This window comes from Notamacropus eugenii, chromosome 1, assembly GCF_028372415.1.
Source record: "Notamacropus eugenii isolate mMacEug1 chromosome 1, mMacEug1.pri_v2, whole genome shotgun sequence".
Lineage (NCBI taxonomy): Eukaryota > Metazoa > Chordata > Mammalia > Diprotodontia > Macropodidae > Notamacropus > Notamacropus eugenii.
In genome coordinates, this window is record NC_092872.1 from 411,082,533 (window position 1) to 411,154,621 (window position 72,089).

At 38.0% G+C, this 72,089-nt stretch overlaps 1 protein-coding gene across 3 annotated transcripts; it reads right to left on the reverse strand.

Moving 5' to 3' along the window:
• Positions 1-18,992: 18,992 nt before the first annotated feature.
• Positions 18,993-59,265, reverse strand: LOC140518706 (serine protease inhibitor Kazal-type 1-like). 3 transcript variants are annotated; one of them, XM_072631052.1, is made up of 5 exons: positions 58,855-59,265; positions 36,276-36,422; positions 33,218-33,249; positions 29,451-29,554; positions 18,993-19,164 (listed from the first exon to the last, which is right to left on the reverse strand). In XM_072631052.1, exons 2-5 carry the CDS (start codon positions 36,345-36,347, stop codon positions 19,058-19,060), a joined length of 315 nt encoding a protein of 104 aa, XP_072487153.1. In that variant the 5' UTR covers positions 36,348-36,422; positions 58,855-59,265; the 3' UTR covers positions 18,993-19,057. The 3 variants fall into 3 exon arrangements, with proteins under 3 accessions (XP_072487153.1, XP_072487154.1, XP_072487155.1); XM_072631053.1 differs by lacking the exon at positions 58,855-59,265 and having other exon boundaries at positions 36,276-36,423; XM_072631054.1 differs by lacking the exons at positions 36,276-36,422; positions 58,855-59,265 and adding an exon at positions 35,120-35,249.
• Between the last annotated feature and the right edge of the window lie 12,824 nt (positions 59,266-72,089).

Consider the following 72,089-nt stretch of genomic DNA (forward strand, 5'->3'; position numbering starts at 1 on the left):
TTGCTGTGTATAAAGTTCTCCTGATTCTGCCCCTTTTGCTCAGCATCAATTCATATAAATCTTTCCAGGCCTATCTGAAGTCTTCCTATTCATCATTTCTTACATTACAATAGTATTCCATTACATTCATATACCACAATTTATTCAGCCATTCCCTAATTGATGGACATCCCCTTGATTTCCAGTTTTGGGCCACCACAAAGAGTGCTGCTATAAATATTTTTATACATGGGATACCCTTTCCCCATCTTTATGATCTCTTGGGGATACAGTCCTAGAAGCCGTATTTCTGGGTCAAAGGGTAGGCACATTTTTGTGCCAAATTGCTCTCCAGAATGGTTGGATGAGTTCACACCTCCAGCAACAATGAATTACTGTTCCAACTCTCTCATATCTTCTTCAACATTCATCATTATTCTGTTTTGTGATGTTAGTCAATCTCATAGGTGTGATGTGGTATCTCAGAGTTGTGTTGATTTGCATCTCTCTAATCAATAGTGATTTAGAGCATTTTTTTGTATGACTATGGATAGCTTTGAGTTCTTCCTCTGAAAACAGCCTGTTCATATCCTTTGATCATTTATCAATTGGGTAATGACTTGTACATTTGACTCAGTTCTCTATATATTTTAGAGATGAGGCCTTTCTCACAGACACTAGCGGTGAAAATTCTTTCCCAGTTTTCTGCTTCCCTCCTAATCTTGTTTGCACTGTATTTGATAGTGCAAAAGTTTTTCAATTTAATGCAATCAAAATTGTCCATTTTGCATTTCATAAAGCTTTCTATCTCTTGTTTAGTCAAAAATTCCTCCCATCTCAATAAATCTGATAAATACACTATTCCTTGCTCCACTAATTTGTTTATAGTATTGGTTTTTATAATCATATCATATAGCATTTGGACTTTATTCTTGTTTACAGTATCAGGCATTGGTCTGTGCCCAGTTTTTGCCACAATTTTATCCAGTTTTCCTACTAATTTTTGTCAAATAGTGAGTTCTTATCCCAGAAGCTGGGATCCATGGGTTTATCAAACAGTAGATTGCTACATTCATTGACTACCGTGTCTTGGGTATCTAACCTATTCCACTGGTATACCCTTCTGTTTCTTATCCAGTAGCAAATGGTTTTGATAATTGCTGCTTTATAACACAATTTGAGATCTGTTAGAGCTAGACCACCTTCCCTAGCAGCTCATACAAAACTCTGAAGCCTGAGAAAATACAGCCACCACCTCTGAAATCAGAGTCCTACCTTGACAAAGTGTTAGAAAGACAAGCATATGTCTGGGATCATGAGAAAATAGTGTAAATCAACCCAGACTATAGAATCTTACTTTTGTGACAAGGAAGTTCAAAACATACAGCCAGAAGAAAACAAAGTCAAAGGTCCTATATCCAAGGTCTCCAACAAAAATATGAATTGGGAGATGGAGAAGGTTGCTTCACTTCAGGTTGCTGAAAGAAAATAATCTGTGAAGGTATGAGAAAGGATCCCTGAATCTGCCATTGAAAATACCCCTCAGGGTTCTGTTTCTGGGAGCCAAGATGGTGGAGTGATCAGTAACTGTTATCTCCTTCCCCTTGTTGACCTTGACCAGCCCAGAGATTATCTCCCCCCAAAAAACCCTGGCACAGTGGGAGTAGTAGAAAGGTAAACCGACTCTCAGCATGAGGCTAGAAAGATCATTAAGGAGGGCTCCTCTTGCTGTGGCAAAAGGCAACAAGTGCAGGATCAGAGCTGTCCAAAACATTCTCATTTCAACAAACTGGGAGAAGAGCCTGAATACCACGGGAGTAAAGCCAGCAACTGACAACAGCAGGACTGCAGGCATGCCTCAGTACCCCAGTGGAATCAGGAAGACACTAGCAAAGAAAGCTGAGCTTGCCTATGCTCTAGTTCAGCAGAGGTACACTTAACAAACTACCTCCAGTGTAACTTTGGAGAAACCCAATAAGGCGTAACCAGCCTCTGCTTTCAAACACCTGCCAACTCAGCACCAGTTAAGCTAAAGCATTTAAATTCTAGCTGAAAGAACCAGAGGCCACAACACACAAAACTTCAATTTTAGGCATAAGAACTGTGGGACAGAGCTCCTTGTGCCACAGACACAACAATTCACCTTAAAAACCAAGAAAAGTATTATTATCATGAGTAAAAAGCAAAGCAGAACAGAAAAGACCATATAATCTTTCTATGGGGACAAGGACCAAAACACATATACCAAAGAGGTCAGCCCTGAGACTGTACTCCCATCTGGAATTTCAGAAGGGAATATGAACTAGTCAGAAGCACAAAGGGCATTCCTGGAAGAATTCTGGAAGGATTTTAAAACATGAATTAGAGAAATAGAAGAAAACCTGGCCAATGATTTTAAAAATATGGGAAAAAAATTCACTGACAAGAACAGCTTCCTAAAAAGGAAAATTGGTCAAATGGAAAAGGAAGTACAAAACCTAACTGGTGAAAATAACTCCTTAAAAGAAACAGTTGGACAGATGGAAAAGGAGATAGAAAAGTTAACTGAAGAAAACAATTTCACAAGAAATAGAATTGGGCAAGTTGAGGCCAATGAATCTATGAGACATCAAGAATCAGTCAAACAGAATCTAAAGAATGAAAAGATAGAAGAAAATGCAAAATATTTAATTGGAAAAACAACTGATCTCGAAAACAGATGCAGGAGAGAAAATCTAAGGATTATTGGCCTACAAGAAAGCCATGATAAATAAAAGAACCCGGACAATATCATCCAAGAAATCATTAAGAAAAATTGCCCAGAAGTCCTAGATCCAGACGGCAAAATAGTCATGAAAAAAATACACCGTTCAACTCCTGAAAGGGACCCCAAACTAAAAACACCAAGGAATATTGTTACCAAATTCCAGAACTATCAAGTGAAGGAGAAAATAGTTCAAGCAGCCAGAAAGAAACAATTCAAATATCGAGGAGCTACAGTCAGGATCAAACAGGATCTTGCAGCTTTCCATTAAAAGATCGAAGGAATTGGAATACAATATTTCATAAATCAAAGGAGCTAGGACTACAACCAAGGATTAATTACCCAGAAAAGTTGAGCATAATATTTCAGGCAAGGAGGTGGACACTGAGTGAAAAAAAGGATTTCCAGAACTTCCTGATGAAAAGGCCAGAACTCAACAGAAAATTTGATCTGCAAATACAGGTCTCAAAAGAGACATGAAAAAGTAAAAGGTGGGGCAGGGGGGAACTTGTTACACAATATGGGCAAACGGTTTACATGCCTATAGTGGAAGATGACTCTTAATAATCTTGAGAATTATATATTTATTATGAAATGTAAAATGGATACACATCTAAAGAGGAAGTGAGTATAAATTAAACAAGGTGATGATAATAAATGTGATTTAAGAGTGAGAAGGGATTGTAACAGGAGAAAAGGAGGAGGCAGGAAAAAAAATAAATTCCATCACAGAAAGAGACACAAAAGGTTATTAGAGTAGAGGGAAAGAGGGGAGGGAGATGAGTATTGCTTGAGAGGGTCTCTCATTTCATTGGATTCAAGAAGGGTATATTTATTAAAATTTGAAGGGAACATAGAGACCATCATGAACAACTCTCTCATTTACTGAAGAGAAAACCAAGGCACAGAAAGCTCAGGGGACTTGCCCAAAGTCACATAGAAAGCAAGGATCTGAGGCAGTATTTTAACTCAGGGCTTCCTGATTCTAATTTTAGCACTACAATCATTGATCCATCTCTGTCAGTCTGTGACATAGCTATTCAGGTCTTTTGTGTCCTGATATGGGACATGGTACATGTTCAAGGCAGGGCCTGACCCAAGGTATTCTGGCAGTAGAGTTTCGATATTGGAATGAAATGAGACACAGAGAGGTCATCTAAATCTTAACAAAAATAGATTTTCTTAACAATGGCACAAAAAGGAGGAGCAGAGCCAAAAATGAGGAATAAAAGCATAGATCTTCTCAGCTTCTCCCCCAAATCCCTTAAAATACCTATAAAATGACTCTAAAGAAATTCGAAAGCAGCATAAGCCATAATATGACAGAGTGAAACAGATTTCCAGTCAAAGACAGCCTGGAAGGTGCAAGAAGGGTCTATCACACCAGGCTTGGAGCAGAACACAGCCCAGCAAGGGCTGCACTGGAACAGACTGGACTGGAGCAGGATTCAGGGCACTGAATAACAGGCAGCTGCTGCAGTTACCAGATTTCTCAACATACAAATTCCAAAGACAGCTCCAAAGGTCAGTGAGAAAGCGCTTTCACCTGGATGAGAGAGGAATGTGGTCTGGCCTCAACCCCATCTCCAGTCCCATGGTGGTGGCTGCCACTGAGGAAGCAGCATCCACTTCTGGAACTCTCCATCTACAGACAAAGGGGGAATCAAACTGCTGATCTGGGTCTCAATTCTGAGTAACTGTCCTGGAATGAGGTGGAGCACGGGCATGACAGAGTTAGTGCTGGCTGTGGAGAAGGAATCCTACTTGCCATTCCAAGAATGCTTGTGATTTCTCATGGAATAGACATCAGGCCAGGAGAGGAATAAACACCTCTCCCTTGACTATATCGCTTTGGAGGAACTGAAAACTTACAGGTCCATAGAGATATCTTGGAGAACAGCTGTATAAAAACTTTGAAACCAGGGGTAGTATTCCTTCCATTTGACAAAAGACTCAAAAGTTAATTAATTGACTGAGATAATGCTGCAAAAGTGGAAAAATAAGACAAAGGAAGGTTACTTTCTTAGTGAAAATGTATTTTCTTCTATTCTTTTAGAAGAAGAAGACCAAAACATACAATCAGAGGAAGACCAAAGCATACAACTAGAAGAAGACAGAAAAGTCAAGGATCCTACATTCAAAGCCTCCCCAAAAAAATATGCAGTGGTCCCAGGCCATGGAAGAGCTCAAAAAGGATTTTGAAAATCAAGTAAGAGAAGTGGAGGAAAAATTGGGAAGAGAAATGACAGTGATACAAGAAAATCATGAAAAAAGAGTGAACAGCTTGCTAAAGGAAAGCCCCCAAAAGCTAAAGTAAACAACACCTTTAAAAACAGACTAACCCCAATGGCAAAAGAGACCCAAAAATCCAATGAGAAGGAAAATGCCTTGAAAAGTAAAAGTGGTCAAACAGAAAAGGAGTGCAAAAGCTCACTAAAGAAATAGTTCTTTAAAAATTAGAATGAAGAAAGTGGAGTCAAAATGGTGGAGTAGAAAGACCCACATACTCTAGCTTTTCCCCCACAGCCCATAAAATACCTATAAAGAAAGGCTCTCAAAAAATTCTAGAGCAGCAGAAGCCACAGAATGATGCAGTGGAGGAGATTTCCAACCCAGGGTGACCTGGTCTGTCACATGTGATGTGGAGCAGAACACAGCCCATCCTCCCGGTAGGAGCAGGGTAAAAGGAGGCCTCAGGAGTGGAATCCCCATCAGCAGCAGAGGAGGTTCATAGATCCCTCAACCCACAGGCCACAAAGGCAGCTTCAAAGGTCAGTTAGAGGGCATTTTCACCTATGACAAGGGAGAAGGGTCCTCCCCAATCCCAGCCCCAGGCAGCAGCACCAGCAGTATTAGAGGGGCAGTGGGATGCCATGGTGGTGGCTGCATTAGGAAGCAAGCATCCATTGTTCCATTGTTAGAACATGCAGCTTAAAACACCTGGGGAAATTGGGCAGCTGATCTGAATCTCAGCCACCAGCCCAGCCAGGGAATCAACTCCTCTTCCTTGCTTGTGCCACCTTGGAGGAACTGAGATCTTACAGGTTTCAAGAATATACTATACTCTTGACAAAGGACCCAAAAGTCAAGTAATTGGTTGGGAAAAGGCCCAAAAAAGGGGAAAAAATAAGAATATAGAAGGTTACTTTCATGTATTGTCCCCCATTCTTTCAGATGAGGAAGAACAATGTTTAACATCAGGAAAGATATAAAAATCAAGGCTTCTGCATGCAAAATCTCCAAAATAAATATGCAATGTTCTCAGGCCATGGAAGAGCTTAAAAAGGACTTTAGAAATCAAGCAAGAGAGGTGGAGGAAAACTGGGAAGAGAAATGAGAGCAATGCAAGAATATCAAGAAAAGTTAGTCAACAACTTGCGAAAGGAGAACCAAAAAAATGCTGAAAAATAGGCTAACTCAACTGGCAAAGTGGTCCAAAAAGCCAACGTGGAGAAGAATGCTTTAAAAAGTAGATTTAGTCAAATGGAAAACTGGTTTCTTCACTGAAAAAAACAGTTCTTTCAAAATTAGAATGGAACAGATGGAAGCTAATAACTTTATGAGAAACCAAGGAATTACAAAGCTAAAACAAAAGAATGAAAAAATGGAACATAATGTGAAATACCTCTTTGAAAAAACAACTGACCTGGAAAATAGGTCCAGGAGAGACAATTTAAAACCTATGGGCCTACCTGAAAGCCAAGAGCAAAAAAAGAGCCTCCATATCATCTTTCATGAAATTATGAAAGAAAACTGCCCTGGTACTCTAGAACCAGAAGGCAAAATGTACATTGAAAGAATCGATGGATCGCCTCTGGAAAGATCCAAAAATAGAAATTCCTAGGAATATTGTAGTCAAATTCCAGAGTTCCAAGGTCAAGGAGAAAATATTGCAAGCCATTAGAAAGAAACAATTCGAGTAAGGTGGACATACACTCAGGATAACACAAGATCTGGCAGTTTCTACACTAAGGGATCAAAGGGCTTGGAATACGATATTCCAGAAGCCAAAGGAGCTAGGATTAGAACCATGAATCACTTTACCAGCAAAACTGAGTATAATGCTTCAGGGGAACAAATGGTCATTCAATGAAATAGAAGACTTTCAAGCATTCTTGATGAAAAGACCAGAGCTGAAAAGAAAATTTGACTTTCAAACACAAGAATCAAGAGAAGCATGAGAAGGTAAAGAGGAAAGAGAAATCACAAGGGACTTACTAAGTTGAATTGCTTACATTCTTACATGGAAAGATAACATTTGTAACTCTTGAAACTTTTCTCAGTATCTGGGTAGTTGCAGGGATTACACACACACACACACACACACACACACACAGACACACACATGCACACATATAAAATAGAGACAGAGAGGCAGAGAGAAAGAGAGACAGAGAGCACAGGGTGAGTTGAGTAGGAAGGGACCATGTTTCAAAAAGGGTCTTAGGCATCAACTTCTGAGAAATTATCAAGAAAACTGCCCTGATATTCTAAAATAAGAAGGCATAATAGAAACGGAAAGAATTCAATGGGGATCTTCTGAAAGACACCCCCAAAGGATAACTCCTAGGAATATTGTAGTCAACTTCTAGAATTCCTAGATCAAGGAGAAAATATTACAAGCAGTCAGAAAGTAACCATTCAAATATTGTGGAAATACAATCAGGATAACACAGGATTTAGCAGTTTCTATACTAAGGGATCAATTAACTTGGAATATGATATTCCAGAGGTGAAAGGATCTAGTATTAAAACCAAGAATCAACTACCCAGCAAAACTGAGTATAATGCTTCAGGGGAAAAAATGGAATTTCAATGAAGTAAAGGCCTTCCAAGCATTCTTTTTGAGAGCACCAGAGCTGAATAGAAAATTTGACTTTCAAATACAAGAATAAAGAGAAACATGAAAATTTAAACAGGAAAGAGAAGGGATAAAACAGCTCACTGAACTCTAACTCTTTACATTCCTACATGGAAGGATGATATTTGTAACTCGAGATTTTTTTCAGTATTAGGGTAGTTAGACAACCTGTATCCATATCTACATCTATATCTATATGTATCTATGTATCTATCTATCATGTGTGTGTACGGTTATGTACATATTTATTATATATGTGTATGTATCCGTGTAGCTATGTATATATGGGTGTATATTGGCATGTATGTGTGTACATATGTCTACATATTCACACGAACACTTACATATAGACAGAGAGCACAGGGTGAGCTGAACATGAAGGGAGAATATCTGAAAAATGAAATTTATTGTTGAGTCAAATATACTAGGAGTAAGAGAAAGATATAGCAGAATATAGCAAATCATCTCATATAAAAGAGGCAAGAAAGTGCTTTTGCAATGGAGGGGAATAGGGGGAGATGGAAGGGAGAAAATGAACCTTCCTCTCATGGGATCTGGCTTAAGGATGGAATAACACACATGCAATTGGGTATAGAAATCTTCTTTACACCGCAACAAGTCAGGAAGAGGGGGCAGGAGAGGAAAAATAATAGAAGAGATAGCAAATTGGGGAAAGGGAAAATCAAAAGCAACCTCTATTGTTGGGGGACAAGTAAAGGGAGAAAATGGAATAAATGGAGGACAGGACAGGACAAAGGAAATGTGGTTAGTCTTTTACATTATAACTATTGTGGAAGTCCACATGTATGACCTTTATTGAATTGTTTGCTTTCTCAATGAAAGTGGTTGGGAGGAGGGAGGAAGGAAAGGAGAGAATGTGAAACTCAAAGCTTTAAAAGTGAATGTTAAAAATTGTTTTTGTATGCAACTGGGAAATAAGATGCACAGGCAATGGGGTATAGAAATCTATTTGGCCCTAGAGGAAAATAGAAAGTAGGAGATAGAAGAAGGGGGAGGTGATATAAGGAAGATAGATGGACAAAAAGGCAGGATGGGGTGCATGCTGTACTGAGGGATGGGGAGAGATGGGGAGAAAATGTGGAATTCAAATTTTTACGAAAGTGAATGTGGAAAACTGAAAAGTAAATGAACTATACATTTTAAAAATAGGACGGAAAGGCTATTCAGCAAAGATACAGTATTGATTCAGTTGGGCACAATTTCCCTGCCTCTGCCTTTGTCATCACTCCAAATCAGAAGAATGTGTTAGTTTTGAGGAGGGAGTTGTGGCCTAGATTTTGTACTTAGGAGACCGGGGAGTATGTCATGGGTCTGAAAATTAGTCCCTGAATCAATTAAGTCTTGAAGATGGTTTCAATACCTTTTAAGAAAAAAATCATGCTAACTTACATAGGGTTGATATTGTTATGAAACTTTGGCACATACGAAGTCTATCCAAGACTGTTTGGCAGGAGGGGATGTATTCAGACTTTACCAAGGATCAGACAACTTTGGGACTGCAAAACTCTGAGAATTTGCATGCCCCAGTCTGAGCTATCCCTGCATTACTGGAAGAGTGTAATATTCAGTACCTCAAAGAAAGTAGTATAAGGACTGGACCAGAATTTCCCTCCAAAAGTGCCATAGGTCCAGCCCTAACATCAATTCTGAAGTGAGAAAATAGTTGGAAAATTACCTAAAAATAAAAGAATCCCATTATAAAATGTTGTTATGATGGCAGGCATAGTCAAGACACAAACGCAAAAGAAAAGAATGATTTTAAATGTGTACAAGCAAAGCCTCAAAGAAAAACACTGTTTGGACAGCAATTCAATTGGAATTTCTGGAATGGGTGAAACAAGAACTTTTAAGGGTTTAAAATGTTTTAATAGATTAAATAGATGCTAGAAGAAAAAAATGAAAAAGAAAGAAATATAGAAGAAAGAAGTGGAAAGGTGATTGCAAGAGGTACAAAATCTTGCCCAAAGAAGAAACTCCTAAAAAATTAGGTTGGATCAAATAGAAGCCAATGACTAGATCAGACAGCAAGACATTGACAAAAAGTCAAAAGTCTGGAAAAATGGAAAGAAAGGGACAGTATCTCACAGCAAAAACAACTGCCTTAGAAAACAGATTAAGAAGAGATAACTTAAAAATTAGTGGAGTCCCTCAAAGGTATAACAACAACCACAAAAAAAGTCTAGTCATCATATTTCAAGACTTCTTAGAAGAAAGCTGCTTATATCTCTCAAGAACAGCGGACAGAGTGAAAATAGAAAAAAATTATTGGTCTCCTGAAAGAAACCCCCCAAATGAAAACTCTCAAGAATATTATAGCCAAAATTCAGAGCTTCTAGTTCAGCAACAATATTCTGGAGCCAACAGAAAGAAAGAACTCAAGTATCAAGGAGTAAGAATCAGAATCACACATGACAACTACCACCATGAAGAAGTAGAGAACTGAGAGTACTATATTAGAGAATGTAAAAGATATTAACTCATAGTCAAAAATAACTTATGCAACAAAACTGAGTATAATCCTCCAGAGGAAAAAGAAATGGGTCTTTAATGAAATAGAAGACTGCCAAACATTGCGTGGTGAAAAGATCAGAACTATGTAGAAGCTTCAAAGTTCCAACATATAAGTTAACAGAAACGTAGAAAAAGGTAAACACATCTGAATATAAATATGATAAAGGAATAAACAAGTACAAACTGGTTACACTCTAATACAGGAAGATGATCTATATGTCTCCTCTGAACCCTATCATCGACATGAGTCATTGAAGGAATCTAATTAGACAGAAGGACTGGGAGTGACTTTGTTAGGACTTGATAATCTGAGAAAAAGGTTATAGAGGAGGAATGGAATACAGTGGGTGGGGAAAGAAAAGGTTTAGGGAAAATGATTTTACTTGATCAGGTCCTGTAAGGAGAAATCTACACAAACAAATTGGGGATGGGGGGAACAGCTAATGCTTGCAAGTCACATTTATCTGGACTTGTCAAAGCAGAGAATATACACAAACACATAAACGTACTTAAAAGAAATACTTTTCACAAGGACCTAGATCTATAAAAATATTTATTGCAGCTCCTTTCTGGTGCCAAAGAATTAGAAATTGAGGGGATGCTCATCACTTGGGCAATGGCGGAACAAAGTGTAATATGCGATTATGATAGAATGCTATTGTAGCATAAGCAATGATGAGCAGGATGCTCTCAGAAAAACCTGAAAAGATTTACATGACCTAATGGAAAGGGAAATGTACTGTGTACAGAGTAACAAGAATATTGTAAGATGATCAACTATGAATGCCAATTATTCTCAGCATCACAACAATCTGAGACAACTCTGAAAGACTTATGATGAAAAAGGCTATCCATGTCCAGAGAAAGAAGTGATGGAGTCTGAATACAAACCAAGTCAAACTTTTAAATTTTATATTTCTTGAGCTTTTTAATTTTGGTCTATGATTTCTTTCAAAACATGAATATTGTAAAACATGGAAATACGCTTTGCTTGGTTATACAAGTATGACTTAAGGACATATGGAAATATGTTTTCCTTGACTACATGTGTGCAACCCATATCGAATTGCTTGCCTTCACAATGGGGAAGGAAGGGAGTAAGAGAGAGAACCTGGAACCTAAACTTTTAAAAACAAAGGTTAAAATTTGTTTTTACATGTAACTGGGAAAAATAAGACAATAAATTTAAATAAAAGAAATCCTTTTCATTCAACAGGGAAATAAAAGGGAAAATTGAGAAAGGGGAAGGGGAATTAGAGGGAGGGTAGATAAAATAAGGGATTTATCTAAGTAAAACAAACTCTAAGGATGAACATAAATACCTTTGTCTCTTTTTGAGATAGCAAAGAATGAGAATCTCAGGGGTGCCCATAGATGGCAGAACAAGTTATAGTATATGAATGTGATGGAATATTATTGGGCTATAAGAACTGAGGGTTCAACAGCCTCTGAGCCTGCCTATGCTGTAGTGCAATCTAAGGGAGGAGCAGACTTCCTATAGACCGACCATTCCTTTACCCACATCTCACTCCAAGAACTTTAGTGTAAACCTTGGGAAACTCAGAAAGACTTCCCCTGGCCTTGGTCTTGGCACACACCAGCCAGCTCAGCACCAGGTAAGCTGAAGCATTATATAACTTCTAACTGAAAGAAGCAGAGATCACAACAACAAAGTCAGAAACCAGACCCCAAACTCAGCATAAGAAATGTGCAATAGATACCCCTATACTCTAGAAATAGAGATCCACTTTAAAAGCCAGGAAAATGTCAATCACCACGAGCAAGAAGAAAATAGCAGAAAGAAAGACCATAGTTTCTTATTATGAATACTGGGAAGATCAAATTACAAATTCAGAACATAACAGCACTGACAATATATCTGCATCTGAACCCTCAAAAGGAAATGTGAACTTGTCTCAAACCCAAAAAGCATTCTCGTAAGAGCTCAAGGATGATTTTGAAAGCCAAATTAGAGAGGTAGAAGAAAAATTGTCCAATGATTTAAGAAAATACAGTTGACAAAATGAAAAAAAGTATTTATTGAAGAGAACAGATCATTAAAAAAATAAAATTGGTCAAATAGATAAGGGGGTGCAAAACTTAACTGGGAAAATTGAACAAATGGAAAAGGAAGTATGAAAGCTAACTGAATAAAACAATTAGTTAAAAACTGCAATTGGTCAAGTAGAAGCTATTGACTCTATGAGGCACCAAGAATCAGTCAAACAAAATCTAAAGAATGAATAAAAGAAGAAAATGAAAATATCTCATTGGAAAAATCACTGACCTGGAAAGTGGAAACAGGAGAGAAATTCTAAGAATTATTGACCTACTGGAAAGTCTTGATGAGTAAAAGAGCCTGGACAATATCTTCCAAGAAATGAAGGAGGATTTTGAAAGCCAAATTAGAGAGGTAGAAGAAAAATTGTCCAATGATTTAAAAAAAAAATACAATTGACAAAATGAAATAAAAGTATTTATTGAAGAGAACAGCTCCTTAAAAAAATAAAATTGGCCAAATCGATAAGGGGGTACAAAACTTAACTGGGTTAAGCCCTGAGTTCCTAGATACAGATGGTAAAACAGTCGTTGAAACCATCCACCTATCACCTCTTGAAATAGGTCCCAAATTGAAAATGCCAGAGGATATAGTTGCCAGATTACAGAACTATCAGATCAAGAAGAAAATACTCCAAACAGGAACAAAACAATACAAATACTGTTGAACCACAGTTAGGATTACACAGGACCTTGAAGCTCTTACATTAAAAGACCACAGGGATTTGAATATGATTTTCCATAAGGCAAAAGCATTTGGACTACAACCAAGGAACAATTATCTAGAAAAACTGAGTATAAGGTTTAAGACAAGGAGATGCATATTCAGTGAAATAAGGGATTTCCAGACCTTTCTGATGAGAAGACCAGAGTTCAATAGAAAATTTGGTCTTCAACTTAAGAGAGGAATAAAAAAGGTAAACAGGAAAAAATATTGTTATTCAATATGGGCAAAATGTTGACATCCCTATATATGATGATGATATTTGTTAATCTTGAGAATTTTACATTTATTATGACATTTAAAAGCAATATACATAGATAGTGGGAGAGAGTATAAACTAACAAATGTGAAGATAAGAAATTTAAATTGAAGATGTGAAGGAATTTTAATGGGAAAAGAGGAAAGAAGCAAGAAAAGAGTAAATTGCATCACATGAAGACACACAAAACCATATTATAGTAGACTGAAAGAATGGAGGGAGATGAATATTGTGTGAGCTTTACTTTCCCTGTATTTGGTTCAAGGAGGGAAAAATATAATCAGCTAAATATAGAAATTGAACTTCCTCTACAGGCGTTAGGCAGGGGAAGGGGAATGAAAAGGGAGGAAGTGGTTACAAGGGAGAAAATAAGTAGTAAGGACAAAGGGGGAGGCCTGATAGAAGGGAGGCAAGACTGAGGGAGGTAGTGGTCAAAAGTAAAAGTCTTGTGGAGGGGAAGGGAGAAGGGAGAAAAAAAAAGCTTAAACAGGAGAGGAAATAGGATGGTGAGAATGATACAGACAGTAATCATAACTCTGAATGTGAATGGGATGAACTCTCCCATAAAATGAAGGCAGATAGCAGACTGGATTAAAAATCATAATCCTGCAATATGCTGTTTATAAGAAACACATGTGAAACAGGGGGATACACACAGGGTAATGGTAAAAGGCTGCAGTAGAATACATTACACTTCAGCTGATACAAAAAAAAAAAGTAGAAATCTTAATCTTAGACAAAGCAAAAGCAAAAAAGTAGATCTAATTAAAAGACAAGGAACAAAACTATGTTCTGCTAAAAGTCACCATGCAAAATGAAAAAAATAATATTGTTACTAACCACGTATGCAGCAAGTGATATAGCATCCACATTCTTAGAGGAGAAGTTAAGAGAGTTAGAGGAAGAAATAGATAGCAAAACTTTCCCCTCTCTGAACTGATAAATTTTAACTTAAAAATAAGCAAAAATTAAGTTAAGAAGGTTAGTGGAATTCTGGAAAAGGCAGACCTCTGGAGAAAACTGAATAGAGATAGAAAGGAATGTACATTTTTCTCAGCAGTATCTGGTGCATACACAAAAGTTGACTGTGCATTAGGGCATAAAAACCTCACAATCCAGTCCAGAAAGGAAGAGATAACTAAGGCATTCTTTTGATATCATGATGAAATAAAAATTATCTATAATGAAGGACCAAGGAAAGACAGACTAAAATTTATTTAGAAACTAAATAATCTAATCCTCTAAAATGAGTGGGTGAAACAACAAATCATAAAAAAAAAATCAAGAACTTCATTTAAGTGAATGAAAATAATGAGACAACATGTCAAATATTTTAGGATGCAACAAAAGCAGTTCTTAGGGGAAGTTATGTATCTCTGAATGCATACATGAATAAAATAGAGAAAGAAGAGTTCAATGAATTGGGCATAAAATTGAAAAAGGTATAAACAGAACAAATTGAAAATGCTCAATTTGGCACCAAATTAGAAATACTGAAAACCAAAGGAGAAATTAATAAAATCTAAATTAAGAATACTATTCAACTGACAAGTAAAACTAAGAGCTGATTTAAAAAAAAAACCTATATAATTCATAAAGTTTTGGTGAATTTCATTTAAAAAAAGAAAGAAAAAAACCAAATTACTAGTTTCAAAAATGGAAAAGGTGAACTCACCTCCAATGAAGAGGAAATTAAAACAACAGTTAAAAATTGCTTTGCTGAGCTGAATGACCATAAATTTGACCATCTTAGTGAAGTGACTGAATATATGCAAAAAGATAAAATATTCAGATTAACAGAAGAAGTAAAATACTTAAATAACCCTGTCTCAGAAAAAGAAATTGAACAGTTATCATTCAACTCCTTAGGAAAAATCTTCAGGGCTCAATGGATTTGCAAGCAAATACTATGAAACTTTTAAAGAACAGTTAATTCTAATACTATGTAGACTGTTTGGGAAAATTTGTGGAATCCTACCAAATTCTTTTTATGATACAAATATGGCCCCAATACCTAAACTGGGAAGAGTCAAAACAGAGAAAGACAATTATAGAACAATTTCCCTAATGAATATAGGTGCAAAAATTTAAAAAAAAGATAATGAAAAGACTGTGGCAACTTATCAAGAGAATAATATACTTTGATCAGGGAGGCTTCATACCAAGAATGCAGGGCTATGTCAATATTAGGAAAACTATCAGCATAAATGATCATATCAACAACAAAACTAACAGAAACTACATGATTAACTCAATAGAGCAGAAAAAGCTTTTTTTTTTTTTTTTTTACAAAATATAGCTTCCTTTCCTATTGAAAACATTGGAGAATATAGGAACAAATGGAGCCTTCCTAAAAATAATAAGTGGTATCTATCTAAAGTCATCAACAGGCATTATATGTAATGGGCAGAAGCTTGATACATTTCCAATATGATTAGGGGTGAAATAAGGATGTCCATTATCGCCACTGCTACTCAATATAGTACTAGAAATGTTAGCTTTAGCAATAAGGGAAGAAAAAGAAATGGAAGGAATTTGAATAGACAAAGAAGAAAGTAAGCTATGACTCTTTGCAGATGATATGATGATATACTTAGAGAATCCTAGACAGTCAAGTAAAAAACTACATGAAACAATAAACAACTTTGTCAAAGTTGCAGGATACAAAATAAATGCACATAAATCATCTGCATTTCTATATCTTACCTACAAAGCACAGCAAGAGATAGAAAGAGAAATACTATTTCAGTTTACTGTAGACACTATAAAATATTTGGGAGTCTATCTGCCAAAGCAAACCCAGGGAGTATATGAACACAATTAGAAAATACTTTTTGCACAAATAAACCAGTTCTGAATAATAGGAAAAACATCAGTTGCTCAGGGAGGCCAAGCTAATATAATAAAAATGGCAATTCTACCAAAATTAATTTACTTCTTCATTCCATACCAATCAAGGTACCAAAAATTTATTTTATAGGGCCAGAAAAAATAATGTAAAAATTCACTTTGAAGAACAAAAGGTCCTGAAGGGACTTAAAAGTCTGATAGGATAAACAAATTAGGGGAGCAAGGAATTGTTTATCAGATTTAGGGAGAATGGAGGAATTTATGACCAAACAAGAAAGAGAAAATTATGAAATGCAAAGTGGATAATTTTGATTACCTTAAATTGAAAAGCTTCTGCACAAAGAAAGCCAATGCAAACAAGATTAGGAGGGAAACAGAAAACTGGGAAAGAAACTGAACAACTAGTGTTTGTGACAAAGGTCTCATTTCTAAAATATATAGAGAACTGAGTCAAATTTACAAGAATACAAGTCATTCCCCATTTGATAAATGTTCAAAGGATATGAACAGGTAGTTTTCAGAAGAAGAAATTAAAGCTGTCTCTAGTCATGAAACGATGCTCTAAATTACCATTGTCTAGAGAGATGCAAATCAAAACAACTTTGAAGTACCATATCACACCTATCAGATTGACTAACATGACAAAACAGGAAAGTGATACTTGTTGGAGAAGATGTGGGAGAGATGGAATACTAATTCATTGTTGGTGGAGCTGTGAGCTGATCCAACCATTCTGGAGTGCAATTTGGAGCTACATCCAAGGGCTATAAAAATGTGCATACCCTTTGATCCAGCAATAGCGCTTCTAGGACTGCATCCAAACGAGATCATAAAAATGGGTAAAGGATCCACATGTACAAAAGTATACATAGCAGCTCTTTTTGTGATGGCCCAAACCTGGAAATCGAGGGGAATCCTATCAACTGGGGACTCCCATCAATTGGAGAATAGCTGAGCAATTTTCAGAAATCTTTGTAGTTGTTGATTCATTTTAGTCGTGTTGGACTAGTTGTAAGAGCATTTGGACTTTTCTTGGCAAAAATGCTAAAGTGGTTTTCCATTTTCGTTTCCAGCTCTTTTTAAAAATGAGCTAACTGAGGCAAACAGGGTTAGGAGATTTGCCCAGGGTCACACAACTATTTCATATCTGAGAGAAGATTTGAACTCTGAGTTCTTTGACTTCTGTCCTCTGTAAAACTAAAATATGTCAGATTATATCCATATTTTCCTTTAGTCACAATCTCTGATGGAGTGGTGAATTACTCCAGTCTTTCCTCCTTCACAAACTAGTGTCACCATGTTTCAGCATCAAATCTAGAATGGGTGTTCCTTTCATCTCTTCTTCCCCTGAGCCTATCTATTCACATTTACTCCTTCTCCCCAGGGGAAAATGAGGAGAACAGGTCACTAGAGTCATGAGAGACTCTTTATGGATAAGACGTTAGCAGTAAGCCCTGAAGAAATTAGATCTATATCTATGTGTTGTTTTGCCACTAATTTCTGATTGTGATTGTTAAGAATTATAGTGATAGTTTTTGCATATTAGTAGGTTTGTAAATCTCCTCTGAATATTTCATTTGGTGGCAAATGTTCCTTGGCAGAGGGCAGTGGGCATTTATGGTCACTTAGCTCACAGTAGTGACTGAGCTGGACAGCTCCTGGTTGAACTTCATGTCTCTTACTCCTAAAGAGCAGAAGGAGGAGACAGGTCTGTAACTGGGAAGTTTCATGACACTGGCACATGTCCTTCACTACAGTCCTGCTTTTTCTTCTTAATTAACTTCAGTGAAGCAAGATCCCATTAGCATGAGCTGTCTTTTTCTCTGCCTTGAACTTAGAAATGAGATTTGAGGAGAGTGAAATGATCACTAAAGGCAAGTCAAGAATGTGCTAGCTGGTCTGTGGGCTTGAGTTGTTGTTGGGGGCTCTCAGAGAATCCAATGAAATCATCATTTGGCACTGTAGTGTGTATGTCCATACAATATTTGCTTTTTGTTTCCTGAACTCTTTATCTATCATTGTTTTCTCCTTTATTCATCCATGACAATATTTTATCTTTTTTCTTTCTTTCACTATTCCCCACGAGAAGGCTCTCCATCATGTTTTCTCACTTCTGTTCCTGGATTTCTTTTAAAGATTACTTCTTTTTAATATGAAATTCAACTTTCATGGGAATCAGGGAGGTAAAAGTCACCCATTTCCTTTAATCATAGTGTCCTTATTGAGAGGGTGGTATAATGGAAAAATTGATGATTTTGGAGATAGACAATCAAAGTTTGAATCACATTTCTGTGTACTAGTTGTGTGATCTTGGACAAATTACTGTACATCTCTGATCTTTCATTTGTCAAAAGCCCAGTTAATGTTAAATGACAGGATTTGAATAAATGGTCTATAAGGTTCCTTCCAATTCTAGGCTACTTGAATTCTGTAATCTCCCCATCCTATAGGCTGTGGCTTCTAAACGCAATGAAATGCAAGGGAAATAGTATTGGATTGGCCATCAGAAAAGCTGGATTCTAATCCTGATTCTGTCATTAACTGCTATATGATTCCAGCAAGTTTCTTCACCTTTCTGACCTCAGAATTTTAACATAAAATGATGATGGCAATATTTATATTATATGAAATGTTTCAATGAGCACTGAATGGTACAAAGTGCTATAAGTATCTTTTTTAAGATAGAACTCTATAGAAATGTAAGCAGTTATGCTGATCCTGACCCCTCCTCCAGATCTTATAAATTTTTATTTTTTCCTTCTTTAGATCAGAGCTCTTATTTTATCACTATATGGAAATTCTGGTGATTAGCTCTTTTTACCAATGCAAGTAAGCACTCTCTGCATCTTATAATTTTGGAGAGTTGACTGGGAGACTGAGTGGTGATGCATCACACAGGTATTAAGGTCAGGAGCAGGACATGAAGCCACACAGGCAATAGAAGGTCAGCAGCAAGATTTGAAATGATCTATCCATAATGCCACACTTTCTTTCTCCAACATTTTTTAATGAGAATTCACATAAATGTCAAGACTCAATCTTATACATTTATTAAAGAATCAGTTTGGCCAGTTGTGAAATACTCCCATTGGGACCCAGGATAGTTTGTTGCTTAGCACCTCCCCTTTTTTTTGATTCGGACAGGAACTGCTCTTTTCCTGTAGAAGAAATGAAAAGTTAGATCACTTTGAGTCACCACTATTACAAAAACTGAGACTTTGAATCTGGAAAGAAAATTCTGCCCAATAAGTCATTATTAGAACAAGGACAAGATAGAACATTAGAGTAGGAAGGAACCTTAAAATAAAGAATATAAAGTTGAAAGGAATTTTAGTACAAAGAGCATCAGAATGTCAACTGTTTTATGAATGGCCAGATTTTTTATCAGAAACTTCTTGACTTGAACCAAATCAGCTTTTTGGAAACTTCTGCTCGTTGTTTCCTATTTCTGATTTTTTGGGCTAAGGAGAACAAAGTGCCTTTGTACTACCTCAACAATCCTTTCCATAATGAAAGGCAGTGATTAATATCCCCTCTCCTATGCTCATCTTTCCACCCCATTTTGTTTTCTGTTCCCTGAGTTAAACATATGCAGAGCTTGCCAACTTTATCTTAATGGCAGGTCTTTATCCTTTGTGCTAGGAAGTTAATAAATAGAGGTGGAGAGTCTAGGGTCTGGAAGATCTGAGTTTGCATCCAACCTCACTTACTAGCTGTGTGACACTTCACAAGTTATTTAGTCTCTTTTTGACTCAGTTTCCTCACTGTCAAAATGAATAAAAAGAGCTCCTTTCCCCCAAGATTGTTGTGAGGATCAAATGAGAATAATTAGAGAGTGCTTAGGGTATTTTCTCATATATTGTAGGTACTATATAAATTTTAATTATTCGTATTTTTAAGTACATCAGATTCTCTCATTCCTTCCTGTCCTCTCTTTTTCCAGGACTCCAAGTTCTGAAAAGAATTAAATGTACTTCTATGCTTAAATACTGCTCCTCTTCAGTTTAATCACCTTAATTATTGCTTCTGTTTTGTGTACTATTTCCTTTAAAACAAAAAGACAAATGTTACATTTAAAAGTTGCTTGGAGGAGGATGTACTCAAGATGGCAGAGTAGGAAGATGGACCTGTAGAAGCTCCCTCCCCCCCGCCCCATAGCCCATGAAATACCCGTATAAAATGACTCTAAACAAATTCTAGACCATCAGAAGCCACAAAACGACAGAGGGAAAGAGATTTCCAGACCAAGACAGCCTGGAAGACTGACAGGAAAGGTCTATCGAACCAGGTGTGGAGCAGAGCACAACCCAGTGAGGTCCACGTGGCATTGCCAAGACAGGATCCAGAAGAGGCTTCAGAGAGCCACCAGCAGCAGTAGGTCCCAGATTGTTCAACCCACAAATGCCAAACACAGCTTCAAAGGTCAATGAGAAAGCTGTTTCACCTAGGAGAAGGGAACACAATCTGATTGCCAGCAGCAGCCACTGCAGAGGCAGTATCCATTTTTGAAGACCTCTGCCTAAAGCTCCTGGGGGAATTGACCAGCTGGTCTGAATCTCAGCCCTGAGCACAGCCCTGGGACAATGAGGAGTGCTGGTGTGGTGAATCTGGGGGTGGTTGTGGAGAGGGAATTTTATTCACAGATTCTGGGTAGAAAAGTTTAATGTTGATCCCAGACCAGTGCACAGGACAGGAGAGGAATAAATTCTTCTCCCTTGATTGTGCCACCATGGAAGAACTGAGAACTTACAGATCCCCAGAGTATACCGTCCTCTTGACAAAGGAGTCAAAAGTCAAGTAACTAGCTGGGAAAGTACCCCCAAAAGGGGAAAAACATAAGACTACAGAAGGTTACTTTCTTGATGAACAGATATTTTCTTCTATTCTTTTGGATGAGAAAGAACAATGCACACAATCAGAGTAAGTCAAGAAGTCTGCATCCAGAACCTTCAAAATAAATACGCAGTGGTCTCAGGCCATGGAAGGGCTCAAAAAGGATTTTGAAAATCAAGTAATAGAGATGGAGGAAAAATTGGGAAGAGAAATGAGAGCAATGCAAGAAAATCATGAAAAATGAGTCAACAGCTGGCTAAAGGAGATGCAAAAAAGTGCTGAAATGCTAAAAAAAACACTTAAAAATAAGGAGGGAACAATAAACTGAATTAATTATATAAATCCAACTAGCTTTTAGGAATTAGGAGATAAAAGGACAAAGGAAGGGAAGGGAAGGCTAAAAGAGAGAGAAGAAGTACTAAGGATAAAGGACAGTTAAAGGGACAGGGGCTGAAAGAAGGAAGGGGAGACTGTGGGAGGTGGTGGTAAAAAATTACAACTCTATTGTGGAGGTGAAGGTAGAAGGGAGAACTAAAAGCATAAATGGTGGGAAAGAGGATGGAGAGAAATACGCAGATAGAAATCATAACTATGAATGTGAATGGGATGAATTCTCCTGTAAAACGGACATGAATAGCAGGATGAATAAAAGTCATAATCCAACAATATGTTGTTTACAAGAAACACATTTGAAATGGGAGGATACACACAGGGTAAAGATAAAAGGTTGGAGCAGAATATATATCGTGCTTCAGCTGATGTAAGAAAAGCAGGGGCAGCAATTTTAATCTCAGAAAAAAACAAAAGCAGAAATAGATCTGAGCAAAAGAGATAAGGAAGGAAACTATATCCCGCTAAAAGGCACCATAGAAAATGAAGAAATATCATTACTCAACATATATCCTCTAAGTGGTATAGAATCTAGATTCTTAAAGGAGAAGTTAAGGGAGTAACAGAAAGAAATAGACAGCAAAACTATACTAATGGGGGACCTCAAACTCCCCCTCTCTGAACTTGATAAATCTAACCTTAAAATAAGGAGGTGAATAAAATTCTGGATAAGGTAGATATGATAGCTCTCTGGAGAAAATTGAATGGGCATAGGATGGAATATACCTTTTTCTCAGTGGCAGACAGCACACATACAAAAACTGACCATGTACTAGTACATAAAAACTTCACATCCAGTGAAGAAAGGCAGAATTATTCAATGGATCTTTCTCAAATCATAGTGCAATAAAAATTATACACAATAAAAGGCCATGGAAAGATAGACTAAAAATTAATTGAAAACTAAATAATCTAATCCTAAAGAAGGAGTGGGTTAAACAACAAAGCATAGAAACAATCAACAACTTCATTCAAGAGAATGACAATAATGAGATGACCTACCAAATCTTATGGGATACTGAAAAAGCAGTGCTTAGGGGAAGCTTTATATCTCTGAAAGCCTACATGAATAAAATACAGGCAGAGGAGGTCAATAAATTGGGCATACAGCTGAAAAAGCTCAAAAAAGAACAAATTGGAAATTTTCAAGGAAATATCAAATTAGAAATAGTGAAAACCAAAGGAGAGATTAATAAAATTGAAATTAAGAAAACTATTGAACTAATAAATAAAACAAAGACTGGGTTTTATGAAAAAACCAATAAAATTGGTAAATCTTTGGTCAATTTGATTTACAAAAAGAAAGAAGGAAATTAAATTACAAATATCAAAAGTGAAAGGGATGAACTCATTTGCAATGTGAAAACAGTTAAAACAATAATTAGAAATTACTTTTCACAACTTTATGCTCATAAATTCGACAATCTAAAAGAGATGGATGACTATTTTAAAAATATAAATTGCCCAGATTAAGAGAAGAGAAAGTTGAATACTTAAATAACCCCAGCTCAGAAAAAGAAATTGAACAAGCCATCAATGAACTCCCTAGGAAAAAACCTCTAGGGCTGGATGGATTTGCAAGTGAATTCTATAAAACATTTAAAGAGCAGCTAATTCCAATACTATATAGAATATTTGGGGAAATTGGGGAATAAGGAGTCCTCCGAAATTCTTTTTATGATACAAATATGGTTTTGATACCTAAACCAGGGAGAGACAAAAAAGAGAAAATTATACACCAAATTCTCTAATGAATATAGATGCAAAAATTTTAAATAAGATTTAAGCAAACAGAATACAATTTATCATGTATGATAAATGATAATTTATTATGAGAATAATATATTATGGTTAGGTAGGATTCATACCAGGAATGCAGGGCTGGTTCAATATTAGGAAAACTATTAGCATTATTGATCACATCAACAACAAACCTAGCAGAAACCACATGATTATTTTAATAGATGCTGGACAACTTTTGACAAAATACAACACCCATTCCTATTAAAAAACACCGGAGACTCTAGGAATAAAGGGAACTTTCCATAAAATAATAAGCAGTATCTATTTAAAACCTTCAACAACCATTATATGCAATAGAGATAAGTTAGATGCATTTCCAATAAGATCATGGATGAAACAAGGATGTCTATTATCGCCACTATTGTTCAATATGATACTAGAAATGTTAGCTGTAGCAATTAGAGAAGATAAAGAAATTGACAGAATTAGAATAGATAAAGAAGAAACTAAAGTTAATCTCTTTGCAGATGATATGATGATACACTTAGAGAATCCCAAAGATTCAAGTAAAAAACTACTTTAAATAATAAATAACTTTAGCAAAGTTGCAGGTTACAAAATAAACCCACACAAATCTTCTGCATTTCCACATGTTACTAATAAAGCCCAACAGCAGCAGAGAAAGAGAAATCTCATTTAAAGCTATTTGGCAGTCTACCTGCCAAAACAAATCCAGGGATTATATGAACACAATTACAAGACACTTTTTACACAAATAAAGTTAGATCTAAGTAAGTGGAAAAACATCAGTTGCTCACAGGTAGGCCGAGCCAATATAATAACAACGACAATTCTACCTAATTAATGTACTTATTTAGTGCCATACCAGTCAAACTATCTGATAATTATTTTCTAGAGCTGGAAAAAACAATAATAATTCATCTGGAAGAACAAAAGTTCCCGAATAGCAAGGGAACTAATGAAAAGAAATTCTAGGGAAGGTGGCCTAGCTCTCCCAAATCTCCAATTGTATTATAAAACAGCAACTATCAAAACCACTTGGTACTGGCTAAGAAACAGAAGGGTAGACCAGTGCAATATGCTAGGCTTTCAAGACACAATAGACAATGAATATAGCAGTCCACTGTTTGATAAACCCAAGGACCCCAACTTCTGGGATAAGAACTCACTGTTTGACAAAAATTGCTGAGAAAACTTGATAACAGTGTGGCAGAAACTAGGCATAGACCAACGCCTGACACCATATGCAAGAATAAGTTCAAATGGGAACATGATCTAGGTATAAAGATTGATACTACAAACAAATTAGTGGAGCAAGGAATAGTACATTTATCAGATTTATGGAGAAGGGAAGAATTTTTGACTAAAGAAGAGATAGAAAGCATTATAAAGTGCAAATGGCTAATTTTGATTACATTAAACTGAAAAGATTTTGCACAACTTAATACAATGCAACCAAGATTAGGAGGGAAGGAGAAAACTGGGTAAAAATTTTTGCAACTAGTGTCTGTGATAATGGCCTCCTTTGGGAAATATGTAGAGAACTGAGTCAAATGTACAAGAATACAAGTCTTTTTCCAGTTGATTAATGGTCAAAGGATATGAACAGGCAGTTTTCAGAGGAAGAAATTAAAGATATCTATAGTCATATGAAAAAATGCTCCAAATCACTTTTGATTAGAGAGATGCAAATCAAAACAACACTGAGATACCACATCACACCTATCAGATTGGCTAACATGACAGAACAGGAAGACCATAAATGTTGGAGAAAACATGGAAGAGTTGAAACACTAATTCATTTCATGTGAGCTGATCCAACCATTCTGGAGAGCAATTTGGAACTATGCCCAAAGAGCTACCAAAATATGCATACGCTATGATCCAGCAATACCCCTTCTAGGACTCTATCCCCAAGAGATCATAAAAATGGAAAAGCGTTCCACATGTACAAAAATATAGCTCCCTCTTTCTGGTAGTGAAAGACTGGAAATCAAGGGGTATATGAATGTAATGGTATACTATTGTGCTATAAGAAATGATGAACAGGAAGACTTCAGAGAGGCCTGGAAAGACTTATATGATCTGATACTGATCGAAAGAAGTAGAACCAAGAGAACTTTGTGCACAGGCACAACCACAGTGTGTGAGAGCTTTTTCTCGTAGGCTTGGAATTTCATTGCAATGCAAGGACTTAAAAAAACTCCAAATGATCTTTTAAGGCAAAATGTCTTCCAAATCCAGAGGGAGAGGGGAAGAAGGAGGGAGGGAGGGGAAAAATATCTAAGTTATATGGTAGTGACTGTAGAACCTTGAAAGTAAATACAATCAATTAAAACAAATAAATAGATAAAAATAGGCAAATTCAATTAGCAAAAGAAGTCCAAAAAGCCAATAAGGAGAAGAATGCTTTAAAAATGAGCATTAGCCAAATGGAGAGATGGTTCAAAAGCTCACTGAAAAAAAAAACCAGTTTTTAAACATTAGAACAGAGCACATGCAAGCTAACGATGTTATGAGAAACCAAGAAATTGCAAAACAAAACCAAAAGAATGAAAACATTGAAGATAATGTGAAATATCTCATTGGAAAAACAACTGACATGGAAAATAGATGCAGAAGAAACAATTTTAAAATTATGGGACTACCTGAAAGCCATGAGCAAAAAAAGAGCCTAGACATCACCTTTCAATAAATTATCAAGGAAATCTGCCCTGATATTCTAGAATCAGATAGCACAATACATACTGAAAGAATCCACTGACCACCTCCTGAAAGAGATCTGAAAAGAGAAAGTCCTAGGAAAATTGCAGCCAAATTCCAGAGCTCCCTGGTCAAGGAAAAAAAAAATATTGCAAGCAGCTAGAAAGATACAGTTCAAGTGCTGTGGAAATGCAATCAGTATAACATAAGACCTAGCAGCTTCTACATTCAGGGATCATAGGGCTTGGAATATGATTTTCCAGAAGTTAAAGGAACTAGGATCAAAACCAAAAATCATCTACCTAGCAAAAGTGAGGATAATACTTCAGGGAAAAAGATGGTCATTCAATGAAATAGAAGACTTTCATGCATTCTTGATGGGAAGACCAGAGCTGAATAGAAAATTGGACTTTCAAACACAAGAATCAAGAGAAGCATGAACACGTAAACAAGAAATAGAAATCATAAGGAAGTTTCTAAAGTTGAACCATTCACATTCTTACATGGAAAGAGAATATTTATAAATAACTCTTGAGACTTTTCTCAGTATTCAGGTATTTGGAGGGATTTTACACACACACACACACACACACACACACACACACACACACATATAGGGGACAGAGTAACAGATGGTGACTGCCCAGGTTGGTCCCATCCTGTCTTCGGAACTGTCCCTCCTCTGGGATTCAAGGCCTGCCTCTTCTGCCTTGATCTGTGACTTGGACTTCACCCTCCACCAAGACCAGGAAAGCCTAGCGGGACCTGGGCATCATGTCCTCAGCCTATCCATCACTCCTCCAACCCTCTAGGCTCCTGACACTCAACCTCCCCGCCTCATCCCCCACAGCGACTTCTATTCTCTCTTCCCCACCCACCCAGGGTCACCCACTTCCAACCTTGTCCTTCCTGCTCTCTCCAGTCCATCCTGCCAGTCATGCTCTCCACCCCTCTCCCTCCCTAGATAGGTATCCAAAACCCTGGAGTGACCCTGGGTCAGAGCCAAGCTTGCACAAAATGTCTATCAGCACACTACTGTCGACCAAGAATGAGTAGTATCAGAGGATCATATATCAGTTGACAGATCCACGGAATCACACATCCAGCCTTCCAAATCAAGTAACTGAGAAAACACCACAGTGTGGGAATTCCATTACATCTGCTGCAGATGAGTGTCCTCACACTGAAAATTATCATTTGCTAAAAACAATAGGGAAGGGAAATTTTGCCAAAGTGAAATTGGCAAGACATGTTCTTACTGGTAGAGAGGTAGCAGTGAAAATAAGGGATAAAACTCAGTTGAATCCTACCAGTCTACAAAAGTTATATCGAGAAGTATGAAAAATGAAGAAATTGAATCATCACAATATAGTAAAGGTATTTGCAGTTATTGAAACAGAGAACACACTGTATAATCATGGCATATGCCAGTGGGGTATGGAAAATTGTTCATTTGGGATGCAAGGTGCTTTCCTTTCTTTAAGTTGGTCCAAAGTATATTCAGCCTTCAATTCTGACCTTGTCCCTCTCCCTTGCTCCTCTACAACTCACTGCCATCTTCCTCCTTGGAACACCTTTGTTGTTCTTATTGTCTTTCAGTCACTTCAATCAACTCCTACTCTTCATGACCCCATATGGGATTTTCATGACAAAGACACTCATCCACTTTGAGAACAAAGGATGAACAATAACTGGAGTGGCTTGCCATTTCTGTCTTTAGCTCATTTTACATATGATAAAACTGAGGCAAATAGGGTTAAGGGACTTACCAAGAGACACAGAGGTAGTAAGTGTCTGAGGCCAGGTTTGGTAACCCTTAGGAAATAGCAGTGACCTGCAAATTGTGGATCAGATTTGCATTATCTTTTCCTAATGGTCTCTGTGATCTTGGGCAAGGAAATTATCTTCCCTGGAATTCAGTTTCCTGTCCTTTAAAATATAGTAACTGCTCTGCATAGGCTATAAGGTCCCTTCCAGATCTGGCATTCTATATTTTGAGGAGTCTTTCAGATTTGATTTAATTCAATTCAGCAAGTATTTATTAAGCCCCTGCTACGTGTTAGGCCTTAGTGATAAAAACCAACCAAACAAACAAACAAATCCAGAAATCAAAATAAATACTTCCTCTCAAGGAGCTTAATCGATTTGAGTGAAATACAAAATGCATACTCAGTAAACACAATGAAATTGGCTGGAAGAATGGGGAGAATGACTCAAAAACTGGGAGGATTGGGAAAAATCATGTATTTCATGGAGGGGGTGATAATTGAAAAAGAGTCTTGATGGAGCTAGGAAGTCCAAGAGGCAGAGATGTGGAGGGATGGCATACCAGGCATAGTGTACATCTTATGCAAAGGCACAAAGGGAGAAGATAGAATTTCATGTGTAGGGAACAGCATGTAAGTCAGATTGACTGAGATTAAGACTGCATCAAGGAGTATTAAGAGAGAATGAACCTATGAATATGTAACATGCTATTTAGCCCTCCTGACTCTTTCATTATTTTAAGTATATGTGTCTGGTGTCCCCAGCCAGAGTGTTGGGAACCCTTAAAGAAAAGGAATATGACAAATGCTGGCCAGAGAATATAGTGGTAGAGTGGAATCAGAGTATAGATTCCTATAGTTTGACTTAGAGGCCATGCCCTAATCTTTATCCTCTTAACCTATGCATAAGAATTCACCACTGGGGAACATCCATTGTGCTACTCATAAGAAGATTGTAGAACACAAAGCTCTTGCTCTAGATAGGAGTTCAGGGAAGGGCACTTAAAGACCATCTGGTCCAAGTCCTCCATTTGAACGAAGAGGAAACCTAGAATTACACAGGTGAAAAGACCTGCTCAAAATCATGAAGTAACTGTGTACCTGCCTGAGGACTAAATTCTGAGTTACTGGCTCCAAGACCAGGATTGTTCCCCCTCTCCCTCCACTTAGTAAATTTCCTCAAGGGAACTCTTTAAGAGAAACTCCTCACTGTCCATTGTACTCTTCCTCTTTCTTATTGCAGTGGTCAAGCAGTATGCATTATCTCCTCTCTTCTCACTGTCCATTTGACTCAACTAATTATGTGGAACTTGTTCACATCTAGGCAGATGTAAATAATTAGAATTATCATTGTATATTAGAAACAGTACTGAATTAGGTGCTAGCACACCTCAGCTTGAATCCCATTTCTGTAACTTATTACCTGGGAGGTCTTGCACAAGTCAGCATCCCCTCCCTTATGGTCTCTGTCAAAGGAAGGTTTTGGAATAGAACAACATTTTCCTTTTGTCTTCTTTAAAATATGTGTGTGTGTGTGTATGTGTGTGTGTGTGTGTGTGTGTGTGTGTGAGAGAGAGAGAGAGAGAGAGAGAGAGAGAGAGAGAGAGAGAGAGAGAGAGAGAGATAGAGACAGAGAGACAAAGAGAGACAGAGACAGAGGAGGGGGTTGGGGGAGAAGAAACAGAGATGTTTGGCAGTCTGGCAAAGCTGATAGACCCTTTTTCAGTTGCTTACCTACTTTCATAATTAAAGAAAATGAGAAATTTCAGTTTGAAGTTAGTGAAAATAAAGATGTCATTTTTTCCCATCCAAGTTCATGGACCCTCATGAAATTTTTCCATTGAACTGTTGACAGGGGGCCACCCTGGAGACCCTTACTTAAGAACTAAATTAGATGATTAGATGTCCTCCAAGGTCCTCCAACTTCTAGGAAGTGAGCTCATTGAGCTTCAAAATGTTATCCCTAAAGAGATCATGGTGGTACTTACTTATTTTCCTGACACAGCTGACATTCATTGCCATAAGTCTTTCCATCAGTACCACAGACAGGGCTATACTCCTTGGTGCATCCCGGAATGGAATAGCAGATAGGCTAGAAGAGTAATAAAACATATTGACTCTCGTACTTCATCTCAGACACCCAGACACTTAACTTCAGAGCTAAGATCCAGCCAGTCAGTCAATAAATATTTATTAATCACTTATTATGTTCCAGGCAGTATAATCAGCACTAATGATGCAAAGCAAAGTAAAATAGCATACCTGCCATCAAGGGATAGGGAGACAAGACTGTCTTTTGATAGCAGGACTGTCATCAACAGCCTAATGGGTGTGATAACATATAAACAATTGTATACATCTAGGACGCAGAGTGGATAGAGTGCCAGGGCTGGAGGCAGGAAGAAGAGTTCAAACCCAAATTCCAATACTTGCTAACTGTGTATCTCTGGGCAAGCCATTTAACCCTGCCTCAGTTTCTTCATTGGTAAAATGAGCTGGAGAAGGAAATAACAAACCCCTCCAGCATCTTTGCCAAGAAAACCTCCAAAAGGGGTCACAAAGAGTTGGATATTACTGAAAAAGACTCAACAACAACGACACATTACGTAGGCAACATATGGGATACCTTGGAAATCCTCAACAGAGGAAAAGCAGTAGAACTGAAGAGGATTGTGAGAGGCTTCCTCTAGAAGATGGGATTTTAGATGTAAATTCCCTGGATTCCCTTGTCCAGTGTACCTGCCCAAAATTCATCCAGCGTTGTTTTGAATACCTCTTTTATGCTTATGAATTGCTTTATAAAGACCATCCACTCACACCATGATTCCATGAAGAATCTATTGTGGAGCTTCTCTGGCAAGAGATGACTGCCATTGTTAGGTCAGTATAGCTCCTTACCTATGTGTTGTTTCCTGTTGTTTCCTAACACCTTGTCTAAGTGGTGTTCCCAAGGCATTAAATTCCCTTTCCTAGAACCTCCACATCTTTGCAAAGGCTGCTCTCAGGGCCTGAAATGTTCTCCTTTCTCACCCTGTTTGGCATCCCTCAATCTCTTCATGGATCAACTCAAATAGGATCTTACACATGAGACCTTTTTTGATCTCTCCTTACAAATACACCTCTTCTTCCTGAAGTTAACTTTGGTTTCACTTTGAATGGATTCTGGAGGTATTTATCTGTGTAAGGTAGCATAAAAACCCTTTGATGGCAGGGATTGTTTTTATTTTCATCTTTGCTTCCTCATGACCTAGCAAAGGGCCCAATCCCTTTTTAAGGGAAAGGTGTGGGAAGGACTTGTAATTTCATTGGTACATGAAATTCTTGGTGAAGAAGCACCTTTTATTCTTGCAGATATGTAACTGTTCTGGAATACTTTATTATAATCTTAATTTCCCGTGACTGACTCAAGGTTAAGTGACTTACTCAGTGTCCCATGGTCAAAAACAGTCAGATTCAGGGCTCTAACCAAGGTCTTGTTAACTCAAAGATCTGCTCTCTATCCATATGCCGTACTTCTTCATAACTGACACATACAAATATTTAATAAATGCTTGTTGAATTGAATTGTTGGGTGTCTATGCAGAATCAAATGACTTCAATTTATGTCTCAGTCTAGCCCTGTAACCTTGGACAAGTCACTTGGCAGAATAATGGAATCTGAGAGTGGGAAGGAATCTCGAAAGAGAAAGAGTCCAATAACTCCTGCAAGGAAATCTCTACAACAAAATCCCAGAAGGGCATGTCCAGTCTGTACTGAAATGCTTCCATTGATGGAGAGCCTTCTATCTACCAAGGCAGACTATTTAACTTTAGAACAGTTTTATTTATTGATTTTCTCTCTCTTATACTGAGCCAAAAATCTTTCTATTTGTTGGCACCTTTCATTAATCTCACTTCTACTTCCTGGGGCTGAGCAAAACCAGGTGAATCACACTTAACATGACATCCTTCAGCAGTCATATTTCTTTTAAATATACTCTTTCCCCCATTCTTTGGTCTAATACTTTCTGATAAAATAGCACCACTTGTAGAAGGAAGCAGGATGTGGCATTATCCAGTAGGAGGCCCCAGTTCACTCCACCTCCCCTCAACTCCCCTTACCAACCACCTTTGTGAGAAACTAGTCACATTCTGTAGTTAAGTTCCACTGACCAAGTATGGATGTCCTATCATCTCACCTGGAAGGGAAGACTTATACTGACATTCAATGACCTTTAGTGGCTTTCTGTGACCCAGTTCTTTGGGGCTCTGAGACAACTCTTCCTTCCCATCAAAATTCATGGGGGATTGGCAGATGCATGTAGTTTTTGGGGATGTGGGGGTGGACCCAAGCCTCTTTGACACTGGGTTGGAGTACTTTTTTTTTTAAGGTGAAATTTACATCATTAAATTGGTTTGCAATGTGATGTTAAAAGAAATCTACTCTTCCCCAGGCTCAAAATTTTTAAAATGATCTCCATAGGGCATAATCTTCTGTCCAATCATCCTTCCCATTTTTGCTACAGTTTATCAAAGCCCTTCCTAATACATATTGACCATGATGGAATATAATAAATACTGTAGATAGGGTCTGACCAGTTATTCTGGAGATGATATCTCTCTTAACATAACTTTGAATCACCTTAGTATAACCTCCCAGGATGTTAGTTCCTCATCTTTAATTGGAAGGTTGCACCAAGTGTGTTCTCATGTTTTTTCCAACTAATATTCAATAATTCTCTCTGTTTGAGCCTCGGTTTCTTTTTCCTTAAAATGGGAGAAATAACTCTTGCTTTTCACTCTCTTGAAAGACTTTTGTAAAGTTCAAATGAGAGAATATGTGCCAATCACATTGTAAGTAAAACACTACAGACATGAGGACTTTGAGTGGAAGCTATCCCATGATCACCCACAGGTAAGTTTATGATGCCCTATGAGGGAGATGATCATGGACTAGAAAGGCCAGTGGGGAGAAGTCCTGCGCTCATTACTTACAGATGATAAAGAGAAATGTACCCAGGAAATGCTCTGGATCCTACAGAAGAGGACCTCTATCCTTTTCAAGGAATCTTTCCTGTCCATATCAACAAGTAGATTTTCATAATCATAAAATACACTGAAATGATCTTTGATAAGACAAAGAAAGCAATCAATGAAGTTTGATTATATAGACTTTCGTTTGCTTCACTACATAGGATGTCATGAGAGCTAAGAGCGATCTCAGAATAGCATAGAACACTGAAAGCTGTAAGGGACTTCAGAACAAAGAACACAAAACATTAGAGATAGAAGTCTGCTTAGAACACAGAACACAAAATGTCAGAGAATAGAGCACAGTGAACCAGCCAGAAGGAAGAATATAGAACATGGAATGTCACACAGAGACCACAAAATGTCAGTGATGAAAGGGACATACAGCATGTCAGATATAGGAGTGATCCCAGAGCACAGAATGTTAGAACATAGAACACAGCAGATAGAACTGGAATGGAGCCCAGAACAAAGGACATAGACTGCCAGCAGAGAACACAAAATGTCAGATCTTTAAGGGACCTCAGAATATAGAACAGATCACTTTGTCTAATCTCTTCATTTAACTGTGAAAGAAGTTGAGGTCCAGAAAGAGGAAGTAACTTTTGAACTTGGTAAGAGCATGGTGCCATTCTGGTGCTGAAGGCCATTGGGTGCTGCATGCTAAATGGACTTTGGGAATCTATGGTCCCTTCACCATGGCATTAGAAATGTGTTAAAATGATGAAGTAGAAGCTCTTCTTACCTCTCGTCCTTCATTTCCAGCTTGTACAGTATCTAGGAAACAAATTTTAATAAGGTTAGGTTTGCCTTTTCTGTTAGACAAATATTTTGGGGATGGGAGAGGGAGAATAAAGGAATCAGAGGAGTCTGGATTACAGCCCCAGCCTCTCCACCCACCCCTCTATGTCTGTGCAGCCTGCTGGATGCCATCACACTGGTCTTCCTACAAATCCTAGTCCCCTGGAATGAGGCAGAATTAGACAAAAGTCTAGTCAACTGAACAAAGGCCCAGGTGTTTTTCTACCCATCATTTCATTACAAATCCTGGGCTCTGAGAATTAGGACACCTGGGGCTTAGTCCTTCCTGTGCTATTCAATCACTCTGACCTTGAACCACTTTTTTTTCTGTCACTGCATTTCACTTTCAGTTAAATAAGATAATCTAAGGGTTCCCTTACAGGTCTGTCACTTCATGTTTCAAGTTTGAAGATCATTTTCAGCTCTAACAGTCTGTGTTCTACATGCTATATCCTGTGTTCTTCTAATTTAATCAAGATTTATTTAGATTCCTATAATGGTGGATGTGCTGGAGTGGTGTACAAAGAAAATAAAAGACTTCCCATGGGAAAAGATACAAATACAAAAAAAATAAGGTCATGCAAAATCTGATAAGCATTGTGGGAAAAGTCAAGACTTCTTGGAGGAATGTGGGTTTGGAACTGGTATTTTGACAAGCAGACATAGGAAGGCAGGGGATTTCAAGACGGAAATGATTAAAAATCATTATAATAAGAGTATGCTTGATGTCTCTGCATGGTCACCACTCTCTCAAAGGTAACTAACAATCTGCAGGATGCTAAATTCAATGCCCTTTTCTCTTTCTTTATTCATTTTGATCTCTTTCTCAAACTTTCAACCTGTTGACCACTCAAATATCCAAACATTCTCTCCTCTCTGAGTTTCCATGGTATTGTTCTCTCCTAGTTTTCCTTTTTCCTGTTTGACAGCTCTATCACAATCTGCTTTGTTGCTTCATCATACATATCCTGTGAACCCTTTGCATGGGCATATCCCAGGGTTTTCTCCTGGATTCTCTTCTCTCTCAACATTCTCTCTCTGTCACTTGACCAGCTCCCATTTGTTCAACATCATTTCTTTACCAAAGACTCAGAAAGTTGTATAGTCAGCCATCATATTTTTCCAGAGCTCTAATTCTACATCATGGATTGTCCATTGCACACTTCATCCTGGATGTCCCAAAGGCATCTTCAATCTCAACATGTCCAAAATGAAAACTCATCACACTCTTCCCCAAACCTACCCTCTTTCCTACTGTCCCTGTTTCTGTAAAGGGAGTCACAGTACTTTAAGGTAATGAGATTTACAACCTGAGAACCATTCCAGACTTTCTTTTTTTAAAGCACTAAAATGATGTATATAATTAAATAATCTTCCTTAATCCAAGAGTGCCACCTGGTTGTCTCTGGCTCTGTGTCTCTGTCTCACTATCTTTTTCAATAAACCTAAGTCAAAATTCTCATCCAACCATAGAAAGGTCTAGTATAATGTTTGTCTAGTATAGAAATCCTGTCTATGACATCCCTATAAATGTCTTTGCTCTATATTCCAGGTGCAGGTCCTCAGAGGTGCAGTATATATTCTGGGTCCTATAACCCTGAGAGACATAGGGTTAAAGGTAGAGCACCTGTATGATGTCTGTTTTCTCCTTTGTAAAACAGGGCTAATAAACTTGTTCCTTCCCACCAATCGTGATTATGGAAAAAGCTTGTAGCCTCAGGAGGTGTCTTAATGTAGCAAAAACTGCCATGAGAGTGCAGCTAGAGTTAAACTAGGCTCTGGATGAATGACTGTCTGAAGGCTACTGACTCTATTGAGAGGGTACTATGCCCAAGGAGGAACTTACCCAAGAAGCAGCACAGAGCCAGGGAGAGCAGCAGGAGTATGCCAAGAGGCCTCATGATTTGATTTCTTTACTTCCAGCTGAGACTGAAACTGAACAATTTCCAAGGAGGGCAGGTGTCCTGAGTTCCCAGGAACTTGGGGGGCTGCCTTATGTAAAGGCCACAGGCTCCACCTGCTTGCTGAATTACATCATGCTCTCAGGTGATCCAGTGCCACATGTAAACCTTCACTAGACCTCTGTCCTCCTTCCTAACTTGCCTAGAGGTGGCCACTGTCTTTGGCCAGTCAATTCCTCCTACCCTCCTCCTACCCAAAAACAAACTTCTGTTCTGTCTCTGTGTACCTAGGGCTGCAGGTGACTTACCTCTTCCTCCCTCATTCCCCCTGTCTAGAGAATTAATATGCTTATGTCATTACCCTCAGCCGCCAACCTTTCTGTCCTTCAGTCTTGTGTATCCCCTTCTCCCAATCTCTCTCTTATGTTTATATTTTTGGTCTCTCCCCTTGACTTATGGGCCTCTGTTCAGTCTTATTCCTATATGTGTTTGTATGCATTCTTAGAATCTCTTCTGGCTTGTTCGTGTTCCATAGACTCCCTCAATTTACCCCCATCCTTTGTGTGTATTCATTAATGTGTGTGTATATGTGTGTATTTGTGTGTGTGTATGTGAAAAGTAGTTGGTAAAATGAATAGTGAACCTGGCCTGGAGTGAAGAAGACCTGAATTCAAATGTGTCCCCCTACACTACTTGCCAATTGACCTTTGGTAAGTCACTTACCCTCTGTCTGCCTCAGTTTCTACAAGTGTAAAGTAAGAATAATAATAGCACCTATCTCCCAGGTTTGTTGTGATTATCAAATGAGATAATGCTTGTAAAGCTTTTAGCAATAGGCCTGAATATAGTAGAAATTTAATAAATGTATGTTTCCTTTCTTCCCCTAGCTTTTCTTAGGGTAAAAGGAGTGGTATCCACTCTACAACACACTGATCTGAGCTAGATAGTCTCTACAATTCCCTCCTAGGTCTGACTTTTTAAGGTACTCAGAAACACATTGGTTGGTCACCAGGCCACTGTCTGACACCACAGGGTGGAGTTTCAAACCCCCTGGGCTGCTCCTAATTTTCTAGGTGACCTTGAGTAAGTGATTTAGCTTACCTGGGCATGAGTATCTTTATTTATAAAATCAGAGATGACGTAGAGGAGCAGAGTGTCTGAGGTCTCTTCCATACCACATCTTGCACTATGCCAGGAAAGGAATCTTCTCTTTTGAAACTTCAGAATTCTTCCCTTCTCTCTCCCTATCTATACAGCAGCCACAAAGGAAACAAGACAGGAGTTATTGTACCCATTTACAGATGGGAAGCTAAGACCCAAGAAGATAAAGTTCATTCTCCAATGTCCAGAAGTGAATTAGTGGCTGAGTCAACGTTAAAGTCATGGCCTCTTGACCCTTAGTCCAGTAAGCCATAATTTTAGGGAATGAGGAGGATAGAAGTAGATCAGAGGCAAGAATATCTTTCCTTCAACCACCTTACACATTCCTGGCTAGATGAATGATGGGAAACCATAAGAGAAACATTTGAAATCCAAATGAAATAGTGTTATTACTCCCAGTTGGGGAAGAACTGACCATTAACTAACTCTCAGGCCTGAGCATCTAGAAGACTATATGGTCTTTAATGTGGCAGAAGCATACTTGTCCAATAGGAATGCGATCTTAGAATGAATAGGTGTCTATTGCCACCTCCCTGGGCAGAATACAACTCTAGTATTGCTTCTAGTTCTGCTCATCAACTGTGAGATTCTACAAGCTTTACAAATATCTCTTACTCTTATTCTTTCCTCCTGGTTGGCCTGAAGTAGAAAAGAGGCATTTAGAAATATGGACTGTGAGAGCGAGACACTGTGAGAGCATCTGTGCTCTTTTTTTACAGGAGGTAGGGTACTATGGTTGTGGACAAGGAATGGTCCTCTGAATCAGAGAGTTGGGGGGGTATATTTTTAAAATAATGGTGATATATAAACAAAAGATATCAATAAAATAATTTGTTAGAAAAATAAAAGGGTGACAGAGAATGTCTTTGCAATCTTTTGCTCAGATAGTTTCAATTTGGGAAAGTAAACTCTCTAGGATCTGCCTTAGCTGAAAGTTTGGGCTGCACATGCTAGAGCCAATTCTAACTGGCATGCAGAATCAATAGTTAAATTTTTAGGTTCCAGGAACCTGAGTTTACTCCTCTAAATTCAAGTCACCTGAAACTGAAGGGAGAATGGAGGGTAGTGGTGGTGGTGGTGGTGGTGATGATGGTGGTGGTGGTGGTGGTGATGATGGTGATAAGGAAGTTGGGTGTTCATCTGGTGATGTTCTCTTTTTTTGGATAGGGTTTGAATAGTAGGGAAAAAGAAGGAATCTGGAGGATTTTATTGCCCTGGTTTTACTCCCTGCATCTTGTACCTTGGAGAAAAAGCCTAGAAAATTAGAGATTCATCTTTCTTTTAACCCCTCACTTTAACAGATCAGATTAGAATAGGTACTCTTTATATAGAAGCTATGTCAGCTCTCCATGGAAGGAAGGAAGGAAGGAAGAAAAAAGGAAGGAAGGAAAAAAGGATGAAAGAAAGGTTGTTGGGGAACAGCTCTGGACCGGGGTCCCCCGTGAGGACCGTGAGACGCCTGAGGGTCCAAACCTGCTCCCTTGTGGGGTACTGGGATGGCACTGGTAACAGGCTGGCTCCACCCGCGGGGAGGCACTTGGGAGGAGCTTGCCCGCCCATGGGAGGTACGGGGGAGGAGACAGGGGATAATAAAAGGGGATGATCATAAGGGCTTAGAAGGAGGAGGAGAAGGAGAAGGGGAAGAAATGCAATAAAGCTTGCTGACTGCAACTCCTTTTGGGTGCTCTGCCTGTTTATTGCCCTCCCCCAACCGGGAGAGGGGCCGGAGATGTCCGAAGACCGGGGATCGGTAAGTGGAGAGGCGAAGGCCCGGGAGTAGACCCCGGGCAAAAGGTGAAAGAAGGAGAGAAGGAAGAACACAAGGAATTATCAAGCACTTACTATATCTTTTTGATTATGGCTTTCAGGGAGTCTAATGATTCTGATATTGTCTCTCTTGGATCTATTTTCCAGGACAGTTGTTTTTCCCATGGGGCATTTTACAATTTCTTCCATTTTTTCAGCCTTTTGAATTTGTTTGATTGATTCATGATGTCTTATAGACTCAATAGATTGTATTTGCCAGATTCTAACTTTTAATTGTTTTCCTCAGTTAGTTTTTGTTCTTCTTTTTTGTTTGACTAACTCTACTCTTTAAGGAGTTGTTTTCTTCAGTGGGTTTTTGGATCTTCCTTTCCATCTGGCCAATTCTACCTTTTAAACAGTTTTCAAAAATGTTGAGTCTTTCTTCATAATTCTCTTCTCTCATTCTCATTTCTTTTACCCATTTTTCTTCTACCTCTCTTATATAATTTTAAAGCTCCCTTTTGAGCTCTTCCATGAGTTCTTTTGGGGCTTAAAATGATTTTCCATTTTTCTTTGGGATTTTACCCATAGGTGTTTTGAGATTGCTGCCCTTTTCTGAGTTTGTGTCTTGGTGTTTCCTGTCACCATAATAACTTTCTATAGTCAGATTCCTTGTTTCTTGTTCCCCTCCCCCTTTCTGGCCCTTTTACTTTTTTTTTTTAATTTGAACTCTGATCCTGGGGTAGAAGGTCAGTGTCCCAGGATTTTGTGCCACTGGCAGCAGACCCTGGTTTTTTATCTGGTGCTGCACTGATATTACCTGGAAGCCCATGGGGACCCTTTGTGTCTTGTGTTGGTCTGAGGGGAAGAAATGGTGGGGAGTTGGGGCACCTGGAGGCTACAGGGTCTGGCAACTTACAGAGCTATGAGCTGGGGTCCTAGTGGTGATGCCTGGCATGTTTTGAGGGGCCTGATGGAGTGTTTCTGTGTTTCTTTAGGGCTACACTAAGCAAGTGTCAGTGTGTTTTCTGGAGACTACCTTTTTGTGTGGAACTACATTGAAGCATGGCAGTCCTGAGTTGGCTGGTGGCTGCCTGTGTGCTTAGGCACTCACAGTATTTGTGTCTACCTGTTTGCCTGGGGCTGTGCTGAATCATTTGGAGGTCTGGCCATCCCTGTCTGCCTGGGATCACATTAAAGCATATGGCAGAAATTGGAGCTGAAATCTCCTTTGTTTCCTCCCAGCAACACTAGAGGATGCCTGTTTGCCTTGGGCTACATTGAAGCACAGGAAGTTTGTGCCACTGGAGGACATCTTCCTACCCAGAGCTGTGCTGACATATTTGGAGATCCAGCTACTAGAGGATACCTGACCACCTGGGGATGCTCTGTAGCATGAAGTGGTTCTCAAAGCTGTAATGTGCTGGTACACCTAGCTATGCTAAAGCACATGGGGATCCTGACATTGATGTCTGCCTGCTCCACTGCACTGGGGTTCAGAATCTCCCACTGGTTTGCTAAGGTGGGATTTCCTGTTGGTTTCCTGGGGTGCTCCCTGTCTTGGAATGCATTTTCCTTTTACTTGAGTGATATGGGTCTTTCTCACTGATCATCCAAGTATCCCAGACTAAAAGACCACTCTACCTCACCTTTCTGCTGCCTCTACTATTCCAGATTTTGTTCTGGAGTGTTATTTTATGGCTGGTTGATCATTTGGAGATGAATATAGGAGAACTGCAGCAATATATTGCCTCCTGGTTGAGAAGTCAGGAATCCATAGCAGCTGCCAGAGATTCAGTCCCCTAAGGCTCACTCTAGCTCCATTCACATCAGCATGGCCCATGCTGACCTTTGTTTTGCTCCCAGCCTGGTGTGATAGACGCTTCCTGTTGAACTTCCAGATTGTCTTGGGTTGGAAATTTGTTCCAGTCTGTCACTGTGTGTCTTCTGCTGCATCAGAAATTTAGATTAATTTTTTACAGGTTTTTTTGAGGGCTTTGGTGGGAGGGTTGTAGCAGGTTCCAGCTTCTAGGCCACCATCTTGGCTCTACTACTTTGAACACATCTTTACACAAGGAGCACAGATCAGGGCAGAGCCAAGATGGAAAAGTAAAAGTGGGGATTTATTTGCTTGATTTCTCCCCACAAACCCCTCCAAATACCTTTAAAAATGACTAAATAAATTCTAGAGCTGAAGAACCCCCAAAATGACAGGGTAAAACAAATCTCCAGCCCAAAACAGCCTGGAAGGTTGATGAGAGTGTCTATCACACCAGGCTGGGAGTGGAATGAAGTACAGTCTCATGTGGGTCATGACAGCACAGACAAGGTTGGAGCAGGCTTCCAGGGACTGAACCACTGGCAGCTGCGGCAGTTTCCAGACTTCTCAACCCACAAACAGCAAAGACAGCATAGAAGGTCAGTGGGAAAACTCTGTGTGACCTGATGTGGAAGAAGAAGGAGCACTGGCACTGGTGGTTGCAGTTGCATCAGCAATAGCAGTGGTAGTGGTGGCTTTGGAGGCAGCAGCTGCTTGAGGAACTCTGGGCCTATAGATAGTGGGAGACTGATTGGTTAATACAAAACCCCTAAAGCCTGAGACAATATATCCATCCACACCCCCACTGGAAGCAGAATCTTACACTGACAAAGAGTTAGAAAGCCAAATATTTGACTGATATCATCAGCAAAGAACTTAAAAAATACTGAGGCTATAGAATCTTACTTTGGTGACAAAGAAGATCAAAACATACAACCAAAAGAAAACAAATTCAAAGCTCTTACATCTAAAGTCTCCAAGAGTAATATGAATTGGTCTCAGCATGTGAAAGAATTAAAAAAGAATTTTGAAAAATCAAGGAAGAGAAGTAGAAGAAAATCTGAAAAAAGAAATGAGAGTGATGCAAGAAAATAATGAAAAATGTATCAATAGCTTGATAAAGGAGACCAGAAAAGTACTGAAGAAAATAACACTTTGAAAAATATACTAACCCAAATGGGAAAAAAGAAGCCCAAAAATCTAATGATGAGAAGAATGCGTTTAAAAAAACAAGAATAACCAAATGGAAAAGGAGGTCCAAAAGTTCATTGAAGGCAATAACTCCTTCAAAGTTAGAATGGAGCAAATGAAAGCTAACGACTTTATGAGAAATCAAGAAATTGTAAAACAGATCCAAAAGAGAGACAGAAAAAGAGGGCAATGTGAAATATCTCACTGGAAAAACAACTGACCTGGAAAATAAATCCAGGAAATTATTGGACTATCTGAAAGCCATGATCCGAAAAAGAGCCTAGACATTGTTTTTCAAGAAATTATCAAGGAAAAACTACCCTGATATTATGGAACTAGAGGATAAAATAGAACTAGAAAGAATCTACTGATTGCCTCTTGAAAGAGATCCCAAAAGGGAAACTCTTAAGAATGTTGTACCTGAATTTCAGAGTTTCCAATTCAAGGAGAAAATATTGCAAGCAGCCAGAAAGAAACAATTTGAGTATTGTGGAAATACAATCAGAATAATACAAGGTCTAGCAGCTTCTTCATTAAAGGATCAAAGGGCTTGGAATATGATATTCTTGAGATCAGAGCTAGGATTAAAACCAAGAATCACCTACCCAGCAAAACTGAGTATAATCTTTCAGGGGGAAAAATGGACATTCAATAAACTAGAGGACTTTCAAGCATCCATGAAAGAAACACCAGAGCTGAATAGAAAATTTCATTTTCAGATACCAGAATCAAGAGAAGCATGAAAAGGTAAACAGGAAAGAGAAATCATAAGAGAATTATAAAGTTGAACTGTTTACATTCCTACATGGAAAGATGATATTTTTATCTCATGAGACCTTGCTTAGTATTAGGGTAGTTGGTGGAAATAGATAGATAGATAGATAGATAGATAGATAGATAGATAGATAGATAGATAGATAGATAGATAGATAGATATAGATAGATAGACAGACAGACAGAGAGATAGACAGATGGCACAGCATTAGTTGAACATGAATGGATGCTATCTAAAAATAAAATTAAGGGGTGAGAGAGGAATATATTGGGAAGAGAAAGGAAAAGATAGAATGGGATAAATTATCTCGTGTAAAAGAGGCAAAAAAATGTTTTCACAATGGAGGGGAAAACAGGGGAGGTGAGAGGGAATGAGGGAACCTTTCTCTCATTGCATTTGGCTTAAGGAGGGAATAACATGCATATTCTTAGCCTACAGGAAAGTAAGGAGGAAGGGGATGGCCGGGGAGGGGGTGTGTGATAGAAGGGAGGGCAGATTGGGGAAGGTGGTAGTCAGAAGCAAACACTTTTGAAAATTGAGATGTCCAAAGTTGAAAATAGAGTAAGTGGGGAGCAAGATGGGATGGAGGGAAATATAGTTAGTCTATCACAACTTGAATATTTTGGAAGTGTTTTACATAACCACATATATAACCTATACTGAATTGTTTGCCTTCTCAATGAGGGTGGATGGGATGCAAAGAAGGAAGAAAATGTTTAAAAATTTAAAAACAAATTTTAAAAATCATTTTTTCATGCAATGGAGAAGTAAGATATATACGAAATGGTGTATAAAAATCTATATTATCCTACAAGAAAGTAAAGGGAAAGAGGTTAAGTGGGGTGATATAAGGAAGGGGTAGTCAGAATCCATGCCATATCAGTGTGGGAGGAGAGGAGAGATAGGTTGAAAATCTGGAATTCAAAATCTTGTGGAAATGAATGTTGAAAAAAAATTAAAATCTTGCACAAGGGAAAAACTTCTTGAAAAATAGAATGGATCAAATAGAAGCCAATGACTACATCAGATAGTAAGACATTGAGATAAAGTCAAAAGTCTGAAAAAAATGGAAGGAAATGGAAGTTGTCTCACAGCAAAAACAGCTGCCTTAGAAAACAGATTAAGAAGTGATAATTTAAGAATTAGTGGAGTCCCTTAAAGGTATAACAACAACAAAAAAAAAAGCATCTAGTCATCATATTTCAATACCTCTTAAAATATAGATGCTCATGTGTCTTAGGAATAGAGGGCAAAGTGAAAGTACAAAAACCTATTGGTCTCCTCCTGAAAGAAACCTTAAAATGAAAACTCCCAAGAATGTTATAGCTAAAGTCCAGAGCTTCTAGGTCACCAAAAAACATGCTGAAGCTGATAGAAAGAAAGAATACAAGTACCAAGGAGCCAGAATCAGAATCACACACAGAATGTATCAGCCACCACCATGAAGAAGTGGTGAGCTTAGAATATGATATTCTAGCATTTAAAGGATATAAGCTTATAGTCAAGAATAACTTACTCAGCAAACCTGAATTTAATGATACAGAGGAAAAAAATGAATCTTTAATGAAATAGAAGACTACTAAATATTCCTTGCTGAAAAGACAAGAAATGTATAGAACATTTGAAGTTCCAACACAGAAATGAAGAGAAATGTAAAAAACATAAACACAACTGAGCATAAATGTAATAAAGAACTAAACAAGTACAAAATGCTTATATTCCAATAGGAAAAGATGATCCATGTGTCTCCTTTGAACTCCACTGCTAACATAAAGGGAATCTAATTAAACAAGGTTTGGGAGTGATTTTGTTAGGACCTGATTACCTTAGAAATAAGAATGGAAAGAGAAAGGGAAAGGAATACACTTGGTCATGGAGGAAAAGGAAGATTCAGGGAGAATTATCTTACTTAATCAGGCCCTATAAGTAAAAATCTATACAAACAAAGTGGGGGTGGGGAGACGGGTTGATGCTTGAAAATCAATACTATCTGAACTGGTCAAAGGAGAGAATACACACACACACAGATAATCATGTAGCTAAAAGAAATACTTTTCAAAAGTATCAATACATGTAAAAAATATTTATTGCATCTCTTTTCAAGTGGCAAAAAATTAGAAATTGAGAGAATGCTCATCAATTGGGGTACAGCTGAACAAATTCTTGTATGTGATTTTTTTAATTTAAATTTGTTTAAGTTTTCAACATTCCTTTCCACAAAATTTTGGATTCCAAATTTCTCCCCATTTCTCCCCTCCCCCTCCCCCCAAACACCAAGCATTCTAATTACCCCTATCACCAATCTGCCCTCCCTTCTAACATCCCTCCCTTCCCTTATCCCCACCTTCTCTTTTGTCCTGTAGGGCAAGATAACTTTCTATGCCCCATTACCTGTATTTCTTCTTTCCTAGCTATATGCAAGAACAATACTCAACAGTTGTTCCTAAAACTTTGAGTTCCAACTTCTCTTCCTCCCTCCCTCCCCACCCATCCCCTTTGGGAAGGCAAGCAATTCAATACAGGCCATATCTGTGTAGTTTTGCAAATGACTTCCATAATAGTCGTGTTGTGTAAGACTAACTATATTTTCCTCCATCCTATCCTGCCCCCATTTCTTCTATTTTCTCTTTTGATTCTGTCCCTCCCCAAGAGTGTTGACTTTTAATTGCTCCCTCCTCCCACTGCCCTCCCTTCGATCTTCCCTCCCACCCTGCTTATCCCCTTCTACCCCAGTTTCCTGTATTGTAAGATATGTTTTCCTACCAAAATGAATGTGCATTTTATTCCTTCCTTTAGTCGAATGTGATGAGTAAGCTTCATGTTTTTTCTCTCACCTCCCCCCTTTTTCCCTCCACTGAAAAGTCTTTTACTTGCCTCTTTTATGAGAGATAATTTGGCCCATTCCATTTCTCCCTTTCTCCTCCCAATATATTTCTCTCTCATCCCTTAATTTCATTTTTTTAAGATATGATCCCATCCTATTCAATTCACCCTGTGCTCTCTATCTCTCTCTGTCTCTCTCTGTCTCTCTGTCTGTCTGCCTGTCTGTCTGTCTATCTCTCTCTCTCTCTCTGTATGAGTATGTGTGTGTGTGTGTGTGTGTGTGTGTGTGTGCGTGCGCGTGTGCATGTATGCAATCCCACTAACTACCCAGATACTGGAAAAAGTTTCAAGAGTTACAAATATTGTCTTTCAATGTAGGAATGTAAATAGTTCAATCTTAGTAAGTCCCTTATGATTTCTCTTTGCTGTTTACCTTTTCATACTTCTCTTGATTCTTGTGTTTGAAAGTCAAATTTTCTTTTCAGCTCTGGTCTTTTCATCAAGAATACTTAGAAGTCCTCTATTTCATTGAAAGACCATTTTTCCCCTGAAGTATTATACTCCATTTTGCTGGGTAGTTTATTCTTGGTTTTAGTCCTAGTTCCCTTGACTTCTGGAATATCATATCCCATGTCCTTCAGTCCCTTAATGTGGAAGCTGCTAGATCTTGTGTTATCCTGATTGTATTTCCACAATACTCGAATTGTTTCTTTCTAGCTGCTTGCAATATTTTCTCCTTGACCAGGGAACTCTGAAATTTGGCTACAGTGTTCCTAGGAGTTTCTCTTTTTGGATCTTTCAGGAGTTGATCAGTGGATTCTCTCAATATTTATTTTGCCCCCTGGTTCTAGAATATCAGGGCAGTTTTCCTTGATAATTTGGTGCAAGATGATGTCTAGGCTCTTTTTCTTATCATAGCTTTCAGGTAGTCCCATAATTTTTAAAACATTTCTCCTGGATCTATTTTCCAGGTCTGCTGTTTTTCCAGTGAGATGTTTCACATTATCTTCCATTTTTTTTGGTTTTGTTTTGTGATTTTTTGGTTTCTCATAAAGTCATTAGTCTCCATCTGTTCCATTCTAATTTTTAAAGAACTATTTCCTTCACTAAGCTTTCGAATCTCCTTTTCCATTTGGTTAATTTTGCTTTTTAAAGCATTCTTCTCCTCATTGGCTTTTTGGACTTCTTTTGCCAATTGAGTTAGCCTATTTTTAAAGGTGTTATTTTCTTCAGCATTTTTTTGAGTCCCTTTTAGTAAGGTGTTGACCTGCTTTTCATGCTTTTCTTGCATCTCTCTCATTTCTCTTCCCAGTTTTTCCTCCACCTCTCTTACTTGATTTTCAAAATCCTTTTTGAGTTCTCCCATGGCCTGAGCCCACTGAATATTTATTTTGAATGTTTGGGATACAGAAGCCTTGAATTTTATGTCTTTTCCTGATGCTAAGCATTGTTCTTCCTCATCCAAAAGGATGGGAGAAGATATCTGTTCACCAAGAAAGTAATCTTCTATAGTCTTATTTTTTCCCCCTTTTTTGTGCATTTTCCCAACCAGTTACTTGACTTTTGGGTCCTTTGTCAAGAGTAGGGTATACTCTGGGGATCTGTAAGATCTCAGTTCAACCTATGTGCACAATCAAGTGTGTACACTGATCTAGGAGCAAGGAGAGATTTTTGTTCCCAGAATCTTAGCAGAGTTTCCTCTCCACAGCCACCTGGCCTCCAGTTCCACCACCACTCAGTGTGAGATAAAGATCAGCTCCCTCATGACCTCTACACAGGGCTGATGTAATAATCAGCTCCTCAGTACCCCCAGTGTTTTTATGATCCAACAATGGATGTGGGCTGCTGTGGGAACTGCTGCACCCTATCCGATGTGGCCTCTCTGGCCACTGCCTGAGGCAGGAGCCATGGGAAGGCCCTTCTCCCTTCCTGGCCAGTTGAAAAAACCCTGTCACTGACCTTTGGTGCCTGTGGGTTGAAAGATCTGTGAACCGCTCCTGCTGCGACTGGAGATTCCACCCCCAAGGGCTGTTCATTAGCTAAGCACTGCAGGCCAAGGCTAGGCTGGGCTCTGTTCCATGTCTGGTGCAACAGACATCTTCCATGGGCCTTTCAGGTCACCGTGGACTGGAAATCTCCTCCACTCTGTTATTCTCCACTTCTGCTGCTCCAAAATTTGTTGGGAGTCCCTCTCTACAGGTATTTTATGGGCTGTGTGGGGAGAGCCAGCATATATGTGTCTTTCTACTCCACCATCTTGGCTCCATCCCCCATGGTATGTGATTTTGATGGAATACTATTGGAGTAAAAGAAATGGTAAGGAGGATGCTCTCCAAAAAATCTGAAAAGACTTACATGGGCTGGTGCAAAGTGAAACCTACTGTGTACAAAGAAAAAGCAATATTGTAAGATGATCAGCTATGCATGACTTTGCTATGTTCAACAATAGAATGATCCAAGATAACTTCGAAGAATTTATGAAGATAAATGCTCTCTGCCCCCAGGGAAAGAACTGATGGAGTCTGAATACAGATCAAGGCATACTTTTCTAGTTTTATATTTCTTGGGTTTTTAAATCTTATTCCATACTTTCTTTTACAACATGACTAGTATGGAAACATGTTTTGCTTGACTATATGTGTACAATCTATATCAAATTGCTTGCCTTCTCAATGATGGTGGAAAGGAGGGAGGAAAAGAGAATCTGAAACCCCAAGTTTCGCAAACAAATGTTAAAAATTGTTTTTACTTGCAACTGGGAAAATAAAATACTAAATAAATTGAAATACAAGAAATATTTTTTTTCTCAACAGGGAAATAGGAGGGAAAATTGTGAAAGGAGGAAGGAGAATTAGAAGCAGGGTAGGTAAAGAAAGGGAATATTTCTGAGTAAAATAAACTCTGATGTTGTACATGAATGACTATAGCTGTTTCTGAGATGGTAAAAAATGGGAATCTGAGAGGTGCCCATAAATGGTGGAACAAGTTATGGTATAGGAATCTGATTGAATATTATTGGGCTATAAGAACTGATGAAGGTGATGGTTCCAGAAAAACCTTCAAAGTCTTGTATGAATCAATGCAGAATAAAGTGACCAGAATCAGTAGAACAATCTATACCATGGTAGCAATATTGTAAGGACAAACAACTTAGAAAGATTTAAGATCTTTGATCAGGGTAATGATCAATCATGATACCAGAGGACTAATGATGAACTATGCTACCCACTTCTCAATAGGCAGTTTTGTGCCTCAGAGTACACAAGAAGAAATATACATATATCCATATTTATATCCACAGGACCTTAAGTATAGTAGAAACTTAATAAATATTTATTGAATAAAAAACCAAAACCACTTAAGGGTTTGTGTGGTTTCCTGGAAAGAACACTGGAGTATGAGTCAGGAGAGCTGGTTTTGCATTCCAGATCCACTAGGTGTATGTTTTGAGCAAGTTTTTGATCCACTCATAATTCAGTTTCCTCCTTTGTGACATAGAGATGGCCACATATGACTTCTAAAGATCTTTCCAACTCTGAAAGTCTGTGTTCGAAGACCGCTTCATATTGTAGAAATCTACGAATCTGTAATGCTCACAATTTTTCTGTACTGGGCTGTTGTTACTTGTCTCAGGTCACACAAAGGGTCAGTGGCTCAAATTCAGGCTTCTTAACTCCCAGACCAGGGTTCTTCCACCTGTGTCATTCTTCCAGTTTCATTTGGTTAAAGGAAGTAAACACTTCTGGGACTCTAGTGACAAGTTGACCTTGATGGCTTCTGGACTTCTGTGGGATAAAATTAGGACAAGGAGGAGGAATAGCCAGGGAAAATGTCAAACCATCAACATATATCTCTCTCCCACTGCAGATGGCTAATGCCAGAGGAAGGAGTTTACAAACCATTCATGTTATACCTCAGATCAATTCATAGAATTTTCACCTCTCAAAAATTCCTGCCTATATCTCTGCTTTGCAAATAGCAGATAGAAACACTCACAGGCCCCACTGGGCACTTGTCTTGACACCTGATTCCTTAGACCTGGATATGACTCAGGTAGTAGATTAGTAGGAGTATTGCATCCTGAGTATGGCAATCTGGATTTGTATCCCTGTTCTGCTACTTACAATCTATGTGACCCTGAGTGACCAACTAGGAGAAAAGGTTTACTGTGGAATCTTAGAGTACATTAAGCTCATTTTCCTCATTTATAGATGAGAGACTAAAAATTAGAGTGGTTAAGTGATTCATGAAAATTACATAGAAAGTAGTAAAGCTAGAAATGAAGTCAGTTCTCTGACCCAAACCTCTATCAGCCTTCCAGTAGTCCATACTGCTTCCCAGCATGTCTTATGAAGCATGTTATACTAGGAATTCCTTTACTGAATGAGTTTGAATAGATGGATGCTGGTCCCTTCCACTTCTTGAATTCTTTGAGAAAGTCACATTCTCTCTGGGTCTCACTTTTCTCATCTGTAAAATGTAAAAACTCCTTTGTAACTCGAGGTGTACGATCTTAAATACTATTTTTTGTGTGACCCTAACAGTCACTTGATCTCTTGGGGACTCAATTTCCTCATCTATATAGTGCCAATGTAATACCCACTGCAGCCATTATGGATATGCATGTGTATTTTCAGGGCAAATTTCCAAAGTATAAACTCTCTTCCTCAAAGAGGAAACCAAAATATTCAGATACCCAAAAACCAATTCCACCATGGTGACAATGAAGTTTGTACACATTACCAATAAAGGGAGCATCACCATCCCCAAGCCTTCCCTCCATTAAGCCTCCCCACAAACAAGCTCTCCTAGGCAAACTTCCATCCTCTCTCACTCTTGCTAGCTGCTCTGCCTCAGCTCTGCCTCACTCTCTCTCAGTTCTGCCCTTCCTGTTCCACCCTTGGGCAAGCTCCTTCCATCATTAGCTCCATATGACTCAGGCTGTGAGCTGCGCCAAAGCTCAAAGCAGGTCACATGGATCTATTAAGGGGCAAGGAAGATCTTCAAATTCCCTTAACATTAAAATCTATTAAATGAAGGGATCTATGGATGGTTTATGAAGTGTCTCCTATGATTCCCATGAAAACCCTCTCTGAACTCGATAAATCCAACCTCAAAATAAACAAGAAAGCGGTTAAGGAGGTAAATAAAACTCTGGATAAGGTAGATATGATAGATCTTTGGAGAAAATTAAATGGGAATAGAAAGGAATATACCTTTTTCTCAGCGGTACATGGAACATTTACAAAAATTGACCATGTACTAGGACATAAAAATATCACAATCCAGTGCAGAAAGGTAGAGATAATCAATGCATCCTTTTCAGATCATAATGCATTAAAAATTACATGTAATAAAAGGCCATGGAAAGAGAAACCAAAAATCAATTGGAAACTAAATAATCTAATTCTAAAGAAGGGTTGGGCTAAAGAAGAAATCATAGAAACAAGCAACAATTTCATTCAAGAGAATGACAATAGTGAGACAACATACCAAAACTTATGGGATACTGCAAAATCAGTTATTAGGGGAAATTTTATATCTTTGAATGCTTACATAAATAAAATAGAGAAAGAGGAGATCAATGACTTAGGCTTGCAGTTGAAAAAGCTAGAAAAAGAACAAATTGAAAATCCCCAAGTAAATGCCAAATTAGAAATACTGAAAACCAAAGGAGAGATTAATAAAATTGAAATTAAGAAAACTATTGAATTAATAAATAAAACCAATAGTTGGTTTTATGAAAAAACTAATAAAATTGATAAACCTTTGTTCAATCTGATTAAAAAAAAGAAAGAAGACAATCAAATTACTAATATTAAAAATGAAAGGGGTGAACTCACCTCCAATGAGGAGGAAATTAAAACAATAATTAGAAGCTACTTTGCCCAACTTTATGCCCACAAATTCGATAATCTAAACGAGATGGATGAATATTTTAAAAAATACAAATTGCCCAGATTAACAGAAGAGGAAGTTGAATACTTAAACAACCCCATCTCAGAAAAAGAAATTGAACAAGCCATCAATGAACTCCCTAGGAAAAAATCTCCAGGGCCAGATGGATTCACAAGTGAATTCTATCAAACATTTAAAGAACAGTTAATTCCAATACTACATACACTATTTTTGAAAATTGGGGAAGAAGGAGTCCTCCCAAATTCTTTCTATGATACAAATATGGTTTTGATACCCAAACCAGGAAGAGACAAAACAGAGAAAGAAAATTATAGACCAATTTCCCTAATGAATATAGATGCAAAAATTTTAAATAAGACTTTAGCAAAACGAATACAGCATCTTATCACGAGATTAATACATTATGATCAGGTAGGATTCATACCAGGACTACAGGGCTGGTTCAATATTAGGAAAACTATTAGCATTATCGATCACATCAACAACAAAGCTAACAAAAACCACATGATTATCTCAATAGATGCAGAAAAAGCCTTTGACAAAATACAACACCCATTCCTACTAAAAACACTGGAGAATGTAGGAATAAAGGGAACTTTCCATAAAATAATAAGCAGTATCTATAAAACCTTCAGCAAGCATTATATGCAATGGGGATAAGCTAGATGCATTCCCAATAAGATCAGGGGTGAAACAAGGTTGTCCATTATCACCACTATTATTCAATATGGTACTAGAAATGCTAGCTGTAGCAATTAGACAAGAATGATTCCCATGAAAAGGGTGCTGAAGTCCTAAGTCGCTGAAAAAGGACATTGAAGCACCGTAAGGCCTCTGTTCCCCTTAAAAAAAAAAACAACAGAAATATTAAGCAATCATTTATTCAGTACTTTATTCAGAAGTTCTTTATCTAATCTGCATGAGAAACCCTTTCCTTAGCTAAGAATTCTGAAACAATATTCTTGATCAACATTTTCTTTTCATCATTTTTATTGAAAGACTGATGGACAACTGTGTGGTGTAATGCATAACACTGTGTTTGGGGTCAAGAAAATTCATCTTCTAAAGGCCTTATTTTTCAAACATATGGAGACCTGAGTCAAATTTGTGAAAATGAGCACCATTCCCAATTGATAAATAATCAAAAGATATAAAACAAGTGGTGGGCTGGCCTCTGGAAGCTGCCTGTTTGCTTGGGGCTGTACTGAAACATAGTGAGCAGATGGTGACTGTTGGTTGCCTGTTTTCTTAGGCACTCATGGGGTTGGTGCCTACCTTTTTCCATCTATTTTCCTGGAGCTGTACTGCAGTACTAGTAGGTTTGGCTACTGCCCGTTTACCAGGGGCCTCACTGAAGCGCATAGTGGCTCTTAGAACTGGAGTATGTCCTTTGCCCTTGCTAGACTAAGGCACATGAGGGATTCTGTTGTTGGCATTTGCTTTTTTCCACTATACTGGGGCTCAGAATCTCTTGCTTGTTTCCTGAGGTGGGGCCTACTGCTGGCTTGCTGGGATACTTCCCTTTCTGGACTGTGTTCCCCTTTTACCTGGTGAGATGGATCTTTCTATTCGATGACCCTCCCAGGTGGATCCTGACTGCTGTTCTGGTCTGTATTCCAGTCTTTACCTGGAAGGGCCTCTCTTCCCCTGTAACCAGAAGCTCTATCACTGTCTCCTTGCCTTGGAACTGTGACTAGGGCTGCTGCTCCCTTATGACCAATCCTCAGTAATCCTCTGTACCCTGGAACAGAGATCAAATACTGCATATGGACAATAGAGTTGCCAATCAATGCCATCTGTATGCAGTGCCAGCAGAGGATCCCCTGTAATTTCTTTCTTTCTAGTTTTCCTGCTGCTTTACCTTCTCTGGGCTGAGACCTCCTGAATCTGTTGCTGTGGACACTATGGCTGCCACCAAGTGTGTGGGCTCCTCATAAGCTTGCACCCCAGTGTCACAAACTTTACTTGCTGGCCTCCTGTGTTTTCTCAGGCCTGAGAAATTACTCACTGTGTGGGATGGCTCAGGTCCCTACATAAATCAATTACTCAGAGGATTCTCAAAGTGATGACAGAAAAGAGATTTATTCGATTCTCGAGAAGCAGGGCTAACCTGTAGGAGTAGGAAAGCCTAAGACAAAGAAAAGGCAGTGATTTATATAGACCCTAACGCAAGTCCCTCCCCGCCACTGACCATTATTCTCATTAGCTGAGAATATGATCTTACATTCTAGACACGAAATCTAACCAATCCCTTTTGAAATGAAGACATTGAAGAATTAGGTAAACTTTATCCAATCATTGAGACCCTAAAGTACTACACAGTTTTATATCCTTGTATGGAATTATTCTGTTCTAAAAATATAGTAACCTTGAGCCTATCAGTTTTACCTCACCCCTGGGAGAAAAATTACAATCTGAGAAGTCTTCACTAAACCTATCCCACTCAATCCCTCTTCTTATTTATTAACCTGAAGACTTCTCACGGATATTTCAACCACAGTTCTGTAACATGACCTCACACTGTCTATTAATCTCCTCATCCCAATCGGGATCATTCCTGTCTTTTGTCTCCACAGGTGCCCATCCTTCCTTCTTTAGTATCATCAACCAAATGGCTCCTTCAGTCCTCTCTTCTACTCTAGCAAGTTTTAGGAGAGAATTTCTAACTATTTTAGTAATAAGTGAAATCGAACAAGGTAAACAAATAGGAAGTAATATGATACCACTAATTGCTATGATGCCAAACCACAGTAACCTCTTCCACCAGCTCCCTTCAAAATAGGACCACCAAGACGTATTGAAAAGGGAGTTCCAAGTTTGTACAGGAACATGAGTAACCTTCCTGATATTTTTGGTGATCTCTTTCACTATTCTTCCATTATCATCAATTTTTAAGCAACATGTAGATAAATTGAGTTTTCCACAAACTCCCCCTTCTTCTGCAAGTAAATAATCTAAGATCAACCTATGTTGCAGTACTGCTTCCCTAGTTTGTGTGGCTTGATCAGCCAATAAGTCCAAATCTTCTGCTGTTTGATTGGTAAGAATTTCAACTACTGCTTGGAGTCGGATTAGTCTATTTAATATCTATCTATCTATCTATCTATCTATCTATCTATCTATCTATCTATCTATCTAGATATAGATATAGATAGATATATATCAACTCTCATCTTGAGCCCAAGTTGCAGGCCCATATTCTCTGATTATCCTCTCAGGAGGCCAAGTGTCACCCCACCCATTTGCATTTCCAGTATGAGTGAGGGAGCTGTCAATGTTGCTCTTCCTTTTGGCTAGATCATCATATAGAGGGACCCCTAGATGCCGTTTCCCTGATTCAGGCAAGAAAAAGAATTTAGGTCTCACCAATCCAATATAACAAACACTGCTCCAGTTTAACAGAAGGTGAGTATAAGCTGTCTGTCCACATATCCCATAATGTCCTCTCAAAGCAGGATTTTCCTCTAGAAACAGTCTTACCCTATAATCCACAACCAGAAAGTACTTCACATCTTCCGGGCCTGATGGTCCTCCTTTCATGATCTCTGACTTATACCTCCTTAGTTGTTGCTTCCTCTTCCATATACAATGTTGATAATTCTTCCCAGTTCTGTTGATTACACTCCAGAAAGTATCAAACATCATCCTATGTGTCCCATTCTCCCACTTCCTTACCCATTCTTTATATTCTGTGCTATTCTTAGTACTATTCATATATATATATATATATATACATATACATATATATATATGCAACTCTACAAATAGTCATAGTCATGACCCCTTCACATTCTTTCCCTTATGAATCTTTCCCTTCATACAGAGATTCAAAGGGAAAGGTAAATTAATGAATTGTCCATTTAGAGGTTCCATCTCATAAAGCAGTCTGGGGAGAAGTATCATCTTGTGCAGTTTTCTGATCTGGATGCTCCTTCAAACAGTCTTCAGCACAGCATCTCAGCATCTTCTTCTCTTTATCTTGTAGAAATCCAGATGTCCACTCTCCTACAAAACTGAACTTAATACCATCTCAGATTACCATTCCTATCACTCTTACAAAAATCAAAATTGAAACTTTGACAAATTGTCATTTTTTTTAAAAGAAAAGAAAATTCACATTAAAATGCAGCTTCTACATTTCACAGTAATTCATTATTCATTCCCTCATTAGGAAGATGAGATTTCACTAAGAAGTCAATACCAGGCTCCAGTACTTATATAAATATAATAAATAATCATTTTTAACACAGTGCATATCACATCATAAAACAATTCCAACTTCTGATCATGTGATGCTTCTTTTAAAGCATTTACAATATAGTCCACAAACCATTTTTCATTTAACATTAATCAACTGAGACAAAATAATAACTATGCATGCTAGTCTCACAAGCCCTTGACCTAATCATCTCCACACTATTACTAAAAATTAAAGGACCCTATCTTATTGTTGTTGGTCTAAAGTCTTAAACCTGTTAGCTTAATTTTAGACTTAACTTCAGATGTTCCCCTACCAACAATCTATTATTCAACAGATCTGGTATTATTACTTACAAAACTTCTGATTTTAGGAATTTGCCATTAAGAGTAGGGACATTGCAGGGAAACAACATCTCCCTTACTTCATGTCAGTTCCATGCAGGAGTAGATTGTCAACTGGCATTCAGCCAGGCTTCAAGTCTGCCAGGTGTCAGTGGGGAAATTGAGTCAGGAGAATCTACCTTAGCCCAGGCTGAACAGTTGTTCTCCCAACCTTCCCATGAGATCACCTTTTGCAGTTCATACCAGCATCTCACAGGCTTACTGGCATCATGGATCAGTGTCTCAGACCACCTCTCTTTGCTATTCACACCTGGAGTTAGACTCAGAAGAACAGTCAGTTAAAAGTCCCACAAAAATCTTAAAATAGCAAGCTCCAATAATCAGTTTCAAACATGACTAATTTCACATTGGCCAAGGAACATCTTTTGAAGCAGGTCTTAAGTAGCCTACATGCCTTTCTATACATGTTCTAGTTCCTGACTGAATAACAATCATAAGTCATTGCTCTAATAGATCTATATCTGTTTCCCAAACTACTTTATCCCTTTCTAACCCTGCTCAATCTAAAAGAATGAGCTACACATGTGATAAGTTCAAACACTAACTTGAATTTTTATGTTCATGTAATGAATTCAAATCAAAACAATCATTTAACTTTCAATGCCAAATATTACCAGAGGCTACCTACCTCTAAGAAAATTAGACTGAAATTCTTTTTCCCAAACTGAAGATGCCTCTGATTTAGTGTCAGTATTTAATTCAGTCAATTGTTTTTAATACTTATTGCTTTTACATCATTTTGTAACATGTAAAGATCTCATTCCAAGTTGGGACCTTTATCCATTACCCCAAAAGAGTTTTAGTCCCATTTGTCTAAAGGCCTTGGAAAACCTCACCTTGAAAACTCCTTGGTTTTTTTTTGCCACATGAACCAGCTCTCCTAAGGTCCACTCTATCACTATGCCCAAGTCTATTCTACTTCCCACTCTTAATTCTATCAGTCCAAATCTCCAGTTTTCTGGCCACTCCCATCAAGACCATTCCTGGAGCTCCCAGACCACCTGGGCCCCCTCCCCTTTTTTCTGTAAGGGATTCCTTTCCCTGAATCCCCCTGTAAATAAAATACAATTACAGTTAACTTTAAATCCCAATTTTGTTCTATGTAACAATGATACAATATCTATTTATTCCCATTAGGTTTAGAAAGAATGTTCCCAGGGATTTTATTTACATCTTAGATCTTAAATTTGCCCTAAAAAGCCAGTCACTGAAGATCATTTCTTATACATTTTCAAATTCTCACCACCAAGTTCTATATACAATCTCCTCATCTGCTGGGGCTGTACTTGTTACTAGCCTGAGGACTGCTTCTTTCCCCCACATATTCACACAGTGTACCAGCTTTAGGTTTTAGCATTAGAATTATAAATGGCAAACATAATTTTCATAAGTGATAACAAATTGTTTTAGCTACGAACCCGAACAATAAATTTCAGATGACATCAATTGCATTTTCATATCCTATTAGAGAAACTAAATTCTTCCCACTTTTGTAACTTATAAATACAAATTGGATAGGTAGGCCTTCCAAAAACCCATACAAAAGATTTTACAAAGTATTTCTTAATACAGCAAATATTTCCTCTCTTACGAACAGTTTACAATTTATCACGATCCCCTTGAAACTAATTGACAAAAATCACAAGAAAAAACCTAAACCCAAAGCCTTTTCACATTTGCCCATAAACTTTCTTTTACAAATATAACTTTAGAGTAAATGCTTGATTCATGGCAAAAGCAATTTTAGCTAAAATTTCCTTTTCAACAGCAGAAATAAACTTTTAACGTAATACATCCTCAGATGGAACATGCTTGACAATCACACACACACACACACACACACACACACACACACACACATATATGTACATTTTTAAAGCGTTCTCATTTTCTTAATGAGAATGCTACAACAAGGAAACTCTTACAAAAAAATTCATAGCAGCTCTTTTTAACCAATTCATTAATTAACTTAACAATGCAATTTCTAATACAATACTTACATTACCTAAAAATTTAAACTTATTTAAGTTTACTTAAAACTTAAAATAAGCCATTAACCTATTTAGCTCTTTTTTTTCTTTTAACCAAATGTAAGTTTCAAATCATCAAATTTCTATCACATCTTTTTAAAACCCCAATTTATATGTAATAAATTACAAATTTAAAATTGTGTAACAATTACATTAGATTAATGTTGCATCTAACAAATACCTATCCTTTTGTTACTGGATCTAACATTTTTGGCAGAAATGTTACTGGGTGTCTCTGCCCTCCTCTTATTTGTGCCAGGATTCCCAAGGCCACCCCTTTCTGGCCCTCCCACTCTGCAAAGAAAAAGAAAAACCTAAACTTATTATCTTTTTACTTTAACTACATTGTCTGGCATCAAATATATTGATCTAATTAAACCTAAATTCAAAACTCTCAGCTCTAAGTTGCTTACTTGAGATTTTCTTTTACTTTCTAATCTTCTGTTTACTTACACCAAACTTTAATAAATTCTAACCTATCTTAAACATTAAATTAAAGATGACACATTTCACCTATTCACAATTCCAAATACAACCAGAATGAATTCAATTAACTTTCTGTTATTTCCCATTACACTAAAATTTCTTCTTTTGGGTGAGGCAGGAAATGGTTAAATGGTTGGTAGCATGCCTCTTTGGTCTGAGGGAAAAAGATAAATTCCCTCCCTCCCTTTTGTACTTCTTCCAGACCTTCTGATTACACAGTACCCCCCTCCTCTCATCATCTCTACCTGCTTAAATTCACTTGCCTTTCCCTCAAGCCACTTTGAAACTGCACATAACTTATTTCTTTCTACTCCTAACCTGACACTTCTCCTACATTCTTTTACTTGCTGTTACCAACTATAATAACTGAACAGTAAAATAATTTTTCTCTCCCTTTCTCTCCCTCCTTGTCCCTCCGCCCCTCTGAAACTAGTCTGGAGGGGTTGAAGAAAGGGAGTAACAGGAATTTCAAGGACAGTTCAGCTCAGTTTTTCTGCTCCTGCTGGCTGGCTGGCTAAATTTACAACCTTATCATATAAAAATACAGAGACACACAGGCTTTCATTCACACAGAAATACCAACACAACAAATACAGACAAAACATTTAACAGAATAGAATAGTACATATAGGTTTAAATTTTTAGCAAACCCAGTTCTTGGAGGAACCATATTTGGGCCAAATTGTGCCTCCTCCTCCGATATCTTTTTACCCCATATGAAACAACAATACTTAATCATCTTCTTCTTGTCCTTTCCTCTATAATTTGGTAATTCGTGCCAATTTTGTAATTGATTTCCCAAAGGACTATTTACTGGTATTTCCTGACTCCATTCTGAAGCTCGGTGGGGTTTGGACTGCCCCTTTCCCATTCTTTTGGACAAGGGTTGTCACCAACACCTCTGAGTCTATGACTCAACAAATTTTGCTAGCTCCCTCGCTAGCTCTCAGTGGGGGTCACCCACCCACCCACAGTCACCCAGCAAATGTTTTTTGGGGGGCCCTTCACCCTGGGGTCCTGAAGTCTACCAATTTGGTTGGGAGTCATCACCTTCTCCCTGAGTCTATCTGAGACTCAAAGAATTGACCCCCAGGCCCCCCCCCCCCCCCCCCGCCGCCCCGCGCTTACCGCTGGGTTGTACGCGTACAAGTTGTCTGACTGCAACCTTCAACACCAACCAGTTGGCATTTTTACACACTTCACAGCTTCGGAGTCTTCGGAGTCCATATCTCTATTCTTTTCTGTCCTCACTGAGTTCCTCTGCTTCGGGTCGTTACCTTGCAGAGAGGGAGGCCCAGCAGCCCTTTTCAAAGACCAAGGCGGGGGGAAGGCCTCCCCCACAGGCACACCTGTCTTTTGCACTGAGCTGTCAGCCATCTCTCAGAAAGGTCACAGATTCCGAGTGAAAGCTCCCAAACTGTGTGGGATGGCTCAGGTCCCTACATAAATCAATTACTCAGAGGCCTCTCAAAGTGATGACAGAAAAGTGATTTATTCAATTCTCCAGAAGCAGGGCTCACCTGTAGGAGTAGGAAAGTCTAAGACAAAGAAAAGGCAGTGATTTATATAGACCCTAACGCAAGTCCCTCCCCCCCACTGACCATTATTCTCATTAGCTGAGAATATGATCTTACATTCTAGACACGAAATCTAACCAATCTCTTTTGAAATGAAGACATTGAAGAATTAGATAAACTTCATCCAATCATTGAGACCCTAATGTACTACACAGTTTTATATCCTTATATGGAATTATTCTGTTCTAAAAATATAGTAACCATGAACCTCTCAGTCTTACCTCACCCCTGGGAGAAAAATTACAATCTGAGAAGTCTTCACTAAACCTATCCCACTCACTCACTCTCACCTTTTGTTGCCTCAGCCACCCCAAAATCTGATTTGAGGCATTATTTTAAGTTGTTTGGAGAGAAATGTTGAGAGAATTCAGTTGAGTTGCCTCTAATTCTTGGTATTTCAGGCTGATTGCTTCTCAGATATCTATATTACCTTGAAATAGTGTACCATATTTGTTAGGGAGATAATTAAAGGTTCATGGCCAATGCTTCCTAATTTTATATGTATTTTATTCCATTCTTTAAAAAATGTATCTAGACTCAAAGATCAGAACACAAATTCCCAATATAGAAAGGAAACAAAAAAATATCATAAACTTAAATATACGGAACTTAAATACAGAATAAGAAAGGAAAAAAAAGCATGTTATATACACAGCAGAACATAAAAGAAGATTAAAATATGTAACAATAAATTTGCATTTCAAGAAAGCCTGTATGACAAATAATACACATTTTGTTGGGAACTGTCCATCTTTTCTTTGCTTCTTTGTAAGTTTTCTTTTCTTCTCTGCTATGTCCGTTTTTACTTTGTTCTTTTTTCCCCCTTCCCCAAAGGCAAACCTCCAAGGTCCTGTACGTGCCCACAGCCAGTGGTTTTTGCCCCACATCTTCTGCACTCACCAGATGTGTGGTGATTCCTTTTCGCCCCTGGTTGCTCTCTGCAGCACAGCTAGGTCAGCTTTCTTTTCAGCAGAAGTTCCCTAGATCTTTCCAGGCCAAATGCCCAACACCCCTCACCATCCCTGGGGGGTAAATAATCCTGTGGCTGGGTCAGCAGTAACCTCTCAAACCAATTAACCCCAGGGCTTGCTGTTTGTTGTTTAATAAAGCAGCTTGCAGCTTGTTGTTAAAGTAAACCCTAGCCTCAAGGTGTTTCATTTTCACAGGGACAAAACCTTGTCCAAGGATTTTGGTTCTGATCTCCTCAAATTGTCCCAGAAAAACCCTGGTTGTGCCACTATACTTATGTGTTTTTACCCAAACTTTGTTTGCTCCAAGGTGCTATTTTATCTCTTTTGTGGGGGGAATTCTTGAGAGTTTGGAATTTTCTGACCTACTCTACCATGTTCCCAGAATCTGCTCTTTGTATTACAGTTTTGCTTATCTTTTTTCATGTTCTTGTTGCCATATCTGCTTTGATTTAAATTTTAATTTGTTACTCCTCAGGAGATAATTTCTGTCACCTGGAAGCTTGACATGGTTTTTCTTCATAATTGTGTTGTTATATTTTAAGGAAAATGTCTTTAAGAATATTACATCTTTCATTTTTTCCTGTTGGGGTCCTATAGATTCTTTTTCTTCGTGTATCATATTTGGGTTTTGCTAGCCCAACGATGTTTTCTTTGATGATATCAAATTCTTTAGTTTTTCTAAAATTTCTGAGGGGTCAGAAATTCTGAGATTGCTTCATCTAGGTCCATCACTTATTACTCTATGCTTTCTGATTCTTGAAATAATTCAGTGATTTTCAGCACTTGTATCTTTCTGCAGTCAATCTGTTCTGGCTAGAAATCTATTCACTGCTATAATAATACTACAGTCTCTTTCAGATTTTTCTCTTGTCTCTATATTTTTCATGATTTCTTCCATTTTAGTTTTAGCTTGATTTCCTCCTGTAATTTTCTTTTTTTTCTTTCTTCAGTCTCATTTGATTCTTTGATTTTTCTTACTTGTATAGTTTCTTACTTAATTTCCTTGAACATGTTTTTAATGTGTTTGAAGACATGATTTGGGAATTTTTATATTTTTTCCATGTGTATTTTTTCTGGTTTTCTACATGGTTTAGGCACTCAAATTTAAAATACAATATTGAAGGGAATTCTGACTAAGACAGTAATATGAAAGACTGCAGAGGAGAGCCCTGCTCCACCCACACAGTGTCAAAGATCTAAGAATGGAAGCAACATTAGAGATAATATAGTTCAAATACTCCCATTTTACAGATGAAAAATCTACAATCCATTGATTTAAAATGACATGTTCTGGACAAAGAAGTAGAGTTAAAGGTGGTCCCAAGTTGAAGGATCAATGGGCAAGGGTACAGTACAATGTTGGGAGAGGGAAGTACAGTTAGGAAATTAGCAAAGGTATGACTTTTTTCTTTGAAATGTCATCACTTTAATTTGACTTATGCCTTGAAATTTTTCAACATTCAGCAAAAAAAAAAAAAAAAAAAAAAGACCTACTGAAATGGTCTGGATGAGTCAAGCAGCAAATACTCTTAGCTTAGTCCATTTATGTACTGTCTATGGAAGTTAGAGAATCTATATGGATAAAGATGACAGGGCATTCTCTCTCTAAAATTCCATACTTTTGATATGCATATTGTCTCCGGGTATCTTCAAATTATCTCCCTAGGATATAGTTAAGGAAAAATTTGTTTATTTTTTCTTTGAGGAATGAAAGGTACAGAGTTCTGGAGCTGTGATTCCATCAGTGTTGGGAACTTCCCAGCTGTTTTGCAGTGGGTTAGAAATTCCCTCTCTGGATACAGACTGACAACTAATCCATAATTTGTAGTCTATGAGAATTAGAAGCATTTGTTCATAAAATAAAGTGCTATATAGGAGGATACTTATTCATTTCTATTAGGATTAATAACCTCCAGATGAAGGTATGATTATGAGAACACAGTGACAGTTATGAGTGGGACCTTCTAGAAACAAATACTGATGGCTGAGTTGGTGTTTTTCATCATCCTGCTCAGGGACAGTATTCTTTTCTATGGGGACACATTCTCTCATGTCTTCATGTTCATGTTATCTGGTCTACCCAGAAGCCTTTGCTTAATCTAGAAAGTCCTAGGGTCCTTCTTTCTTTTCTTTTTTTTTAAATTTTGCTTTTGCAGTTTTTTTTAATATTTAATTTATTTATTTTCAATTTTCTACATTTATTTCCATAAGTTTTCAAATTTATCCCCCTTCCTCCTCCCTCCCTCCCCAAGATGGCATGCAATCCAATATGCGCTTTACACATACATTCCTATTAAACAGATTTTCACATTAGTCATATTACATAAAAGAATTATAACCAATGGGAGAAACCATGAGAAAGAAAGCAAAACAAAATGAAATAAAAGAGAAAAGAGTCTGCTTCAGTATGCAATTCAACTCCATAGTTCTTCCTCTGGATGTAGATGGCATTTTCCATCATGAGTCCTTTGGAAAAGTTGTAGGTCCTTGCATTGCCAAGGAGTCATCAGTTTATCAACAGCAGTCCTCAAACACTATGGCTGTTACTGTGTACAATATTTTCCATGGTTCTGCTCACTTCACTCAGCATCAGTTCATATAATCTTTCCAGGCTTTCCTGAAGTCTGCCTGCTCATCATTTCTTATAGAACAATAGTATTCCATTACATTTGTATACTATAATTTGTTCAGTCATTGCCCAATTGATGAGCATCCTTTCAATTTCCAGTCCTTGTGCACCCAAAAAGAGCTGCTACAAATATTTTTGTACATGTGGGTTAGGGACCTGCTTTCACAGGGTGCACTACACATTTATGCTATCTCAACTAAACTGGAACATCAAGGATGCACACTGATCTTTTTATTCTTTTCTTATTGGGTGTGAATGGAACCCCTACCAGCTACTACTCCAAAAAGTCTCTATTTTTGTGCCTCCTACATCACCCCTTCTTTCTCCCTGTCAGGGGAAGGTCTTGCCTCACACTTCACTGAATCACTTGAGATCCTCTTCCTGTAACTTCCTTTGTCTCTTACCCAATTCTATATTTCAAATAATCTCGACATTATGGCTTATTCTTTCATCCTTTACAGCAATCTTAGAGGATAAAGTATGCTTCTGCTTGTTAGTGCCAACTCTTCTTGGCAATAAATTTTTATATTAGTCAACAAGCATATTAAACACCATTATATTTCAGTTTCATTGCCTGGAGGCAGGAAGATATGATTTCAAATCCAGCTCTGATACTTACTAGCTGTGTGACCCAGGGCAAGTCACTTAACATATGTTTACCTTAATGCCCTTAAGAAGGAAATGGCAAACCACTGCAGTAACTTTGCAAAAAAATAAATTAAAAAAATTAAAAAATACAACCCATGGTTAGTATTGGTGGCTATGGTCCATGGGGTCATGAAGAGTCAGACATGACTGAATGACAGTCAATGTTCAAGGCACTACTCTAAGCACTAGGGATACAGAGAAAGGCCAAAACTGTGCTTCCCTCAGAGAGTTTACATTCTAACAAAGGAAACATTTTGCAAAATAATTAGTTCTATGCAGAACATGTATGACTAGATGTAAGATAATAGGAGGGAAGATACAAGTTGCCAGGGGTATGGGAATTCCCAGGAAAGGCCTCCTGAAAAACTAGGACTCAAATTGAATTGTAAAGGAAGTCAGAGATATCAAGAGGCAGCAGTGGGGAGACAACATTCTGGGCTTGGGATAATGCAGCATGAATTTGGGAGAGTGTTGTGTTTGTGATGTCCCAAGTAAAGCTACATTATGAATTATGTGAAAGAGAGTAAAGAAGGCTGAAAAGGTTGGAAGAGATTCAGTTGTTACTCTTCAGTCATGTTCAGTCATGATCCCATTTGGGGTTTTCTTGGCAAAAATACTGTAGTGGTTTATCATTTTTTTTTTCTCCAGCTCATTTTCAGATGAGGAAACTGAGGCAAAAGAGTTAAATGACTTATCCAGGGTCACACAGTTAGTAAGTGTCTGAGGTCAGATTTAAACTCAGGAATATGAGTCTTTCTGATGCCAGGTCCCATGCTCTATCTACTGCATCACCTAGCTGCCACTTGGAAGGGACCTGGATAGGATGCCTTTTAAATATGAAAGAAAGGAACTTAAATTTGATCTTGAGGAAGATAATAAAACTCACTGAGCTCTGATTCTGCTCTTCATCCCATTCTCTCCTTTCTTTTCCAATAGCTTGATTCTTCTTCAAAATAAATTATTTTTTATTTTTAATTTTCAACATTCACTTTCACAAGATTTTGAGTTGCAAATTATCTCTCCATGTCTCACATCCACCCCACCCCAACACAACATGCATTCTGATTATTCCATCACTCAATTTGCCTTTCCTTCTATCATACCCTCCCCCTTCTCTTATCCTCTTCCCCTCTATTTTTTGGTAGAGCTAAATAGATTTCTATACTTCATTGCCTGTATGTCTTATTTCCCAGTTTCATGTAAAAACAATTTTTAACATTCATTTTTAAAACTTTGAGTTCCAACTTATCTTCCTTCCTCTCTCCCCACTCACCATTATTGAGAAGGCAAGCAATTTAATATAGATTGTACATGTGTAGTCAAGCAAAACACTTCTATAACAGTCATGGTGTGGAAGACTAACTATATTTCCCTCGATCTTATCCTACCCTCTTTTATTTTATTGTCTCTTTTGACCCTGTCCCTCCTCAAAAGACTTTACTTCCAATTAACCCCTCCTCTCATTTGTCTTCCCTTCTATCATACCTCCTCCCCTGATTATCCACTTTCTTCCTATTTTCCTGTATTATAAGATAGATTTTCATACTCAATTAAGTGTGCATGGTATTATTTCTTAAGCTAAATCTGATTAGAGTAAGGTCCACTGTTTCCCTCTCACCTTCCCCCTCTTTCCTTCCATTGTAAAAGTTCTTTTTTGCCTCTTTTATTTGAGAAATAACTTACCCCATTCTATTTCCCCCTTTCTCCTTCTCCCAATATATTCCTCTCTCATCCTTTAATTTTATATTTTTAGATATCATCCCTTCATATTCAACTTGTCCTATTCCCTCTGTCTATAAATATAATTGCTCCAACTACCCTAATACTGAGAAAACTTTCAAGGGCTCCAAATATTATCTTTCCATGTAGGAATGCAAATAGGTCAACTTTAGTAAGCCTCTTATGATATCTCTTTCCTGTTTATCTTTCCATGCTTCTCTTGATTCTTGCATCCAAAAGTCAAATTTTCTATTCAGCTCTGTTCTTTTCAGCAAGAATCAAAGAAAGGTAATTACACAGGTATTATCTATAGAAAATAACTTATCTTCTCAAGGAGAAAGAAGAGAAGGATGGAGGGAAATAATATGTAACTCAACATTTTTCTTTTGAAAAGAAGAATGTTAAAAATCTTTACATGTAATGGAGAAAGAAATACAACTTTTAAAATGAGGAAAAAATCTATATGCTATTATTTATCCTCCATTGTATGTTTCTGGAATTCCTTCTAGCTAAGACATTCTATGCTCATGGTCTTTTCCACTGTTATAGTCTGTATACTCTGACCTAAGATCCTCTGAGCTCTGGCATACTATATTCTATGTCTGAAGTTCTGACATTTGATGTTTTCTTAAGCATTTTGATTTCTTTTCCAATTTAGACTTTGTATGACTGGGCAAATCTAATTCTCACCATAACCTCATGATTTGCCCTATTTGGGTATATTGCTCCCTGGCAACTGTAGTACCTTATGCCTACTTTGATATGTGGGTAGCTATCTATACTAGATGGTTAGGGAAGGTCAGGTGATAGAACTACATCACCCCCTAGTGAGCCCACTTAAATCTCAGAACCATCTTGTTTCCATGGAATTTCAAGAGCTCCCTCCAATCATTTCTTGGGAGTCAAAGGAAGCTGGTCGAGAAGGAAAGCATTTCTATCCAATGAACCTTATTCAGGGAATTCACTTGATTTCCACATCACCCAGCAAAGTGAGTATAAATTGGCAAAAGTGGATCAAACCACCAGAAAATATTGACCAAGCATCTCATTTCCCCTGGAGGTCCTGACTAGACTGTGATACCCAGAATTGGCCTGGATCTTCCCCTACAAAGTCTCCAACAAGTGATCCTACCATTTCCACTTAAAGGCTTCCAGGGGTGGGAACCTACTACATACATCTAAACCCTTTCCTCATTTGGACGGATCTTAATATTAGGAAGCTCTTCTTGATATCCTTCCTAAATGCTCCTTCCTGTGATTGATCCATTGCTCTTGTTTCTGTACTCTGTGGCCAGCAGATCAAGTTCTTCCCTTTGAGAACTCCTCAGATACTAGAGGATAACCATTATGTCACATGTCTTCTCTTGATCAGAGCTCTATCAACTGATGGAAATAGCATGGCCTCTTGGGCTCCCATTGCTCTGATACTTGTCCTTCTCTGGGCCTGCTCCAGTTTGTCACTTATCTAACCCTAGAAATGAATATATATTTTTTTCTACTGTGTCTCACTGGTCTTCCTGCCTCCCACTCTGGAGATGTGGACTGACCACAATAGAATGCAACAGGACTTGTAACTTCTTTGTTTGAGTCTTGATGCCTCTCTCTATGATTGAGAGAATCTCAATCTCGAAGACTGTCTCATTCATCTCAGCTACTCAATTCAATCTCTGGACTTCTCTCCCTTCTTAAGTGTCTTTTAATGAGCACTGAATGGTATAAACTACTATAAACATCTTTATTACTATAAAGTCCTATAAAAATGTAAGTAATTATATGCTAGCCCCTCTTCCTAGTTCCTCCTCCATATCTTGTTCATTAGGTTTTTTCTTTGAATCAGAGCTATGATTTTATCATTAAATGGAACTTCTCATGAGTAACTCTTTTTCCCAATGGAAGTAAGCACACTCTTTGAATTTTATAAACTTAGAGAGTTGCCTGAGGGACTGAGAGGTGATGTGTCACACAGGCAGCAAGGGTGATAAGAAAGGCTTAAATCCACACAGGCAATAGTGGGTGTGGATGGAGGGTGGAGAGAAGATGGCAGAGTGAAAGCAGGGACTAACCTGAGATCACCCACAAATTCCTTCAGATAGAACTAGGAAGTTCTAGGAAGTGAATCTGGCTGGATTTTGGAGTGACAGAATCCACAGGGATGCAGAGAGTGGCAGATTTCCAGCCCAGGACAAACTGAGGGGTTGAGTAGAGGGGTAGAGTGCTCTTCTAGTGGCAGTGGCAGTTCCCAGACATCTTAGTACAAGATGGGTATCTGTCTGAACTGAATGTGAGAAAGGCTCAGTTCTATGAGGGTCCTGAAGCAGTGGCAGCAGCTACTCCTGGGGCTATGAGCCCATAGACTAAATGTTTAAAAGTCACCTACTTAAACTTCCAGGAGTCAGTATGGCAGAGAATACTGTAAGTTATCTTACCCTACTTATTAACTTTGAAAAATCCAGAGAATATAACCCAAGAAAAGTCTTGAAATAGTGGAGTCAACAGAAAGGGCATGGTAGCCTTGTAGCTCAGAAGGCTAGGGGAATTAATGTCTTGCTGTGGGTGAAGGGAACCAGTAGAGGACAGGAGGCATCCTAGTAAACTAGCAACAAGTCCCACCTCAGCTGACCATAGGGAGATCTGGAGGCCCAGAGTGGTGGAGCCAGCAAGCACCAACATCAGGACTTCAGGTGTCCCTGTGTACGGTCAAGGGAATCTACAGACAATAACACAAATGGGCACCCACCAGCATCTGAACCTACCTGTGCTCAAGTGCAGCCCTAAGGGAAAGAGAAGACCTCCAGTGGTCAGACTACCTTTCTGTCATACCTCATACTGGGAGCTTCAGTATAACCCTGGGGAAACACAGTGAGATTGCACTTAGCCTCAGCACACACCAGCCAGCTCCAATTCAGCACCAGGTAAGCTACATCATTATATAGCTTCTATCTGACAGAACCAGAAACCACAGCACACAAAGTGAGTAACCAGGTTGCTAGTATCCAGTACAAGAAGCATGAGACAGAGCCCCTGTATCTCAAAAGCAGAGATCCACTTTAAAAACCAGGGGAAAAGTCAGGCACAATGGGCAAAAAGCAAATTAGAAAAGCAAAGACCATAGATTTTTTCTATCAGGACAGGGAAGATCAAAATATCAATCCAGGAGAGGATAGCATTGAAACATCTGAAAAAGGAATATGAAATGGTCTCAAGCCCAGAAAGCATTCTCAGAAGAGTTCAAGAAAGATTTTAAAGCAAATTAGAGAGGTAGAAGAAAAATTGAATAATTATTTAAAAACACAATTGAAAAAATGGAAAACACATCACTGAAGAAAATAATTCCTTCCAAAATACAATTTGCCAAATGCTTAAGGAGGTACAAAACCAGAGTAAAGCTGGACAAATGGAAAAGATATACAAGCCTAACTGAAGAAAACAGTTCACTAAAAATTAGAATTTCAAAGAGAAGCTAATGAATCTATGAGGCATCAAGAATCAGTTAAACAAAATTTAAAGAATGGAAAAGATAGAAAAAAAATATCCCCTTGGAAAAACAACTGACCTGGAAAATAGATCCAGAAGAGACAACTGAAGAATTATTGGTCTACCTAGGAAAGTCATGATGAAAAAAAGAACTTGGACAGTATCTTCCAAGAAAACATCAAGCAAAATTGCCTGGAGGTCCTAGAACCAGACAGTAAAATAGTCATAGAAAGAATCCACCAATCAACTCCTGAAAGAGATCCCAAATTGAAAATGCCAAGGAATAGCATAGTGAACTTCCAGAAGTATCAGCTCAAGGAGAAAATATTGCAAGCAGCCAGAAAGAGACAATTCAAATATTATGGAACTATAGTCAGGATCACACAAGACCTTGCAGCTTCTACATTAAAAGATTAGAGGGAGTGGAATATGATAATCAGTTGGGCAAACACACTTGGACTACAACCATGGATCAGTTAATCAGCAAAACTGAACATAATTTTTCAGGCAAGAACATGGACATACAGTGAAATAAGGGACTTCAAAGACCTTCCTGATGAAAAAGTCAGAGCTCAGTGAAAATTTTGACTTTCAAATACAAGACTCAAGACATGCATAAAAAGGTAAAAAGGGAAAATATGAAAACAAAAAGTATGTTATTCAATAAGGGCAAACTGATTACATCATTACATAGGAGGACAAAAATTGTAAATCTTGAGAACTATGTCTTTATTATGACATTTAAAAGGGATATACATAGACAAAAGGTGTAGGCAAAAATTAACTGATATGATTAAAAACTGTGAAAAAGGGATTGTAATGGGAGAAGAGGAAAAGAGGGGGCAGAAAAGTGTAAATTACATCACATGAAGAGTCACAAAAAATACAGTAGAGGGAAATGATGGAGTTAATGAGCATCATTTGAGATTTATTCTCATCAGATTTGATTTGAGGTGGTAATAACATAATCAGTTAAGTACAGAAATCTAGCTTGCCCTACAGACCAGTAGGAGGGGGAAAGGGAAAGAAAAGACAGGCTGTTGTCAGAAGGGAGGGAAGAAGTAGTGAGGGAAAAGGGAAAGAAAGGATAAGGATGCTGATAGAAGGAAGGGAAAATGAAGGGAGATGGTGGTCAAAAGCGAAACTCTTTTGAGGCTGGTAAGGGAGAAGGGAGAAATAAGAGCTTAAGGGGAGGCAATAGAATGGAGAGAAAAACATATCTTAATCATAACTGTGAAAGGGTATGAGATTAATTCTCCCATAATACTGAAGTAGAAACCAGAATGGATTAAAAACCAGAATCCTACAAGAAACACATCTGACAAAGGGAAAACTCACAGGGTAAAGGTAAAAAGATAGAGTAGAATATATCATGCTTCAGCTGACAAAAAAAAAAGCAGGAATAGCAATCCTAATCTTAGACAAAGCAAAAGTAAAAATAGGTATAATCAAAAGAGATAAGGAAGGAACCTTTATTCTGTTAAAAAGCACCATAGACAATGAAGTTATATTACTAATTATATATGTACTAAGTGGTATAGCATCCAAATTCTTAAAGGAGAATTAAGGAAGTCACAGGAAGAAATAGGAAGCAAAATTGTACTAGTGGGGACCTCAACCACCCCCTTCTCTGAACTTGATATATCTTACTTCAAAATAAACAAGAAATAAGTGGAAGAGGTGAATAGAATTTGAGAAAAGGTGGATATGGTAGACCTCTGGAGAAAACTGAATAGGGAGAGAAAGGAATATGCCTTTTTCTCAGCAGTACATGGCACATAGACAAAAACTGACCATGTACTAGGACACAAAAACCTCATGATCCAGTGCAGAAAGGCAAAAATATTAAATGCATCCTTTTCAGATCATGAGGTAAGAAAAATTGTATGTAATAAAGGGCCATGGAAAGATAGACTAAAAATTGATTGGAAACTAAATAATCTAATCCCAAAGAATGAGTGGGTCAAACAACACATTATAGAAACAATCAATAACTTCATTCAAGAAAATGAGAATTATGAGACAGTATACCAAAGCTCAAGGAATGCAGTGAAAGCAGCTCTTAGGGAAATTTTTATATCTCTGAATGCTTATGTGAATAAAATAGAGCAAAAGGAGATCAATGAATTGAGCATGCAACTGAAACAACTAGAAAAAGAACAAATTAAGATTTCTCAGTTAAATACCATATTAGAAACGCTGAAAAACAAAGGAGAGATTAGTAAAATTGAAATTAAGAAAACTATTGAACTAATAAATGAAAGTAAGAGCTGGTTTTATGAAAAAAACAATGAAATTGACAAATCTTTGGTTAACTGAATTTTAAAAAAAAAAGAAGAAAACAAAATTACCCCTATCAAAAATAAAAAAGGTGAATTCACCACCAATGAAGAGGAAATCAAAATAATAATTAGCAACTATTTTGCCCAACTGTGTGCCAACAAATTTGATAATCTTAGTGAAATGGATGGGTATTTACAAAAAAGAAATAAGTTTTCTAGATTGACAGAAGAAGAAAAAAAGACGTTGAACAAACCCTCAATGAACTCCCTAGGAACAAATCCCCAGGGCCAGATGGATTTACAAAGACATTTTATCAAACATTTAAAGAATAATTAATTGCAATATTTTATGGAATATTTGGGAAAAATGGTGAACGAGTCCTACCAAATTCTTTTTATGATACAGATATGGTACTGATACCTAAATCAGGAAGAGTCAAAACAGAGAAGGAAAATTATAGACCAAGTTCCCCAATGAATATACATGCAAAAATTTTAAATAAAATATTAACAAAAAGATTACAGCAACTTATCACAAGAATAATACGTTATGACCAGGTGGGACTTATACCAGGAATGCAGGGCTGGTTCAGTGTTAGGAAAACTATCAGCATAATTGATCATATCAAGAACAAACCTAACAGAAATCAAATGATTTTCTCAGTAGATGCAGAAAAAGCTTTTGACAAAATACAGCACTCATTTCTGTTGAAAACACTGGTGACCACAGGCATAAATGAAACCCTCCTTAAAATGATAAGCAGTATCTGGCTAAAACTTTCAGCAAGCATTATATGTAATGGGGATCAGCTAGAGGCATTTCTAATAAGATTGGAGGTGAAACAGGGATGTCCATTATCACCACTGTCATTAAACATGGTACTAGAAATGTTAGCTTTAGCAATAAGAGATAAAAAAGAAATTGAAAGGACTAGAATAGGCAAAGAAAAAATTAAGTTAGCACTCTTTGCAGATGATATGATGATATACCTAGAGAATCCTAGAGAATCAAGTAAAAAACTACTTGAAGTAATCAACTTTGGCAAAGTTGCAGTATATAAAA

Coding starts and splice junctions, on each gene's coding strand:
- LOC140518706 (XM_072631052.1), bottom strand. CDS start 36,347: ATGGAAGAGACCTCAGACACTCTGCTCCTCTACGTCATCTCTGATTTT. Junction 33,250..36,275: donor ATAAAGATACTCATGCCCAG/GTAAGCTAAATC, acceptor TTTGTTTCCTAG/ATACTGTACAAGCTGGAAAT. Junction 29,555..33,217: donor CTGGAAATGAAGGACGAGAG/GTAAGAAGAGCT, acceptor TTACTCTTCTAG/CCTATCTGCTATTCCATTCC.